The sequence below is a fragment of the Hyposmocoma kahamanoa genome, unplaced genomic scaffold, assembly GCF_003589595.1.
Source record: "Hyposmocoma kahamanoa isolate Upper Pololo Valley unplaced genomic scaffold, ASM358959v1 62, whole genome shotgun sequence".
NCBI lineage: Eukaryota > Metazoa > Arthropoda > Insecta > Lepidoptera > Cosmopterigidae > Hyposmocoma > Hyposmocoma kahamanoa.
In genome coordinates, this window is record NW_020653850.1 from 11,828,700 (window position 1) to 11,900,788 (window position 72,089).

Genomic DNA, 72,089 nt, shown 5'->3' on the forward strand with positions numbered 1-72,089 from the left:
ACAACTCTTATGTCAGTATTTAAAAACAAACGAATCAATAGATAAAAACACTAGAAAATATTCACCAATAAACACAATTCGTGTTTGGTATCCGCGAGTTCGAGAGTGAATATTTATTATATGCTTGCATTCCAAGAACATACGTATTTAGCTAAGAATAGCGGAACAAAATAAAAGACTAACAAACTTTACGATTGCATTAGACCAAGTAACGTGCAGACATAGCTCGTTGTTTCGCCCTTGCATCGACTGAACTTCAACAGAAACTTCGACAAACTAAACAATGTGCGACGGAATTGCATGATTAAATTCCGCCTCCCCCTTTCCAGCATCGGGGACTAGGTCCAGTCTGGGATTCCACCACTATGTTGTGGATATTCAAAAGATTTACATCACACTTCCATATTTATATGGCAAACGGCTATGGAGTGGAATTCCCTGCCTGTAAACTTATTCCCTGAGAGCTAAAACCTGAGCCTTTTCAAGTCGATAGTGAATAGGCATTATTGAGGTGCGCATGCTCTATCGTTGACCTCATCGTCACTTTCCATCAAATGAGAATTAATAAAAAAAATGTTGCTTTGAGTTTGTAATTCATATTTAATTACTGCTTCTGTGGCCGAACGGGACTGCCACGCAGAGGTCTCGGTTTCGATACCCGGGCCGGGAGAAATATTTATATGGCCTACATTACCTTAATGTACTGTGTTTCGGCAAATAAACGAATTATCTATCTATCTATCTATCTATCTATTTATTTCTCTCGTGAGTTTGGGTGTAATTTGTAGTTGTCTATGTGTGTGTCCACGGCACCCGCGATACAGGGTTCCCCTAGTGCGGGACTATGAGTGTGTGCGCGTTATTATTATTATAAAAAAAATCTGCTTACTTTATGTTCAATATTGTCAACATATCAAGTACCAATTGTGATATTATTTTATCGCCTAAGTACCTATACAACTATCACATACATTAAGTACTTAAGACTACCGTTTATTATGCACGTAAACAACTATTTGTTGTTTATGTCGAAGGTTACAGAGAATTTTTTTTTATATATACCATTGTACAAATTCTACTTTCCCCTTATCAAGGGATCAAAGACCGACCTATACCCGACAATGCTACACACAGTCCCGTAAGTTACCGCCTCTGCATACTAATGCACCCGTCCATAGTTGCTTTGTTCTTGGCTACATTAGAAAATTGAGTGATTACGGACTTGACCATCATGTGCTACAATGTTAGTATGCGTTGGGTGCCCGTACAGGGAAAGTGCTTGAATATTTATGTATACCTACCCACTTAATTTCATTGTGAAAACGTTGTCTAAGTATTGCTTACAGATTAAGTGGATGTCACAGTAATATACAGCATGACCATTAAAGGTCTGCGAAATTTTTAGGAAATGACTCTACCCTTCAAGCTGAACACTTTTTACTAAGGCAACCCCTTTGAAATTGCGAGTATAATATCAGCTGTTCGATACATTTGGGTTGAGTACATTCAGATGTTTTGTGTGCAACTGCATATCGAACATAATATCAAATATTGTGGAATTGAGAAAACACATTGTGAAATTAAAAAGAAATGTATGGATCTTATTGCGAATAAAGTTTATTTATTAGTAGCAGCTCCTTGTGAAAGAGTTCCATCCAGGGAAGTACTGCCGTACTTCCCTGGACGTTACTGCTTGACGGCAGAACAAGGTAAGGTGGCAACCTTACCTATTTCTGCCGCCAAGCAGTAACGTCAGCTTTATTGTATTCCGGTTTTGGACGATAAGGGTGCTGATGAAATTACATAGCACATGGGACTTGTCGACTTATGTCTCATGGTGACGGGCGCAGTGGTAGTGTCCCTCATATCTTTGCGATTTAAAGCTCTGAGTGGCACTGCAACTGTTACGGACAGGCGTGTAGCTTGCCAACAGCTGCATTTGTTCGTCCCGTCACTTGATGTTTTAAAAAATAAATTAAAAAAACGAGAATATAACATACTATATTGGTTTATACTATAAATCGTGTTGAAGGCTGTTGCCTCTGCCTACCCCGTTGGTAAAAGGGCGTGAAGCATATGTGTGTGTGAAAAAAATACAACACGGGTAGTTATTCCGGCTTGCTTACAATGTTTTTAATAACTCTTGCAATTACATAGTTAGGATTTTGTAATTCTTATTTGTTTAAGAAATTTAACATTGCATTATAAGAATTATAACGGATACAATAGTTAGTTTAGGAATAAATAACATAAACCTTTAAATAATATACAAACTAAAAACACACCATAACTTTAAAAAAACGGCTCAAGTAATCATGAAACCACGTGTATCAGATACTTCTTCTATCGTATCGATGGGCATACCGGTACCTCCAATGAACTTTTGGACCTGTTCTGTTTTATTTTGTTTTTTTGTTTCTATATTTTTATTTTCACAAAATTCGTTCTTTTATTTTTTATTTATTTCGAATTTTGTTTTGTTTCTGTATTTTTGTTTTCACAAAATTCGGGGAGCATAATATTAGTAAATAAATATGGCTGTGTCAAAAATAACTGAAAACGACTAAAAATTAAAAATAGCGTGGTGTTCATTGGAGGTATCGGTACACTATAATGCTTGCCATTGTGGTGAAAGGATTTGCCAATTGGCGTAAGGTACTTGCCGATTATTGCCCATGATACTACAAATGAGCAGGGTGGTATTTAGAGAAAGCGAGTGGTACTAAATTTGTTTTGATTAATTAGGAGAATTTTTTTTTACGCAGCGGATAGGAATCCTATAATAAATATGAAACCTTTGTCACTGTATATAGTTATCCTATATATAGTCCCACTGCTGGGCTCAGGCCTCTTTTCACAATGAGAGGGCTTGGGCTGTACACCGTGTGCAGGTTTCCTCACGATGTTTTTCTTCACCGAAAAACACATGATCAATTTCAATTTAATTTCGCACATAAATTTCAAAACACTCAGAGGTGTAAGCTCGTGTTCGACCCCACGACCCGCTGCTAGAGAAGCAGTAGGTCAAACCATTAGGCTACCACGGCTAAACTATATCATTTGTTAATGCCTCAATAAATTTAGACTATGTATCATCTTTGTCGCTGTATATTTTAAATGTAGGTCTACTTATGTCATTTCTTAATCATCATCATCATCATCATCATTCAGCCATACGACGCCCACTGCTGGGCATAGGCCTCCCCCAACGATCTCCACGACTATCGGTTCTGCGCTGCCCGCATCCATCGGCTTCCCGCGACCTCCACCAGATCGTCGGTCCACCTGTTTCTTAATGCCTTAATAAATTTAGAGTATGTGTAGACGTAATATTATGGTCAGCTGGATATCGCTGGTAGAATCTTGAGAGTAGATTCTGAATGCCTAGAATAAGTGAGTTAACTGCTGCGCCTGTTCGTCCCCCTCTAAATAAATTTAATCTGCGGCCACGTGGTCACTATCTACTGCTACGCGCTGTCACACAGTAAATTACCACTTGTTCGCGTTCTGCAGTTTGAATGCGCTTCTTGTATCTGCACCAGAATGCGATGTTTTTATAAGTAGATGGCTGGCTGTGTGTGATGTATGTTTGAAGTTTTGTGAAAGGATGAATGAGCGACTATCATCTGTGAATTACTATTAATTAATATTATCTAGTCTTAAATTTCACAGTGTCTTGGTAATTTACTGTAATGCTGTGCAAAATATATAAATAAATTAACTTATATCTACTTGCAATTTCAGAAAAACCCAAAAATAATTGAAAAATATGGACGATATCTATGTAGTGTTTAAAAATGTCTAAATTTGTTCATGTTCCTGAGTCACATATTTTTCGGTGCCTCGCTTTTGTTAGTCCTGACACTATTTCTTACTCTGTTTCTATTTTAATCAACAAGTTCATGGAAAGGATTACCAAAGCTTAAGACATTTCCTCGAAACAGACTCGTAGCAATTGTGGAGACTGGATAGTTAATTGAAGCCAATTTGTACAATTGAGACGTACTACAGGCGGGTACAGAAAACCGGAGGTTGAAAATTAGGTAAACACATTGTATTGAACGAAACAAAACTTGATAAATGAGGATATAGAACTCATATACAGAGTATTCTTTATCTCGTGTGACATACTTGCTTTCAGTTTAGAATTTTTTGTATATGATTATTATACAGGGTTATTTTTTAAAAACTAACAACCTCTCAGGACTATATTACAAACATTATGAACAACAACTTTTGTTCCATGACTTTTAATAAATCATCGCGATTTTACTTTCGTTCAAAAATATAAATATTTAAATAGATCGCTATAAACGTTGATAACTCTGTGCGATAGCAAAAAAAGCGCAATAGCGTAAACCAGTATGATGCAAAACGTAGAAGTAAGGGTGAGGGTTCTGGGGCAGAAGACGCTTGGACGTTTGTACTTACTTACTTAGGTACTACCTTACTAATAAATACAGATGTAAAAAGTGTTAGATAGTAAAATAAAGACTTAAAAATTTATTTTTGGTTTTGTTATGTTTTGTAAAAAATCATGGAATAAAAGTTGTTGTTAATGACGTTAGTAATATCCTAGGAAGTTGTTAGTATTCTACAAACAACCCTGATCAAATTTCTGAATCTCGTTTTTCGTCCTAAATGCAATACTTATCTAAATATGTAACCATTTGTATGCGACGTGGATTTTTTAAAATTTCGCTGAAATTTGTCGAGTTCTATTAAAAACGATATCATTTGTATGAAAAAACAGGTAAATGTTATTCAGGCTACGACTTCAGTGGCCTAACGGTTAGCACTATGGACGTTGGATTTGCAGACCTCGGATTTAATTCCCGTTCGAATCAATTTGGTTAGTGCCCCAGAGTGAATTTCGTTGTTCGGCACTCATTGTATAGGGGTTTCGCTAGTTTAAGACCAGGTAATGGGTATGGTTGTCAGGCACATAATTTTATTATTATTATAGTCTGCCACGCTGGCGCAATGTGGGTTGGAGTCTTGACACATTTTTCAAGAGTTGAAAACCTTTTTCAATATGCAGGTTGTACATTTCTTTTATCAAATTGCAATAACGAACGTGACGTTTACCTATAATATAGTAACAATCGCGAGGCTAGTTTGATCCTTATAAACTTGTAATCCTACTTTTTTTTACGATATCAGGTGATGGGACGAACAAGTTTTGCGCCTGATGGTAAGCGACACGCCTGTCCATAACAGTTGCAGTGCCACTCGGAGCTTTAAATAGCAAAGAATGAGGTGCACTGACATAAGTTGAAAAGTCCCATGTGCCTGTAATTTGACCAGGACCCTTACCCTTCAAAACCGGAACGCAGTAATGTTCACATTAATGTTTGGCGGCAGAAATAGGTAAGGTGGCAGTACTTTCCTGGATGAACTGTTTCATGAGCAGCTCTAATGCTACTAAAACATTCAGCTTTGAGGGACTACTTTTACAATTTTTAACATTTAAAAAAATAATTATTCCGAGCAGAGCAGTGATATCTAATATTGGGCACAACAACTCATGAAAATGTTATCGCAATCGTATAAATAATGATGGAATGCACTTACATTCAATTTTTGTAAATATTTGTGGTAGCCAATGATTCTATTTTATTATAAATAATATTACTTAAGAAAAAGACTAGTAAGTATATTTGTATAGAAGACAGTTGACTAAATGAGATCTTAATAATCATGCGCTTGATACATTTATTAGTATACGTGCCTAAGTTTATTTTCGTTTGTACCGCTCCTTGTTCTCAAAGCATTTTAATGTAAGTATACTAAGTAAGTATGTATCTAAGTAGTAGGGACTCTTCAACTTTCTTCGGCCAGGGGAGAACAATCGAAAGTCTAGTGACTCTTTTTTTGTATATAAGATATGAGATAGGGACGAAATTATCGAATGAGTAGCTTTTCCACTTTTGGTAATTTTCTCATAATATCTATTGTTAGATCCCCTTGGCCCAATAAATTTTATTAGCCTCATAAGTGGACCAAGCATAATTGCAAGCAACTTGCAATTATGCGAGTGTTGACAACATCGATTAGCGCATCTAGTTATGTACTTGACCTAATTTCGTGATTAAATTCTATTTAGTAAACACTGTAAATGTTTTGCTATACTTCTTAAGCACCTAGAAGAACCTACCAACCTTTCTCACTCGGAAAAAATGGCATCCGAAGATGTAAGTAGCAGTAGAGCCACAGATTACCTTACCTTACCTATTTCTGCCACCAAGCACTAGGTAATGTGAGCTGTGTTCCAGTTTTGAAGGGTGCTGGTGACTTTACAGGTACCCACATGGGACTTGTCAACTTATGACTCAGGGCGACGGGTCCAGTGGCAGTGCCATTCAGAACACTGCGGGTCGTATTCCAGAACTCTACTCAATGCTCAAGTCAGGATTTGAGCAGATTTGAGTATGATTTCAACACTGGAAATACGACCCTAATGGCAAGGACTTGAGTATGATTTTCAGTGCTCACTGCAATACTCAAGTCCTGACTTGAGTATTGAGTAGAGTTCTGGAATACGACCCTGCGATTTAAGACTCTGTGTTGCACTGCAACTGCTATGGACGTGTGCCGCTTACCATCAGCGCATGACTTGTCGTCTCGTGACTTGGTATCATTAAAAAAAAAGAAAATGTATTGAGGACATTCTTTTGAAATGAGTCTGAGTTGCATATGCATTGTAATTGGTATCAAAATTGCATAACAGAAAAGGTGCAGATTGACAGATAAAAAAAAAGGTTTTCTTTAGTTAATCAGCTGTGCTGTACATATAGGTACAGTAGGAATGGAAAATTTATCTATCCCACTTACTTCTATCTATGCAAATTTCACACAACACGTACTAGAAAAAACCAACCTTAGGGCCGGTCACAAATGTGCGGCACGACAATGAACTTGGCGGAAGCAGTTGTCACGCCCGCACTCGAACAATGCCCTCGCACCGATAGGGACAATTAGTTATATTACCATACTCGTAGATAATTATAACATTCACAAGTCAACGCTAACTAAACAGGTTATAGCACTCCAGATTTAAAGAAAGTGAGGAGTCTACGACTGTTAGAGGTGGGATTTTCCCTAATAACGCAGAAAGAGTGGCAGTGGCAATAATTGATGAAAATTGTGATATGATGTAATGTCTGTCTATAAAAGCTTTTTTAATTTATAATGTGGTTTAGGTAGGAAGGAGCAAGCGTCTTAAAATCCTATTACATCAGTTGAAAAATACATAAATAGCTAACAATGGCAACATAATGGTGTTGTAAGTATTTGGTACTGTGGCGCTATGGCTTGGTGGATACCCTATTTAACCCATTGTGGATGGCAGGATGGGCAGGTCTGAGTCAAGTGCAGGAGCAGTCGGGTGGAACGCTGTGCTTGCGCCGGGCTAGCTCACTGCTGGATCCGCACGTGGTGTGCTTACACGCGCGCTGACGCATCATAACATCGGTATTACATATTACGTGAACCACCGTCTGCAATGTGTAACTTTAGTACATAGTTCAGTGCACGGCAATGCAGTGTAGTTTTTGTGCTAAGATCATATTACATAGAGATTTAATTTTATTTGTACTAAACTGTACTTCCATGTAGGTACTAAACGAAGTGTGTATAAACTATGTCAATATGAGTGTAAGTATTTGTAAACTGCTGTTCTAAATGCCACATTTTCACATTTTATTTGTAAAAAATGTGATATTATCATAGTGAAATATTTAGTGCGTGGTTATCGTTACATATTCCCAAATTTATCCCTAAGTAAATAGTGTCTGACGAATCGTTCTACTTTTATACGAAAGTTATGTACTTAACATATTTGTAATATTGCCATGTTTGATGTACATTAAATTTTCCTGCTTCTTGAAAGGATTTAAAAAAAAACGCAAAACCTACTTCTTTTCCAGCGTGTGTAAAGTTCACAAAAACAATGGTGATAGCTTTAACGGGATTCGAATTTACAAACGTAGCTCTAGATATTCAGTCAACCGAGTTGAAATTAAGTTATAAGAAAAACCTACAGACTTGAGTGTATGTAACATTTTCTTATCTTCCCAAAAATCAAAGGAAGCAATAGATTAGTAGATGTGGGAATTAAGCGGTAAAGATTTTTAAAAAACCATGTGAGGAAAAAAAAATTATAATAACTGCTTACAGTTTGCATCTATCTAGATGGAAGTAAGTGTATGATAAATATTTGAACGCATCAAGAGATTTCGCAATGATGTCTCTGGACCACAACTTTATCTTTTCGCCAGATATTGTTATCGTTTATCTACATTTGTTCTAAGTATAATAAATAAGGCTGTGTAATATCTATGCTGTGGTGTCTATGACGTTAAAAAGTGAAAACAAAATAGTGTTGCTTTTCGTAAATTAGTGTCAACACCAAATGACATACCTATTAATTTTGGGAATAACAAGTAGTATTTTTAGATGTTAATTAAACAACCTCACACTTAATGTGTCCTCAGCGGGTGCGTTTAGTTGTTTGTTAGTTTAATATTTTTTTCTTTCTTGGAATAACACGTGATATTCTTGAGGATTTCCATCATAAATGAGTAAGTGGGTATGCAATAAATAACTTTTGAGTTTCCATAATTGAAATACAATATCCTGTTACAATAGCTAATTGAATAATATACTATATATAAGATAACTCTACCTCATTTTTTTTTAAGTATATGAGAAATTGTTTTGAGACATAATTTTTAACGCTAAGTAAATATAAAAATACTGATGAGAAAATAAGCTGATTTCACGTTCCTTTAATTATTTAATAGGCGGAGTAGATTGTGCAATGGAATACATGTTTGATTCTTTTATTTTCAAGATCGATCGGTTGCGAACAATCGTGTTTCGATACTTTCCGTTGTTTTTTTTGTATATGATGCGTAATTGTAGTTTACCGGTGGTAGGTTAGCCTTAGCAGTTTGAGTGTTTTCGGAAGTACCTACACAAAATGTTAGAAATCGCCGTGTACTAAGTACTGTAGTTTCCTCTGTAGTCAAGGGCCGGAACTATTTCTTATTGACCTTTCTACGATAGACATAAAGCCCTGTGGACCACACACCCCCTGTAATTTATTGTCTTTGCTTAACAATCATAGATGTAAACAGTTCAGTTCAGATGCCTGGAAACGTCACGAGTGTTTTTTATGGCATATCCATTATCAATCAATTTACTTTATCTTCTGTGCTCATGAAGGGCATTCTATGCGACATGCACAAACATTTCCAAAATAGACCTTAGACATGGTTCGATAAACCTGATTTATCCAGAAGTGTATGAGTCTATTCAGATATTTCTTACCTCAAAGGCCCCGTACTTAATAATTTAAATTGCCGTTTTCATTAGATTAACTCGTTCAACGACCTTTTATGTGTGGTTTACAGAGCTACATATTTACTTCTCTTGTTACGCTAATGATTATGAATTAATGCAAAGATTATGCAGAAGAACTTCATTATATTGGTAGGTCAATGATTGTACCTATATATTAAATATTCAGTGGTATGTATATTGTATTAACTTTTAATTCTTTGTTTCAGTTACGAAAGAACTTTCCAAAATACTATCATCATAATGTTGGTATTTTGCTAATTTAAAGGTTTTAGTCAAAAAGATTGTCGTTGCCAAAGAGATTGCCTAAGAAAATCAATAGTAATAATTGACAAAAATGCCTGAGCTGGGTCCTATGATGCGTGCGCTCGAACTGCAGCGGCTGATCGAAGACAAAGTGTCTGAGTGGCGCGAAAGGTCAGCCCAGGTCGCCGGAGGGACCGTGGCCGACTCTTATCAGCAACCACTTAGTTTCAAGCGTCACACAAACAGGCGCAAGAACAGTGCTGAAATCAACAGAATTATCGCAAAGTACTCAAAGCCGAACAAGAGGGCGGACGAGCGATACGTCCTCCCGCAACCCACTCCAGAAATAACTCCGCCGCGGCCCGCTAGGAACAAAAAGTCCAATTTGAAGTTGTCCAAAAGCGAAGACAATCTTGCCAGCGTCAGTGTCGATTTGAATACTCACCCTGACCCGACGGAAATCCGACCTCCGCCTCGTGGTCGGTTCAATATGGCTAAGTACAGCACCAAAAGTTACGAAGACATCACAACGTTTGTTGACATCCATCACACCAACCGGAGCAAAAATTTCGAAGAGAACAGCATTCTGAACGCGAAGCCAGCCAACAAAGATTCTAGACCCAACATCTATAGCACCGGCGAAAATGTGTCGAAAATTACGGATTTCAGTGATAGTGGTGTAAAAGCGCGTCAAAAGTCGAATTTTACAACATCGACACCTTTGTCTAAAAGAAAAACGTATGCTGCAGGTGATTCTGTATCATTGGATTTTGAAAAGTGTTCTAATTATGAAGCTAGTGATCCTCGAAAAGGCTCTTCGGAGCCCGATTTACTTAGCGCAGATAGTGTGGACTCTGTAGTCACGTCAAAGACGACAGACTCTAATAAGCGATGGAAACTTTTGAAAAAACCTTTTCAAAAAGGAACATTTGGCTGGTTGCTGCGGTGGCGGAGGCGTGGAAAAAAGGCCAATCCTCAAAAGACTACTAGGTGAGATTTACTTAATTAAAATAAAATTTACATAGAAAATATATTATTTTAATATACCTATACAAATTGCAGATCTGAATACTAGTTATACCTAAATACGATTTGTAGATACCTGCTTATGTTTTGGGACGAAATAATTTCGGTAGGTACTTTCCGCTGTTAAGATGTTTACAATTTTGTTGTAGTACCTATGAGTCCTCGAAAGATAAACTTTGACTAGAATGTATTTCTTGATAATGGCCTATGCACATGTGCATTGTGCAGATTGCGCAAACACATGTCCGGCTGATGGTTATGATTAAGATGTTGGTACACGTGACTCAGATAATGTCGTAACGCACATCACAAGTCAACATTATTGAAAGCAATTTAATTGATTATTTGCCCATAGGAAACTTTCAGTATGTTTTTACGTATTGATTAGAATTGAATAAGTATTTATTGAATAAATACAAACTCATGTTTCATACATACTTACTGATTTGCTTCTTTAATTCAAATCCATACTAAACAACATCAATTATACCGTCCTTTGCTATTCTGAAATTAATGTTAGCGAAACATAATATAAAATCAAAAGCTAGTAAGGTTAGGTGTGTGTTGTAATTTAGTTTTTTATTTCACTCTCTAAAATCTACATAATATACTCCCTGCACAGTCGAGTTACTGCATGTACGTATTTAGTAATAAATATTTATTATTGTTCGCCAATCTGACATCCTTAGAAAAAGTTTATACCTACATATAATGAAACCGTTATCATTTATTTGCAATGTGTTTAATAAAATTGCTGTACGTACTCATCAATTCAACATCAATTGCAAAAATATCCGTTTTATAACGATACGGCATTGTTTGCAATAAATAAATATTCACGGTATAAGTGATTTGTGGCTGTGACGACGAAAGGAAATTCTATCATCCACTTATGAAACACAGCAATTTCATTTTCTAAAAAGTACGAGTGTAATGAAATTGACCTGTGCATGTAGCGGAACAGCGTGAGAGCATTGTTTTCTATCGCATTACAATTGAATGAGTCACTCGTAACATCGCTATCTGTACAGATTTGGCAATTTATTTATTATGCCGTCTCTACAACCGAAGTTACGTTATCAGGAAATATTATGTATAACATATCGAACTAATAATAATAAATAATAATATTTGTTTATTTGCTTCCGCGATAAATTTGTGAGAGGCAGGTGTCTAGGTTGACGAATATATATTTTTATTAGAAAAAGCTGCATAATAATAAAATTAATTTTCTATTTCAAAATTTTTACCTACTGCATCGAAAAGTTGGTCGTAAAATAAAGTTTCGTGTAATGTGTTCCAATGTTTAAAGAGACTATGCCTAAAGAGGCGACACTACTTCAGCTCGAATCCAAAATTTTCCCGTACTGTTCATTTTGCTTAGGTCGAGCGACAGGGACACTGGCTTTATTTCAGAGTTTATTTTTTTACTAACGAAATTACAGCCATTTGAAAAATGTGTATCGTAAATCGTGTTCTGTTTATTTCAGTTGATATGAAAAAGAATCATTGGTACTTATATGTAAAGTACCTATTAAATACCTCGGTTTTCTAGTAAAATTTCGAGGTAAGTTTGTGTTTTTTTTCTACCTTGAAAATTTTTAGGAATTGTGTTTTCACATCGCGTCAGTGTATATCCTCAATTTTACTTACTTTACTATTTTTTCCAAGGTGATTAATTCAACACTTTTACTGTCATGCGGAATTAACGTACTGTTCACTCTAACAATTAGATACTCTCCTTGTATGTAGTGTACGCGATCCGGTTCGCGCTTGGCCGAAACTTCGATACGCTAGCGCCCCTAACGGTTTATGTAAGAACTTCGACGTTGTTTGAAGGTTTAATTCCAAGGCCCTGATTGTTTGATAAGCGGGTAGATGGCGCTAAACGTTTTCAACTGGAATATTCGTCGTGGTTTTCTCGGGAAATAACATTACGTTATCGACATAGGCGTGATTTTAGTGATTTTCATTTAACACGCTTTCGTACAGGTACATTCAAGTAACACGTACATTGCAATTAACGTGGCAGGAAAGTACACAAAGCATCGTACCGTACATTACGCATAGGGATGGCGAACGGCATTACTATTGTATGTAATATTATAAAGACAAATAATTATGTCAGCTCGTGTAAGTAGATAAAAGAGCTAAAGACAATAATTCTTTAGCCCTCCTATATTTCAATATTTATTAGATATAAATTTTGAAATATAGATGGACTTTATAATTTTTGTCCCTTGCAATTTTAGGAAGGTTTTATTTGTTAACGATTCTTTTGCAACATTAGCCTTTTGTTTTACCGGTCGTTAGTGTTCATAGAGTCAAATTAAAACAACAAACAAACCGCCTGCTGCGTCGCTTTCGGCTGACTAACACTGTGACCCTGAGACTGGTCATCTAGTTTGGTACTCGCTGTTGTGTAACATTATCATGATTGTATGCTAGGGTAGCCACGATTACTTCATTCGTGCTGTTTGTTCAAATTGTACTTCAGTGTTAGCTTGATTACTTGCTAATTGATTTATTGATTCAAAATGTTTGACCGTTTTCGGATCTTAATAAAATATTAACTGATAGTAATGTCAGTATTACCATAGATGTACTATTAAGGTAAATCTTTACAATTTCCATTTGTCAATGGAATATAATATATACACAAGTCATGTTTATAAGTACATATTACGTTGTAAACCTTGAAGTGTTTTGTTGATTTAATGTCATGTTATTATTATTAACAAGTACATCTAGTACACAATGCCTCCTTTGTTCTGTCCTTAATGTTCCCGTAAGTGACAATATAGTTTAAGACGAAACGTGTAACATATCACCATAAAGTCTTTCGCGTCTAACTTTTAGTACATTTCGAACTTTTAGGTTTTAGATATTATGTACTACACATATCTACACAGCCATTGGTGTTCTTTACGGCTAAAACGTTAATTTGTTTGAAAAAAACAAATACGTGCTTTTATATTCTAATAATATAACTGATATTATAAAAAAACTGACCTCTGAAGTTTACGGAATTATGTCTATTTGCCAAATTTTATTGGCAACCCCATCTCCAATCTCATCCTCTAATTTGCCTTGGATGTGGAATATTTTCTTCAAATTTGAATGGGACCATTTTCTAACAAATCAAAACAAAAGAATTATCGAAATCGGTACACAAACGTCGGAGTAATCGTGTAAAATATACACAAAACAATCTCGTCCTTTAAAACTCGGTTAAAAATAAGTTCTTTTTACTTATTTTACCATTGTTACAATTATTAATTAATTTCAGTTAATCTCATCTACCTAACCCACGAAAAGATTCTGAAAATATCTCACAATAAACTTATTATTGCTATAGAAGTATCAAGCATCCATTATTGTATAATGTTCTTTGTGGAACCGATATAAAAGGAAATGGACAACGTGAAGAGTTGGTTTCGGTCAGATGCCTCTAACACGGAGTTCTATAAGCCATTTTGTTATTCGCGTTATATGTAGATATAAATGCTTTTTTTCTATGGCATCTTTTAATAAATAGATAGATATTTCAATACATTAATTATCCTATTGAACAACCTGTTCTTTGTTCATTGGTAAGGCTCATTTGTACGACTCATTTGTACGCATCAAGTTATAGAGTTACTTGTAATTCGATAAGTGTCTAAAGAAGCTAGTTTGAACATTGACGAAGAGTTATATACTTGTATCTTACAGTTATCCATTTCAGTTTCTAAGTTAAGTAAGATACTAGGTGGGGTGGTTAGTGTATTTTGGTAGGGTATATAATTATGCATACAGAATAAATGTAATCCTTATGACACTACAAATAATTTAAAAGAAAATTTTCAACTTACACTATGTGAACTACTTTGTTATTCCATGTGTCTTATTATACTAAATATATATAGTATATAAGTAAAAGAAAATTCCTGAATAGATATTGTAAATGAGCAAATAAACAAATAATAAGTAACAACCTAACCCCATTAAATAAGTCGTGGTATACTTATTACACTCTTTGAACTGACTTCAAGAAAAGGAGGAGGTTCTCAATTCGACTGTTTTTTTTAATGTATGTTACGCGATAACTCGGGCATTTGTGAACCGGTCTTGATGATTCTTTGTTCGTTGGAAAGTGCGTACCTCAATAGTAGTTCCATTTAAAATTGAAGAAAATATTCCACCTCTAAGGGTGGCAAACTAGGGGATGAATCCGGTTGCGCGCACTTTCCGGTAACCGATTTCAATAAAACTTGGTAAATAGATGTAATTCCACGAAGTTTTGAGGTCGGTTTTTTAGTACTCTGTACTGAGATTATTTTTCAAAAGAATAAGTGCGCATTTGACTTTCATCTCACCTGATGGAAAGTGATGAAGAAGTCGTCGATGGAGCATGCGCACTTAAATAGTGCCTGTTCATTCTCGCCTTGAAATGACCCAACTTATAGCGTGTAATATAAAAATATAATTTAAACCCTATGTCATGGCTTAAAATTATATATATCCCAGTAACAGTTATTGGAAACTTGTTACAAAGCTATTGGCACACTAGTTTATGAATGCTACTCGATTCAACTTATGCAAATGTTGCTACCTACTTGGCGAGTGGAGTCATATGTTACATTATTAACGCTTTGCTATTATTTCTTATAGTTTTTCTACATATAGGTACCAAATACGTCACAAACCACATAAATACTTCTTCCGTGAGATACGTCAACAAATCTCTACATAAAATTGGCGTAATTCGGTTTATTGGGATTTTGTACAGGCGTTTTCAAAAGATTAAAACAAACAAGTTTAAAATTTATTTACTAAGTATACGTGAGGCGCACTATAAGTTTCCGGAATGAATGAGAAAAAAATACTATAAATGGCCAGAAATGAATTTATTGTTTCTCAAAATATTCTTCGTTAGCGTTAATGCACTTTTTCATACGAATGAACCAATTTTGAAAACAATTATGCCACTCCTCCGTGACAATCTCTGAAACATATTTTTCATACTCTTCGACAGCCTCTTCAGGTGATGAAAATCGTTGACCGCGTAACTGGTTCTTAATTTTTGGAAATAAATAAAAGTCCCAAGGTGCCAGGTTGGGACTGTACGAGGGATGACTCATAAGGTCAACGTTGTCCACGTTCAAAACTTCATTTGTCCGTCTGGCCGTATGAGAACTGGCATTATCGTGGTGCAAGATGATATGGCGTTTAGGGTTATTTTTACGGAGTTTGTCAATAATTTCCGGCAAACAAATGGTCCTGTACAAATCACTATTCACGGTACAACGATTCTCCAAAGCAACGGTAGCCACGTGTCCAGTTTTATTAAAAAAAGAAACAATCATTTGCTTAGAGGCACTTTGCACGCGCGCCACTTTGGTTTGTTTCGACTCATCTCGAAAGACCCCTACGCTCGATTTTTGCTTTGTTTTGGGATTGTAACTATAAATTTATGTGGGACATAGTAACAGGTACAGGTAACCTGTTACTATGTCCTTTACTATGTTAACTTTACGCAGTCTAGATCTCAGTTGCAAGAAGTTGATTACGACTTCACGCATTAACTGCAAACATGCAGTCAATCTGTTAGCAGTTTCAGTTAACGACTGTGATTTAAATAAGACCTTTATCGCTACTACATACTGAGGTATGTAATTTGTACATAGTAGAACCAGAATTTTTGATCTTAATCAGAATTCGAACTTGAAGGTTCTTAACATTTATACACTAATGAGTACATAAGAATGAATCCTTCGGAAATGTAGTGCTGTCATTATCTAAACAAAGGTCTTAGATGATATTCTTTGAAGAATGATTATATATTTATGCAATTTATGATTCACTGCCCAACTGAATTTGCTTTATTTTGTACGAAATCAGATTATAACAATTGCATTTTAAGTATACTTTTAGCAAAGCAAAATTTTGAGTTAGATCAGAACATGTATTATTTAGTCCTACGTCATGATACAACTGACAATAAAGGGAAATTTTACAGTCATACTTGTGGCCAAAAACGTAATTAAATGGTCACAAGAATGATTCATGTAAGAAATAATTGTATACTAATTAGTACACTACGGTTTATAAACGTATTTGTGTCCAGAATTATTGTAACAGTACCGTAGAGTTCGCAGATCAGTCTCTACATCTTCGTCTTGCGGTCATGGTTGAACTCAAAGATTACATTCTACAGATTTCAATTTCAAACTTTACTTATTGTTTTTGATGCATTTAGGTATTGCACAGATGAGAAAACCAAGGCATTCAATATACGTGTGACCAGCAAGAACCATAATTGATAGTTATGATAGGCACAGACCAAATGAAAGGTTACCCAAGGTGATATAAAAGGATTTGAATTGATGTAGGTTTCTCCCTAGTTGCCAAAGTCACAGTCTTCCTCCTTTCTCTCAGTCCATCTTAAGATCTTAATGCAGCTTTAGATGGTGGAGTTAAGATGGCAACATATTATTCTAAATCAATATAGTTCTTGAATAAAAGATAAGAAGCAGCTACGTCCGCTCATGGTCTTGAAGAATCTTGTCTTTAAACTTGGCTTATAGGACTTGATGACGGAGATTCCATGATCAGTTTGCTAATATTGATTCAATGATTCATAATTGAAGAGCGCGTTAAAACTGTAATTCACAGTGCTAAGGTTTTCCCGTCACTGGGTTCTTCTAGGACAATGGTTCTCACGCGTGTTAATTTAAGTGAAGAGGTAACGAACAGTACTTACCTTTTATTGTTTTGGGTTCTGTAAGATATTTTCGCACAAAAATGTACTTTACGTTTGGAAACTGAGAAAGAAAATTAAGTAATCCACAACAAAATATCGACGTATATTTAATCAACTAAATTCTGGTGCCTACTGAATATCTTAAATATTTTGTAGATAGTAACAATCGCGAAAACCTAAGAACTCATTAAGTTGAAGTTGAAGAAACTATTTTTTTGAATCTCAATAGTATTTTATAATAATATATTATTATATAATCATATTATTATAATAACAATTATATTTGTTTTTTCCAACAAATGGACCTTTCGGGCCCTTTATATCCCATGGGCCAACAAATATACGCGATTTAGACCCGAAAAAATAGTTTCATTTCCTAGATTTTAGTGAATTCCCCACTAATAAATTTGCAATATAAAACATTCGCACGTACCGTGCGAAAACGATTTTCAGCAAGTTCATAGGATTGTATAGAGTGGTAAAAGGTTTCCGTAGTAAAACCTTGGATCTCTAAAAAACTGGAGTAGGTAAATCTAACGTAAACAAAAGCAGTGAGCAGCACGACACCTCAGTCAGTGACGTTTCGCGCTCTGCGGTAACTGAAAATCATGAAACATTTTACATGAATATTATTTATTAAAGGCTTACACGAAAACACTTTTCGCAGACAAAATATTGGTAGAGCTTCAATTAAAACTTATATTATTGAAACAAAATTGTGACAGAACAGAAAGCAGAAAAATTTATTAAAATATTGACAACGTTAGTTTTAATTTGAACGTGATATTTGTGTGAAGTGAGGATGGATAAGAAACCCCATGATGATCCTTGGAAGTTCCTGTATAAGAAATTACAGGAGAAAGAGATTATCACTTCTAAAAAGTAAGTATATCTAACGATGATGAACCGGTGTTGTAAAACTTTACTAATCTTGTCTACGTTATAGTTATAAAATGATAACGTGGTCTTATCTTATTTACATTTTCTTATGTGTCTGAAAAGATTTATAATTTCTCAAAGAAATTGTTGTACAGAATTTGTAATAAAGCCTGACACTCATTTTTCGAAGATTTGCCAACAAAAAAGTTTTTAATACCTTCTTGTAACAGAAAAAAATGAATCTAAAAGGAAAAAAGAAATAAAGGAAAGGAAAGGAAAATAAAAGGAACGGAGTAATAAAAAACTGAAAGGAAAATGCAGGGTTATTGAAATTTAAATAAATAAAATAGATAGCTAGTTATTTCTGTTGTAGAGAAGTTTTTGAAAGAAACGAAAAAATTCAGCAATATTTGAAGGCGTTATACTACTCGTATATGGACTATGTGTAGCTTTTATTTGTCCATTTTACATTGACAAGATATTGTCAGATAAAATTCACTTTTCTATTTTCAATTTTTTTCATTATAAATACAATAACAATCTAATATAATAAAAAATAACAAAAACCTTTCGTCATTTATATTTTTTACGACAACTAGCTACTGTGTTCTTATGCGTTTCTTTGTGGCCATGGAATAAATGCTGCCTAGTCTACGAACCTAGTCACAGTTCAAATCATGAAAATACTAGTCGTAAAAACTGGACATGTAATCCCACTCGAGCCTCCCCACGCTAACTTAAAGTTCCGTGCAAAGACCTTGACGTCGGATTTTGTTTGTCATTTTGTCTCGATACCAGTATCTTGAAGAACTAATCACAGCAAGGAGATAATGATAAAATATTTTCAAAACGGAAGTGATGAACACTTGCGTCGTCTTAACCTTAAACATTGTATATTACATTTTAATTTAATGAAATTTATAGTAATAACAATCGCAAAATTCAAACGCTTAGTTCGTACGTATTTGGTTAGTAACAGATGTCTTAACTATGTCAGACAACTACACCAATTAACTGGTCAACTCAAATTAGGCAATTCCCTATACCATGAGTACCAGAGCTACGAAATTCACTCCGGGGCACTACCCGGAACACCCAGACCAGAACCAATTTATAAATTCAATTCAATAATTTATTCATTGACAATATACATAATTGTGTTTGAATGTCATGGATTTAAATTTCAGGACACAAGTATATAAAATTTTTATGACTCAAAAAGAACAATTTAAACAAATAATTAAAAAATAAAAATATAAAGTAAAAAACGACAGTTTATAAGATGAGCAACAAATACCATGAGTACCAGAGCTACGAAATTCACATTAAAATTATTGTAGAATACTTAGAATAATAACGCATAGAATGATAGTTTCATATCAAACGAACTGTCACAAGTGAGGCAAAAACCAAATTCATGTAGGCGTAAGCAACTTGTAATTACGCTCGTCGGCACGCACACAAATATACAAATAATGATGCCATGGAATAACATTTCCCTCAAAAGTGGGGAAATTGTATCTTGCTTAACTCATCATTAAGTTAAAGGGTTTTCCTTAATGATGAGTTAAAATAAAGGCTAAGGTTCCTATATTGCATTTATTTGAAAACTCGTGTCCGCCATCTTGGATTTAGAAATGAGTGCCGTATTCGTAATGAGCATCCCCAAATACCACGAAAAGGATACCCATATAGCATTTTTTGAAAAATCGTGTCCGCCATCTTGTATTTACAAATAAGTGCTATATTCGTAATGAGCACCCCCATATACCCCATAAACGATACCCAGAATCAAAATCAAAATAATCTTTATTTCATAGGTAAGCATTATTACACTAGAAATCGTCACATTGGTTAAACTCTACCGCTCATTCGTAAGGCAGATTCCCCCGAGAAGTATGAGCAAGAAACTCTAAGGGTTGCTCTTTGTAAAGAACATTTGTACGCATTTAACTTGCAGTAATGGAGGTTAAATGCACACTTACATTGGAATAAAAAAAATCTGCAGCCATCGCGATATTGCCTATACTCAAAAAATTACGTAATATAATTATTTTGAAACAGAATAGCAAAATTGGGAGAAAGAAATCCGTTACCTTGCAACATTTTCGTGTCTTGTTGCAACGAAATTAATTTTTGGTTTTAGTGAATATTTATATATAAATACAAGTTGAAACGCGTTACTTCCTTGTGGAATGTGATGTTAGTGTCTATTTGATGTTTGCCTGTTCTATTTTTACACCCATTTACCGCACATTTCGTCATTTTTCTGTAACGAATTAGGTTTTTTAACCTGTAATGTTATTGTTAAGTGGTGATATAAATAAAAAAATAAATAAAATAAATAAATAAATTTTTAGCAAAAATTTTGGAGCTGTTCGCGGTGCAATTTGACCTTGAGCACTGACAGCCCGCTCCGCTCGTGTAGGCCCTTTGGGAAGCCTCTAACTTGCCTCACTTAGCGTGTGCGGGCTAGGTTTCTATGCGTTATTATTCTAAGGTAGAATATATATAATTATTTATTTCAGGTATAGACCAATATAATTTGATAGTGACATTTCACTTAGAATAGGTTAGTATACAACATAACGACACAACATAATATTTATTTAATATAAGTAATAACAGATTTGATTTGCCTAAACTTTTACTTATTTTGTATATACTTTTATTTTACTGATTACTTTAGAATTGGACAATCAAATCTGCTAGCAACCATTTTTAGGATGCAGTTGTGGCTACTTCTGATACGAGTCATACATAAGCGATACCATTTTTTTCCGTATTATCGCTTGGAAGCCGTTTAATTGCGCCTTTGCGAACATGCCCGCCTGATGCACTGTATCATCTTGGTAATCCCACCAGTATCCTGAAAGCGTTATTAAATTGAACGCGTAGAGCGTTGTAAGCTCGTTTTATATACTTACCCCCCCATTCACACGGCATTGTACTGTACGATTTTTTGCAATATAAATCTTTCCGAAGAAACAGTGGCGCATACATTCGATATTTCTATATCACACGGTGTTTGTCCTGCAAAAAAACGCACACAGGTCTACACTCAAAAGCACTCGCGGGCACTAAGAGGCACTCAAAACACTCAAGGGCACTCAACCGCACTCAAAGGCTCTCAAATGCACTCAAAGGCACTCAACGTCCCTCAAAGGCAATCGCGGGCACTAAAAGTGCCTTACAACTTTCTAAGGCACTCAAACGCACTAAAAGGCACTAAAGGCCCTAAACGTCACTAAAAGAAACTAACAGAAAATATTTTTAATAGAAAATGAATAAAATTTGACTAGTTGTTTTGTATATAATGCTAATAGTAAACTCAGTTTTTTATAAGTATGATTTCATTATACGGGAAGAAAAAATCGAGACAGTGGAAGTTGGTCAAAAATAAAATGATTTTCCATACAAACTAAATACATTTTATTTAACTTTTTTATGTATTTTTTAAATTTATTTAACTGCCTCCGTGGCCGAACAGTTACCATGCCGGACAGTCACGCAGAGTTCTTGGGTTCGATTCCCAGGCCGGGAGAAATATGTGTATGGCTTTCATTTATTTCTCTCGTGACTTTGGGTTTAATTTGTGGTTGTCTATGTGTGTGTCCATGGCACCCGCGATTCAGGCTTTCTCTAGTGCGGGGCTATGAGTGTGTTGCGTTTATTTATTTATTAAATTTAACCAACTTCTGCTGGCCCGATATTTTTCTTACAATTAGACCAATATGTATATTGTATTGTATTATTTGTGTATTGTAGTCTATTGTAAATGAGAAAATTTAAATGTTTGTTATTCAATCGCACTACCTTGCTTTGTCCTGGATAATATTTAAGGTAATAGTCAACTTTTATCCGTAGATAAGAACACTAGGAAATATTCACCAATAAATCGTATCCGCGAGTTCGGGAGTGTCAGGCCAATGTCTTGCAGGTTGGTGTCATTCTTTTGTAATTATTTATTAATTTGAGCTGCTTGGAATTAATCGACGTAACAACCCTAACGTTGATTGCCGTGCAAGACTCATAAACAAGATAATCGCGACGTCTTTGTATGCGTATATAACTATCTAGTTGTACTAGTAGGAAAATTACAGGCAGTACATCAAAATAGAAATTTTTGCTTCAAAAACTAAATATTACAATCTGCGCAGTAATTAAAACAGTTATGGATAGGCGTGTCGCTTGCCACCAGGTGCACGACTTGTGCCCCCGAGGTTTTTTAATGCGAATTAAAAAACCTCGGGGGACGGGGAACACCTACCTTCCCGATCAGTTTGTTGAACGTTTCAAATGTTGTGTTGTCTGTGCGTACACTTGTATTTATAATGACGCTATTTCGACAAAGTGATTTCGGTGAAGGCAGCAGTAGACACGGTGTGAATAACACGTCGACTATACCTCCTTTTCCAAGGCGAAGTTGTGAAGGCGGCAGTCGACCCTGTGCAAACGCGTCATTATGTAACACGTTGTTACCGTATAATACGAGTAAAAAAGACGTGCGTTTCGCGTCGATGTCCAAGCGGAAGCGAAAAGCGCAAACCCTTTTTCCCTCCTATAGTGGACGTACCTATATGGAGATTTTTCATGATGGCCTCAAGCCGTTCGAAGTTAATATGGTAAGTTAATACATACTTGCGTACTTATCTGAAGTTGATAGGCAGTCAGAGCTATTTTAATGTTGCAAAACGAACGACGTACCTACTTTTAATTAACCATTAATTAATCTTCAATACCGTGTGAATATGTATTACGTTCCCCTTATCACAAAGTAATTTAATGAGTCACTGTATTGTTTAAAGAAACTTAAAGTTTTCCATAGGTACTACGTAGGTACATGGATTTACCTAATTTCTCTAGAGTATTGTTATTTTCATACAAACCGAGCCAATTTTTATAGACTCCCGCTTGCAAAATGGAATGTCGATGTGTTGGCACTCTGTCCTCCCACATGTCATTTCCACGCATTGTGTTTGCTAAAGATAGAGATTCCATTTTTTATATCGCATCTTTGCTACCGCTAATGTTTTAGTTCAATAATAACTGTCTATACTTTGCTTAAATCCAGGGTCGGCGAACTAAAGCATATAAGTCCAAAATACAACATCATTCATTTAAATATTTTAAATTAATACATCTACCTGCTAAAGCACACAAGTCAATTCATTTGTTACTTCTTAAATTTGTAACTTTATTCCAAAGGCGTCTTTTTCGAATTTATTATCTCTTTACATCTTCCAACACTTTAAATAATACAAAAAATATATGATTACATATTAACAAATGAAGCACTTTTTTGACTTATGTGATTTAGTCCGTCGACCCTAGATATAGGCTTTAAGTAATGATTTTGAAATTAGCGCGCAAGTAAAATAATTATACCTAGTTCATGACACAAATATAAACAAAAAATTTACTAAATTTGTCCTGCGTTTAATTAGTAAGGTTAACTATAGTTTACAAATACTTTTAAATAATGTAGTCGCAGAATATGACGATTCAAATAAAGTGGAAATGATCGTTAAGTCATCGTTATAACAAACTGCTGTAATATAATAAAGTCTCATAAGTCTCATAAGTCGTATAAGGATTAATCAACTCTATTAGCAATTGTTGCAACGTGTTGTAGGTGTGCATTTTGGCCTCGGCTATGTCATTTTCTCTGGGTTGCGTTGAGACTGTGCACTCACCTCAACCTTGGGTTTAACCGTCTAAAATTATGCTAATGACTAGGTATATAAACTGTATCTTACGTACGTATGTGCACTATAATATCTATATGAGTGTATGCTTGCAACCATACGTAAATAAAATCACACACAGAATAAATGTTGTATATACGGTGGGCCACAGTTAAAGATCTTTCATTACTATTTGTGGTACTTTACTTCGTTTACAGTTTACACAGTGTTCAAATGGTAGTTTTTATAGCTTTGCTTATAGTCGAATTGTAGAACTGAGACACTGTTCGTTCCCATTTTGTGAATTGAGGATAATGGATGTAATTAGCACCAAATACGAAAATTGTTGACAACAACAACTAAGTCGGTACTAGTAAAAATTATATCAGTCATTTTGAATAAACTGTCTTCTGAATTACAACTCTGTTTATGATATCTGCTACCACAGCGATGTGAACTCATGATGCCGTTCGAGTGTTATTTGAGTGTTACTTGAAATATCATTGGTTACTTGTCTTACAAGGTACTTTAATTACTTCACGTGAAGGTAGTGACGTGTATTACGTATATACGTGACACAATAATTCACATCAGTCACCTTATAAAAAAGAAATATATTTTTGCAGAGTATTCTTTATTTACCTAGCAATTCAATGGCAATACAAAAGCGTGTGTATTATGCAGCGCATGTTAGTTGTAGCGCCAATGTCGAGACCGGCGGCGCGCCTCGTCACCGCCTGTAGTCGGCTGGATTACGTCAGTGTACTCGCGTCTCCGACTCTCAGTTGCCGAAAGCAAAACAATCGCAAACAGGCAGATACTGTTTAAACCAACGTTAGTCTTCCAAAACCTGCCTTTACACCTTGACCGTGTGACAATTGTTTTAAGCCCCTGTGTCAGCTGCAGTCGTGTCAATAACCCTTCGGAACGGACAAATCGTGCCAGCACCATATAAATCGCTATTTCCGTGTGTCAGATCTTAAGATTCAAGTTTAGAGCGGCTTGCGTCATTGGTTTCCGAACATGACTCGTTTTAGTGATTCACTACAAATATCTCTTCTCTGTTAATGGTCACTGGTCTCGCGTGCCGGTATAGCAAGGAACTTGCTTCAGGAGATCTAATTTTTTTAAACGGGTATTTGTGTTGAGTAGTAAAGAAAATTTATCAAAATGGATGAGGATGCAATGTGGAAAAGTTTTTACGATAAACTCCAACAGCAAAAATCTATAGAAGAACAGGAGCACGATAAAAAGTAAGAAACGTATTTTAATTTTCGAACCTTTTGTTATATAAGTATATTATTATTTTGAACAATTTTAACTAAAATTACGAGTTTGTATGAACCGTTGGTCTTTTTTTATAGATAGTATCTACCTGCACATTTGGTATATGCACTTATTCTACTATCTATCCTATACTGTCTTACACGTGTTAATGTAGGTTCGATACTAGTGATTTGAATGGATAATTAGTTGCATACCTACGTAATGCTATAATGTTTACTTGTACTAAACTTAAGCACATCGCAAATCAATGCTTGCAATGCAAAATACACATTGTGTTAAAAGTGTCTTATCAATTTAAGCGTTGGTTTATGACGTGCGCGTGTTTAAGTTTACTGCTATAGTCCATCTGTTTAGGTAATTAACTAAATGTAAACAATCTTGAGATGTCTATTTGATGAAATATACATTTATAAAATGATTTTCCCTTACCTTCACGTACAAAATACAAATACTTAGCTTCATATGAAATTGCATGCCTATTTTTATACCTATTGTTTTGTAAAGCATATGTTTCAATAAAAAGATGTATCAAGATTGTTTACATTTAGTTAAGTACCTAAACAAATGGACTATAGTGGACTCGAAAACTGCAACTAAAGTAACAGTGCCATGCCATACCTTTGGCCATGTCTAATAGCGCTGGTGTGTAGTGTAGGTACAGGTACCTACATAGTACGAAATGCTTCTTTGTTCTTATTTTTTTTTTGTTATTGGCGGCGGCGCCTTTTTTAGATTTCAACTGCCTCCGTGGCCGAACGGTTACCATGTCGGACTGCCACGCAGAGGTCCCAGGTTCGATTCCCGGGCCGGGAGAAATATTTGTATAGCCTACAATTATTTCTGTCGTGAGTTTGGGTGTAATTTGTGGTTGTCTGTGTGTGTGTCCATGGCACCCGCGACACAGGGTTTCCCTAGTGCGGGGCCATGTTGAGTGTGTGCGTTATTTATTATTTATTAGATTTCACCAGAGTAAATTATGTGGTTGTCTGTTTACCTCGGGCTATACCAACCCTGAACTTTATAGAGACAATCACCCCTCTGCCAAGGCCAATGTACGGATAACGGCATGTCTTTATTTATTTCTGAGGGTTAAATTAAACTCTATGTCGTGAATTTAACTAAGAAGGTTTAACATGTTATAGTCAAACGCTTTGCTGTGTACACGAATCTTATTTAATAATTGTTTCATGTTACAAAATTAGATAGCACAACCGAACACAACTTCTTCGTTATTATAATTTTACATTCGTATTCACGAAGTTTATTTCAAAAATAATATGACAATATGAAAAGATTAAATTTTCACATACTTCGTATGCATGAAACGGAACGTAATATTCTTAGTGTTGCATTGCTTCTACCGTTATCGACATCGAAATTGTAAAGAAAGTTATGTTGACAAGTAAATATGTAAAATATGTTGTTGATGGCATACTTATTTACACTAAAAAGATGGTTTTACTTAACGTTATGAGTACTGGCATTTTTGTTTTAAATGGTAGCCATAAACATTATTTCGATAATTTGTGTATATGTTCAGCTTAGCTGCAGGTGATTGAAGATTTGCAATAAAATTTTCAGTTATTATAGATAATTGTATGATGAGATAACAAGTGCGTTACAAATCGATATTGTACTATTGCTGCGCACTTTTATGTTACATCACTACAAATGTCAGTAACTGATTGTCAGTGTGAATACTTGTGGTGAATACTAGCGACAGTGTCAGCGAGCTTGATTTATTTTGATCAATGCAGATATGCTCGTGATGTCTAGTGTAACTATATCTTTGTCCTGTTAAATTATATGCAAAATTGTAGAAGACTCCTCTATCTTATTTGCTCGTCGTGACCTTGTCAACGTTAATAAGTTTGATAATAGTGTTTATTATATTCGCATTCACAGAAGGAAATATTTAGTTATGGAGTTAATACGCGTAAATACAAGTATGAATTTGAATAAATTTCTCATTCTTAATAGAAGATTGCATTTGCTAAAGAGCAAGGCTTACATAAATGGAGATTGGGTAAATGCACAGAGCAACAAGACGTTCTCAGTGTTAGATCCATCGACCGACAAACCCATCGGCACTGTGCCTGATATGGATGCCACAGATGCTAAAAGAGCGGTGGATGCTGCCGCCGAGGCCTTCAAAACTTGGAGAAACACAACTGCTAAGGAACGGTCATATGTACTCCGAAGATGGTTCGGCATATGCAAAGAAAACAGAGATAACGTAGCGGCTATTTTAACAGCGGAAGCTGGTAAACCACTCTCAGAATCTTTAGGGGAATTCGATTACGGGAACGCGTTTTTAGAATTCTTTGCTGACACTGCACGCCATATCAATGGTGAAATCGTATCAAGCCCATGGCCAAATAAACAGATATTAATAACTCGACAACCCCTTGGTGTAGTGTCTGTTATAACCCCTTGGAATTTCCCCTATGCTATGATTACCAGGAAAGTGGGTGCACTGATGGCTGCAGGGTGTACGTGTGTTATAAAACCATCTGAAGACACTCCTCTGACAGCTTTAGTTGCAGCTCAGTTAGCTGAACAGGCTGGAGTGCCGAAAGGAGTTATCAATGTTATCACATCGAGTAGAGAAAATGCTGCAGCTGTTGGGAAAGTTATGTGTCAAGATCCCAATGTAGGCTGCGTATCATTCACGGGCTCAACGTTTGTTGGAAAGATTCTGTATGGTCTCGCTGCTAGTGGTGTGAAAAGAGTCGCTCTAGAACTTGGTGGTAATGCCCCATTTATTGTGTTTCCTAGCGCTGACCTGGAATATACAGTAGACCAAGCCTTGTTGGCAAAATTTAGAAATGCAGGGCAAGCTTGTGTTGGTGCTAATCGATTTCTTATTCATAAAGATGTTTTTGATGAGTTCGTTACCATATTCAAGAATAAAATTTCGGCAAAAATAAAGTTAGGACCTGGTACTAATCCAGGTGCTAATTGTGGTCCTCTTATTAATGCTACACAAGCAAAAATGGTAGCATCATTAGTTGATGAGGCTGTTTCAAAAGGAGCAAAAGTGGAAATTGGCGGCAAGTACGCCAAGCAATTTGGTACCAATTTTTATGAGGCTACATTGTTAGTGGGTGTTAAACCTGATATGAAAATATACAGTCAAGAGATATTTGGTCCTGTAGCTGTTTGTTCAAAATTCAACACTGAAGATGAAGCATTGCAAATTGCGAATAACACAAGAAGCGGTTTGGCATCTTATGTCTTCACAAAAGACCTTGGTCAAGCATTCAGGATGTCTAGAGAACTGGAGTTTGGGATGGTTGCAATTAATGATGGCATTTTGTCTGCTCCTGAACCTCCATTCGGGGGTATTAAGGAATCGGGCATTGGCAGGGAAGGGAGCAGACATGGGGTTGAAGAATATACAGATATAAAATATACTCTATTTTCTGGTTTGGCAAAAGGAATGTAAGCTGTTGGATATTCATTCTATACAACAGCTGTTGTTGTTAACTCGTAAATATTATAATTTTGTCTATTGTTGAAGAGTTGTAACATATGCTGCATTTTAATATGTATTATTAGTCATGTTTCCAAAATTTTGCATTTATTTAAATAATTTTGCGTTGCATAGTACTGTGTTGTTTAAAGTGTGTCTGACATTAAAAGTTAAATACTAAGAAAATCATTCCAGTCTTCCAATGCAATGTGATTTAGTGGTAAACTATGTATTGTGACTGAAAGAGACATTTAGTATAATTATTGCAGCTCTATCTTATAAGTAGAAATTGATATTTTAAACTTAATGTTTGTATGTTTTATATATATTTCGTTATTAGGTGTTTTTTTTCTATGATAATTTTGTTCATACATAACATATACAAATAAATGTGCCATTAGATGTACCATGTTGGAGATTCAACTGATTATCATTCACTTGTAAAAGAATACTCAAAGAATAAAGATAATATTGTATTATGTAGTCTTTTATTTAAAAAAATCAACAACTATTACCTTTTGGCCAACACAATTGTACATTGTGCAATACCTAAATGAGAGTAAGTTCTGTTGATTCTATTATCTTGCCGTTTGTGGTACGTTTTCGCACAGTAATTAATGAACTTGTCTTTTTTTGCAGAATACAAGAAGTAGACGACAGTTTCTTCGAGAAATTTGGGTCCATACTAAAGGCCGTGTCACAGAGGGCTGCTATTGCGGAAGCCACGCCTTTAGCTCCACTAAAGGAGGTAGAAGAACAAGATGGAGAACAGAAGATTGAAGGAGACCTTCAGACTGTGTGTCGCTCTACTCTAGATACTGATAGCGGGACTGAAACTCTACTGGACACAGATTCGGAACCGGAAGATACTGAGAAGGTTGATTTTCTCAAAGAAGCCGTTGGATGGAATGTGAGTACCTAATTATAATTTGTCTGTTTTTAAATATGATATTCTGTCTAGGCAGACTTCATGCTCTGTATCAGAAAAATCTCAGATAGTTAATATCTAAGCATGTTTCATTCAGTGGGTATACTGAATGTGTTGCATAACAACGACCATAAATCATCAATTGTGAACTTCCTCCAGTGCGTTCCTTCAATTGAGAACTCAGCTGTCTCCTTGTTCGTAAACTACGCGTCATTATTTAATTTTTAATAGGCTAAAAAATGGTTTGTTTACCGGATTATCTTTTTCAAATTTGATTCTATGATACTATTTAGTTTCTATTTTTTACTCATAAAAGTTAATAATTGCTCAACAATACGAGAAAATAAAAATCTGAAAAGGTGTTACCAATAAACGTTTTATCGTCTCATAAAAGCAGCTTTCGTCACGTATTTAAAGGGCGTAGGATTATGCAGCACCTTATTTTTAGATGGAAATAACTGAACATCTCGGTCAGTTTTGTTTTCATCGTTCAGTTTCAATTTGAACTAGACATTGAGTTACGCTAGTCGTGTGGAAGTGGGTCGAAAGCGTAATATTCTGGATCGTAGAGACGTTAGGGCGACGCTAACCTCGAATATTACTTTCATTTGCTTTGGGCAGTTTTCCAACTGAGAATTCTACAATTGGATTTTGGTTCGTCATCAGAACTTTACCTGCGAGATCGATTTATGCATATAGATATATACTACATTTTGAAAATAAAGTATCTATTTATTCTCATTTTATATAACAATGCACGTAAGCTAAATAGTGGGTTCCCTTAATGGGCAGACGTATTTAAAGTCGTTAGGTATGTGAATATACATCGGTTCTATTATATTTGTATGTTTGACAAACATCCTACAATACTCGCAATTCTACCCGGCTTATTGTGGCAAGGAGCCAAAAGTTTCTTTTACATTTACCCCGTCATTTTGTCAACTTCCATAGGCAAGGTTGAATTGAATGACCCAAGATAACATACCTATATGTTTACGTTTCTTAATACAATGACATTCTCCTGTTAAAACCTAAATATTTCGTTATTGTATTTTGTTGGCAACTTTTCTTTTCGACTTGTGTGTTAATTTTTACAAATCTGCACACTTTTTTCGTTGTAATGGAATCAATACAGTACATGCTCATGTAAGATTGAATCATTGATATATCCAACTTTTTTATAGTGTAGGTATCTACTCGCTGGGAGTAATAATTTAATATTTACTGTCCATTTTTTAACTTATTAGTCAACGTCAAATAATCTTTATTTCATAGGTAAGCAAATTACTCTTGAAATCGTCATACTCATTAAACTGCTCATTCGTAAAGTAGCTTTCCCTGAGAAGAATGAGCAAGAAACTCTAGGGGTTGCTCTTTGCAAAGTACATTTGAATACATTTATCATTACAATATTTAATAATAATAATAATGCACACACACAACATAGTCCCGCATTATGGAAACGCTGTGTCGCGGGTGCCATGGACACACACACATAGACAATCACAAATTACCCAAACTCACGAGAGAAACTAATGAAGGCCATACAAATATTTCTCTCGGCCCGAGAATCGAACCTGGGACCTCTGCGTGGCAGTCCGGCATGGTAACCGTTCGGCCACAGAGGCAGATTAATTTAAGCATCTTAGATCGAGAATACATGAAAGAGCTAAACGGGTCACTACCACGGATTTTTGTCATCCAAATACGCAGAAGTTGTATAATAATAACCTTCAGTATAAAGTTCTTTTTGATAAAATAAAATTTAAACCTCGTAAATGGCAAATTTTGAATATCAATCGGAATGTTATTATAGAAGCACCTTGCATTTATTTAAGGGGCAATCCATTTAGGAAGACGAGAGCTAGATCAGCTAGTGTCAAGAACAGCTAGTTTATTTTTATTCCCAGTATTCACTGTGTCACTATTTTTCATAAAAAAAATATTTTTCTTAACATAAATAACATTTTCTTAAATGTACTGTGACGTTTAGTCGTGAAATTGTGTCATTGAAGTCATATCCTACCTAGAACCAGTCGAAAGTGTACTATCATTGCCTAGAACGATGTAAAAATGTTGTAAACCGGGTATAAATAATTCCATTCATGACTATCACTTAAATACAGGCTGTCCTTCGGGAATAAGTAACTCAAGGATAAGCCCAGGACCAGGGTGTTGCCCAGTACATAACAACCCCGAAAAAAATGTTTAAAAAACCGGTTCTTTTTTGTGAAATGAGCATTCTTTTAGCATTTGTAATAAATTTATAATAATGTACCTATTAATTTTATTTAAATACCTAAATTTGTCAAGAAATGTGGAGTTTTGTTAGTCTCTCTTTCACTTATATTTACCATTGCTAGTTACTCTAACTCCAATTATATGAATGTGAAATCTAAAATTAACCAAAAGTCACTGAAAATCATTTCACTCAGAAAAGGCAAACTCCTGTTTAGAAAAACATCGTTTTTTTAATGCCATTTAAGAATCTTGATTACTTTCGCCAACATTTATAATGATTTGCCATGGTAGTTCAGATAATTTTTTTTACATTATGAGGTGTCAAAAATACCTTAAAATAATTTCTGTTAACAATTTCAAGATAAAAAAAAAAACTTATTTATTTTTTGCTTCTAAAAATTTAACAATTTGGGCTTTTGGCGTTGTTCATAGTTGAGCTAAAATTAAAATTAAAAAATTAGGATAGTAAAATTTTAAAATATGTAATCGTAGTACCTAAAAAGTTGTAAAGGACGTAATTTTTCAAAATTTTTAATAGAATTTCGCAAACATATTTTCAGAATTTCAAAACTGGGCAACACCTTTCGTGGCTCATCGTTGAGTTTTGGGACGCTCTGTGTATTGTTGACAGTATTATATTACCTAACATAATCTACTTACGATAATAATACAATTTTGACTCCCGTTGCGCTCCATTGATTTTATTTTTTAAACGATCCATTAATGATTATTCATAATTCCTATAGGTATAGGTATCGTTTTTTCTATAGTTCGCCAACTTTAATACCTATGGACATCTTATACATGATTTAACTAGCCTGGAGTGCTTGCATCAATGGTTTAGATTACGTTGCTGATTTAGTTTGGCCTGGGTATCTTCAAGATGCATTTACATGCCGGCGCATGCGCATCTCTTTTCGATCTAGATTTATCATAAGAGGTTTGCATGTTTATTATATCTCCGTTACATAAATAAACACTGTCTGTATATTTTATTCGTAAACTTTGGCAAATTTTGCGATCCAAATTCTAGGGTCGGCGGACTAAAGCACTTAGGGGAGCGTGGGGGAACGGGAGCCTACTAAGGAAAACTGACAATAAAAGTCATAATTTAGATAATTTAAATTTGTATTAGTTATGAACGTACGCTTCACATATCTGGGTACTAGATAATCACAGAAAAAATGTGAAATTAAAATAAAATATTTGGTTAAAAAAGAAAAAACTAAAACATGTCATTCGCTCTCATTACCCCACAGTTCGTGAAATGGGAGCCGGTAAGAATCCCGTATGTCAAATGGGAGCCATTATATATAATCAGTTTGAAAAAAAATTAAAGTAATAAAATATATATATAAGTTAAAAAGTAATGAAAATAAACAAGAAAGTGTTAAAGAAATATCCAGTGAATATTGCAATGGGGTAAGAAGAGCCAAATAGCTCTCATTACCCGCGTAACATCGAATTGAAAAAGGAATGAAACAGTAAAAACATTTCTGTTTTTATTGTGATTTCAAGCATAACTTCTAAAATTTGATAGATATGGTGACATAGCTAGTGTAAATACAATGTAGTATCTATGCATTTTAATGCCTACCTGGGATGATGAAATTTAGCAAATTTTATAAGTGCGTAGCGAAAAACACAACCCTCTCATACGACTAAACGCGGGGTTCTACGGGGGCGCCCACGGGACTCGAATCTTGTCGAACGTTAACGAAGATATAGGAGTGCCGTTTGCACAAATACGAGCATTGGGAAAGTCCAGTTTAACACCGCTCTCATTACCCGCGGGCTCCCAATACCCCACGTTCCCCTAAGTCAAAATCCAACATCATTCATTTAAATTAATACATCTACCGGCTAAAGCACATAAGTCAAATTAATTTGTTTCTTCATAAATTTGTAACTTTATTCTAGAGGCGTCTTTTTCACATTTATCTTCTTCACGTCTATCTAAAAACCAACTTCTGACTTTACAGTGCGATTTCCAGAAGCAGTAAGCAAGTACACACAGTGTACATGCCGCTTCCTGTCTCTCCATACTGACAAAATTCAATGATTTATATTTAGCATTTTATCAATATAAGCTTTCACTGCACCAAAAAAGTAGTGACATTTTGCGTTCAGTTCTATTTAAGTACTGTCCATGAAGGGGTTCATTTCTAAAATCGTGGCACCTCAAGGAATATAGTATAGACTTAGTAGAGTTATATCAACCGCAAAATAACGTTACCTATCGCACGTAATAGTAATTTCCGTTCGTAGTAAGTAGTACGCGGTTAATAAAAATAAATAAACCGTTCTGTACCTCGTTGCGAACCTTGGCTCCTTCCTACATGTACTAAACAACTTCTGAACTTATTATAAACATTCGTAAAGGTAATTCGGTAAATGTTATTTCTTGTTTATATACCTACGCTTACATTTTAGGTTAGTGAATAGGTATTTTTCAAACAAACACGTTCCATATTCGGTAATAAAAAAAAGGTAATTAATTTTTTGTAATGGAAATACCGAAAACTTTTCAATATCATCATCAATCCATACGTCCCTTTAATGGTCGCGGGTCAGGCGACAGTTTAGACCATAGTCCGCCACACTGTGTTGGCCCAACGCGACTTGGAAACTTCACACGTTTTCCGAGGGTTATGAGCCTTCTTCAACGTGCAAGTTTCATCACGTTGTTTTTTTCTCTGAAAAGCTCATGGTAAATTTCAATTTAAATATCGCACAAAAATTCTGGGAAACTCAAGAGTTGCGAGCCCGGATTCGAACCCACGGCCTCCGTTTGAGAGGTGGTAGGTGAAACCATTGGGCTATAACGCCTTTTCTACTTTTTTTATAGTTTAGTATTCACGGACGACTTTATGGAAATGTGATTTAGTACGACACAGTTACCAAGTTTGTCTCTGTTGATAAGTGGGTGATCGACTGATCATATCAATTCTTCTATTTGTAGAGCGCAATTAAGAGGTGTTGACGTTAGAGTATCTTACGGGCAGGATGTTTATTTCCAAGAATCTTAATTGACGAGCTCTTACTCAATAAGTTCTCAGTACTATTTGGAGTTGTCAGCAGAAATATTTCTTTTAAGAATCAAACTGTATTTACGTGCCTTAGCTACTATGCAGCTGGAAGTAAGGTCTTTCGGACTCAAGTATGGCTAATAAAATTTCATGATGTAGAATCTGACTATAAAACTTTTCATAATGTGCTACTTCATAGGTTTTCTACGTTTGATTGAGGCTCATAAATCTGAACCCTCCATTAGCAGAGGCATAATGTTCGATAGTTTACTCAAGGAAATGGCGTCAGAGGTTGATCTGTGTTAAATGGAACTTTGAAATTTTGCCATTATACATGAGTTATCCCCTGTACATTAGGACTCATTGAAATTGTATATTTTGTATACACTCTTCCTCTGTATATTACGATTATTTGAAATTGTGTATTTTGTACTTTTTTCATTTGCCCCCTTAATTTCTCACGCCATTACGTAAATGGTTTAACTAACCTTATATCAGTTTATTTGTTTTCTGGTTTGCATTCACTGAGTTGCGAGACCGGTTAAGTTTAACGGTATTAGCTTTCGTCAGGGATTCCCAATGAGGTCTCAACGTGTAAACCAATGCAGTTATGAGAGCCATGAAGAAGAGATACTTTTTTGTTAAGTTCACATTCGTCTCCGCTGGCGGCGCCTTGCAAAAATAGCATCTGGCAGTGCGGTTGGAGTCCCGGCCGACAGTGTACCGGCAACTTTCGTCTGATCCGATTCACTAGTTGGCTCTTGCCAACGGCCTTTCCCACTGTTCCTACCACGAACATCGAAAATGAGTGAAGTGTCATTATAATATTAGTGCTGTGAGTGATAATTAGCAAGATGAATGGAACGATCCGACGGAACTATAGGGGTGTTAAGAAAGAACTCCTGGAAAGGCAGACTAGCTTACTCATACAGTGTATGACAGTGCGTAATGATTTTTTCTCCGTTTTAGTTATTATTGAATCTAGTAATTATAAGTAGTATAATCTTTTAAAATCCAATGATTTTAAAAGATTATACTACTTATATTAATATTTTTTATTTAAAGTTGTCGGTTCTGCTAAAAAAACTTGGTACTGGTCTAGCAGCACTGCAAGCTTTAGAATGCACATGATGCACTATTTTCTTGGAACAGTAAGTTTACTATCAACAATTTATTTAGTTTTGACTATGCTGATATTTTTAACATAACTTAAAAGCCACTATTATTATGACTCAAATTCACCACCAATTTTTAGAATACATTTAACAAGTCATCACAAGTGGTACAGTTATGTTCTCGATTACACATCGATTAAGTGGAACTTGTTAGCACTTTACAATTCAATAAACAAATATAAGACTAGGTTTCGGTAACCAACGGAGCGGGTAATCGAAAACACCATCAGATCGATAGAATTTCCCACGGCGGCGCAGTAACCCCACCGAGTTGCGAGGGTCGGTAATGTTATGAGATTGCCTGTTGTAAAGGGTATTTTGAACTCAGTTGATTGTCAATATGGTGCTAGTGGTGGTGCCGTGGTAACGGAAGGTCCCCATCCCTCTTTGATTCACTCAGTGGTGTCTGTCTCTGCAGTGCAGAAGCACGGTGCGTATTAGGAAAGTAAATGAAATTGCGCTATTACTATGATTCATCGGTAAGTTCAGAAAAATGTTAAGATAGGTACTTTGAATACCTATTAATTTTTTTATGAATGAGATCATTCGAAGGCACAATAATAGCTCAAAATGTCACGTGTGTCGCATGAATGATTAGTTATGTTTCGCGTTTTGGAAGCCATTTAAAAATGAAACATATATTTTGTTGTTTTTTCTTAGCAAAGAATAACGTAACGTAATACCACGAATTATAAAAAATTTTGCAACAATTCTGTGTTTTCGAATTGCAGTAAACCAGAGTTAGACATAGTCATAGTATTTTATTGATAACACTGATAATTCATTAAATAATAATAATTATTAACTACATAAAAACAATCAAATAAAATTCTCCTACGTAATCTATCGTAAGAAACAAAAATAGATGCATTTTTCATAAATCTATTATACTCAGCAATAAAATTATAAAGCATTAAGCACAATGGGTACGCTTGAAATATAATTGCAATAGCACAAGAATCGCAGGTATTATGGTCATTTTTAACCGACTTCAAAAAAGGAGGAGGTTCTCAATTCGACTGTATGTTTTTTTTTGTATGTATGTTACGCGATAATTCCGGCCAAAAATTTGTGAAACGATTTTGATGATTCTTTTTTTGTTGGAAAGAGGGTACCTCAGTATTGATCATATTTAAATTTGAAGAAAATATTCCACCTCTAAGGGTGGCAAACTAGGGGATGAATCCAGTTTCGCGCACTTTTCGGTAACGATTTCAATAAACTAGGCAAATAGATGTAATTCCACGGACTTTTGAGGTCGGTTTTTTTAGTACTCTGTACTGAGATTATAGTCTTTTCAAAGCGCCTCGATACGATTCTTATACGCTATATCAATCAGTCAAATTATTAACAATAAATTAGACAACTATTAATCAGTTAATACATAGCATCACATATCAATATCATCAAACAACAAGCCAAGTTTTGAGGAGAAATGTGAATGTATTCCTCTATTTCTATTTGCTGTTGGTGTAATACCTACTTTGTTGACAACCGATCAATCTATTATTTGTAAGGATGATTTTTATTAGTATTTTTAAAGTTTGGAAAGGATTAAAAAGCTCAATGATAACTCATTTTCTAGTTTGTAAACATTGCTCGGGTGTTGCGACCATACATATGTTGTACCATATAGTAAGCTGGGTTTTCAAGGGTTTTCCCGTTATCCCCCCTTAAAGTCCGTGTTGACGATCGTATGCCAGAGTCTCCTCATTTTCCTACGATGACTCGTCCACGTCTGACCAGAATTGATACCTTTTACCGGTTGTTGCAGATCGATGAACTTTATTTGGAAATACTTTACGAAATACTCCACAATGTCGGGGGATGTGACGTAGGTTGTGAAGTAGGGCAGTTAGCCATGCTGTCTTACGTCCAAGAAGCCTTTAAGATATCAAATGAAAAACACACATTATTACTTACTCAAGCAGAGGCTAAGGAACCACCAGAATTAAGACTTAATGTGGAATTAGTGGAAGCAAAGGATTTAGTGCCGAAGGATCCCAATGGACTCAGTGACCCATTCGCGACAATTTATTTGATGTCTAATTCTACGCATCGGTACAACACTTCTGTGAAAATGGGAACACTCAATCCCACTTGGGAGGAATATTTTTCTTTGTAAGTACCTCTATATTTTTATTGTTTATCAATACGTGTAAATAAAATTCAAGTCGGACTTTCGATCAATTTCAAATAAAAACAAGTGACGAATAAACAACTATTTTTATAGTCTTTTAACAAATGGTAATTTCTTATATCTAAATTGTACTTTTCATTTTTTTAAACCATTAATGGACACCATACCATAAAATTAAATATCAGAATATGATAATACGGGGCACCTCGTTTCGCTATATCTCAAACAACCAACTACGAGCTTTGCAGTCCGGTTTCCATGTGCTACCTGTGTAGTTGCTAACTATTGCCTCTCCATAAAGAAACTGATGAAATGTAATGATTGACGCTCACACATTTGTGGATGTTACAATAAAACAGTACGAGTTTGTATGAATCGTTGAAGTTTCTAACAGCATTAGTAAATCATTCATCCTACTACTGTCATAGACGTACTTTTGTTATACAAGAGTGAAGACGGGATCAGCCGATAAATACTTAGATAAAACGTAAGTATCATATTGAATCAATGCAAATTTACTGCCTCCGTGGCCGAACGGTTACCATGCTGGATTGCCATGTAGAGGTCCCGGGTTCGATTCCCGGACCGGATGAAATATTTGTATGGCCTACATTTATTTCTTTAGTGAGTTGCGTGTAAATTGTGGTTGTCTATGTGTATGTCCATGACACCCACGATACAAGGTTTCCCTAGTGCGGGGCTCAAAGATAAGTAGTGATATTTTCGGGTGCGGTATTACTTAAATGCTGTCCATAAACGGCTTAAGAACATTTTCATAGAAACATCTGTTAAGTAAATCTATATACAACGTATTTTTTGCGATCTTTTTAATCTTTCTCATGGTCTGGAGGACACAGTGATTGTATGTCACTTTATTTAGTACTGTTCGCTACACTTATAGAAAAACCATCAAAATATTTATTATATGCTTGCATTCCAAGAACATACGTATTTAGCTAAGAATAGCGGAACAAAGTAAAAGTACTAACAAACTTTACGATTGCATTAGACAAAGTAACGTGCAGACACAGCTCGTTGTTTCGCCCTTGCATCGACTTAACTTCAACAGAAACTTCGACAAACCAAACAATGTTCGACGGAATTGCATGATTAAATTTGAGTTTGTAATTCATATTTAATTACTGCTTCTGTGGCCGAACGGGACTGCCACGCAGAGGTCTCGGTTTCGATTCCTGGGCCGGAAGAAATATTTGTATGGCCTACATCTATTTCTCTCGTGAGTTTGGGTATAATTTCTGGTTGTCTATGTGTGTGTCCATGGCACCCGCAGTACAGGGTATCCCTAGTGCTGAGTTATGAGTGTGTGCGTTAATATGTAACGTGACCTCCGGATGGGTCCTCTGCCCACCAACATGAACTACGTTTACTTATCTATTCAGTAAACAGCTTTTCCGTACAAGTGTTTATTCCTATTTGAACCAAAAGACGTAAAGAATTTTTCCCGCATTCTAGAGACGTCCTTATAACAAAAGTTCGTTCTGATGGGTAGCATCGCACCTTAAACATAAGGTACACGTTTAAAGGTTAAACTCTGTATATTACTGTAGTAAAAAAGAGTAGTAGGTTAGTCAGTTATTTTTTTAAATTAAAAAGTTGTTTTTGTTTCCAGACCAATGCCGGAAAACGTTAACGAAGATTCACTTTGTTTAGAAATATGGTAAGTGTTAATATCGAGAATGTGGTGTTAAAAGCAATTAAGTATCTGTATTTTTTTCTGAATTAAATAAATCGACAAAGTTTCTTACTTTTTCATCTGTTGTCCAGTTATTAATACACAGATCGACGCTCTGTTTTAACTTCCATCTGGTATAACTGTTTTTAACTGTGATATTGTACTGCTAATACAATAGTGCATTAACACAAAAACGTATTTTTTCATTTCGAGAAAAACGAATAACTCACTTTCCGTGAAACATTATTAAAATTTTAAGTTAAAGTTTATTACAGACATCTAAACAATTTCCTACTTGCCAAATATGTTTAAAAATAAAAGGGAAAAAATAATTTCATATTTTTGAGTAAGGACTGTTTTGTTCAGAACTGGTTTACAAAGAGATTGTTTCATTTTGAGTTCTTTTTATTGTATGTATATAATCTTTTAATTGTTTCTTACAATATTCTAACGATGGTTTTGTTGACTTATAATGAATCAAATTTTACGTTCAGTAATAGTACTTACTTTTGAATTTGACATATTTTAAGTTATAACACTATAGTACCTAATAGTAGTGCGATATGTCAGTACGCTGTAGTAACTCTGTGCCATCATTTAGTTTTTTGAAAGTACTGTTAACTTGAAATACTTCTTCAAATTTTAAAAGCTATAAATAAAAATAAAATCTTTAAATAACGAACTGCATCAGTAAAAGATTTTACCACCAAACCGTCGATGTATTAAAACTGACTTCCTAATATTAACTTTTACCTAAATTTTTACCTATAAACATTATTAGTACCAATTAATAGTTTGTAAGGAAGGCCTATGTTATATTAATTAAATATAGTAAACATAAATATTTACTTGGTAATGTAGTTTGCAAAGTTGTGTTTTTACACCCGATCGATTCATATGACGTTGTATGACTTGATAAGTTTATTCATTCGGAATACACGTGATACATAAATGCTAATCGATAACCATCGTTATTTCCCATCTATACATAATTGATGCTGTTTGTGAATTCCGTGATGTAATACCCGTAATCAATCGTAGGTATACTTACTCGTATAGTCCTTTTATGTAGACGTTAAATAAATTTTATTTTTATTCTCGCAGGGACTTCGACCCAGCGGAAACTGTTAAAGAGAAAATGGGTAAAATTTTCAAGGTGAAAGGCGTAAAGGGCTTCCAGAAGTTGATGAAAGAGCTGTACGTCACGGCGTCCACGGGAAAACACGACAATGAACTTATTGGCAACTGTAATATACCGCTTAAAGTGAGTTTTTAAAAAGTAAATATAACTTTGAGTGACGGTAATATGTAATTAACTTACGGAAATCCCCGATTCCTTCCCAAAGTTACCAAAAAACCATTTTTGCACTTTACCGTTAATTATAGGTAATATAACTTCACTGACATACTTTGGAAAAACCCGAAGTTAGCACCATAGAAGGAAAATGTTCACCATATGCATCGACCATAATTATGTTAATATTTGATCGTTTTAACCTAATCAAATACTTGAGTTACGCCCTTAGTTTTTAATTTCTATATAAAATCAAGAAAAAAAATACATTTATGGAGAGACTTTGCTGTTAGAATATTTTAGCTACATCTCCTGCAATGTGGTTACCATCCCAGAACTTTCTTTTAGTGAGTAAATGTAAGTAAATTAAAAAAATATTCAAGATCAGTACAGAGTACCTACTAAAAAACCGACCTCAAAAGTACGTGGAATTACGTCTGTTTGCTAAGTTTTATTGAAATATCCCCTAGTTCGCCAGTATACAGGACTTGACACTGGATATAATAAAAATAGGTTCTCACTACGACACGACTACTCAAACTTATATGGAGTGAAAAACGCCTTGAATTAGAGACATAGCAAAATCAACCATTAAAGTAATTGCTCCTAAATTACAGTTAGGCGCTATTTATAAAAATGAATCTTCATGCGTGAACAGCCACCCTTCGAGGTGGATGATTTTCTTCAAAATGAAATGGGACCACTATGGAAGTACCCCCTTTCCAACAAAAAAAGAATCATGAAAATCGGTTCACAAACACCGGAGTTAACGCGTAACATACATACAAAAAAAAGAACATACAGTCGAATTGAGAACCTCCTCCTTTTTTGAAGTCGGTTAATGAAAATCTATGTCAAATTACAAAAAATAATAATTTTTCCATACATTTTTGTCGAGTATAAAACATTTTGCATGAAACAGCTGATTTATTTTCCGCAATTTGTCAAGAGTTTTACGATCTCAGTGGCCCTGCATTATGGGCGCTAGATAATGGTCCCAGATTCGATTCCTGGTACGATCAATTTGGAGAATGACCTTTACTAAATTTGTCCTTGGTCCAAAACCACCCGTTTTGGGTAATGCCTCGGTGTTAATTTCGTTACCCTGGAAGTAATAGTACAGAGAATTCCCTAGTTTAGGTAAGACCAGGTAAATCTTGTGGTTATCTGGCACATTATTATTACTACAATAATAAATTAAAGGACATTAGTAAATATCACCTTGTTTTGTCAAAAGATTATAAATATATGTGTGAATAGGGGCAATTTCGATAAACTTTATATTTACCGCAGTCCATACCTGCGGGGGGCATGACGATGTGGTTCAACCTTAGTAAGAAGAGCAAGCTCCGGCGGCAAGGCGTAGTGAAGGTGCGGCTCAATTTCTCCTCGGAGAAGAGTTCGCAGGTCGCTGCCCAGGAGCATCGCCACTTGCTCAGGATATTGCTGCTGCATGAGCTTGAGAGCTCCAAAGTGAGTTGCATTAGTTTCATACTATATCTCTGCGATGTTTATATAATTCTTGCCCGTGCTTATGTCAACAAATTTTCGTATTGGTTTCATATACTGCAACACCACTTGCTGAAAATGTTGCTACTGCATGAACTCGAGAGTTCTAACGTTATTTGTACCGTTACTAAACTATCTTTGTATTGTGACTGGAAATATTTTTTTAAATTTGTATTGAATTGATGTTACATTTATTTTTTTGCGAAATTACTCCACTACTTTCTTATAATTATTAATACAAAGATCGAACACTTAGAAAAAATTCTTTCGGTCCGGTCGGATTCGAACCGACGTTTTCTAGCAAACCGTGCCAGACGCTATGCCAACTAAGCCACGGAGCGAACCAGCGAACCTCACGAATTTCTGTAGTGTTTGTTTGTCGGATCTTTGTATCTGGTTTTTTCAACGACTTTTTAGCTGTAGCGCCAGTTAAGAGAAATTTTAAGTATTTCGTCACTCAGCAGATACCTTTACAGCTACCAACCCTGGCTAGAGATGTCGCTATTCATTGTATTGAAATTTCTATTGAATTGATATTCAATTATTTTTTTGTAAAATTACTCAACTAGTTTGTTATAATTGTTAATACAAAGATCGAACACTTAGAAAAAATTTCTTCGATCCAGTCGGATTCGAACCGACGTTTTCTAACTAAGCCACGGAACGAACCAGCGAACCTCACGAATTTCTCTACGTGCTTGTTTGTCGGATCTTTGTATCTGTTTTTTTTTCAACGACTTTTTAGCTGTAGCGTATCTATGAGAAATCTATGGAAGTATTTCGTCAATATTTTTTTATTCACTATATTTTTAAGTTATATTTTATTCCAAAAATATAACTTAATAAAGAAATATAAGAAATTATGGTTTTGGTCTACTTTAATTTCGAAACAACGAATGGCGACTTAAATATATAGGACAGAGGTAAGATTTCTCTGTACAGATGTGGCTAGATGGTCTAATGCGCACAGAAGGCCAACCAATAAGGCTGCTAACAGATTGACTGCATGCAGTTAATGCGTGAAGTTGAGAGCTCGACTGCGTGAAGTTGAGAGCTCGACTGCGTGAAGTTGATAACGGCTTCACGCATTAACTGCATGAAGTCGATTTCGACTGCATGAAGCCGATTTCGACTTCATGCAGTTAATGGATGAAATCGGTATCACTTCATGCAGTCGAGGTCTTGGATAACGAAGTTGATTACGACTTCACGCGTTAACTGCAAACATGCAGTCAATCTGTTAGCAGCCTAAGAACGGCGACAGCATTTAATAGGGCCTGCTTTTGCATATTTTAGGTGGCCCCATACTGGTGGTGTGGCAATTTTAGCGCCCCAGCTGAAGCCGTACTCACACAGCACGCTGCACAAAGTGGACTGACGCAGAACGACAATACCTTAGCTCAGTGGTCTGTGTACTGCACCGTTACTCCTGACCACCCGCTCAGCTTCGCCCTCTTCGGCAACTTGCTTGATAAACTCACCAAGCCCTTGCAGGCAGGTATGTAATGTGCAGCTTGTGTTTTCACCTCTTTTAATTTATACCTTTGCATTGTCTTTGGCACGCAATGAATTTTCAAAATCTCTCTTAAGCATTGTTCGTCCTAGTTTTTTTTATATATTTGGTTTTCCTCGTTATTATGGCCGTTTACAAGCGGCCAACTTTCCACAAATGAATTCTGTAGGTAGAGGTAATGGACCTTAAGTCTATATTTTTGAATTTAGATGTTATTACAAACATTGCCTTAGAATGCTGAATATAAGGCAACGGTAAAAGACATTACGTGCTATCGCCGTTTATTTCTTTTATTTAACATGTTTTATTTGATCTTAAGATTGAGTTTAAATGCTTAATTACGAGTCTCATTCTCTTTGAAACGCTCTGTAGTAAAAAATACTATTTGCCACTGAAAGTTCTTTTCCTCTCCTCTCACCTCTCACCTGCAAAATTAAATTAAATTCTTACTAGATCTATTCACATAAAAATCAATAACGCAATTCGCCGAGTCATTTTTATTTTAAACTGTAACATTCAAAAAGTACCGCTCTGAATTGTAGCTGGTTCAAATGTCCCCACACTGGCAGCGTTAAATTAAATTACACAAATTGATTTCGACAACTGCTTTCGTTAATAATTGTAAACAATTTATTTATTGCTAAAGACGTTAGCGAGTGCTCAATGCGTAATTTTAAAATATACCACCGCTGAAGTTGTTTTTGTCCAATGTCTTCTTCTGTTTTAGTGTGCTTAAAATTAGATTTGGAGCATTACTGCGTTAAAGTTTTGAAGGGTAAAAGGTGCTAGTGAATTCACAGGCACATGGGACTTGACAACTTATGTCTCAGGGTGATGGGTGTCGTGGGTGTGCCGCTCAGATCTTTGCGATTTAAAGCTCCGAGTGGCACTGCAACTATTACGGACATTCGTAAAGCTTATTATGAGGCGCACGACTTGTTCGTAGTGATGCGCGATTGTGAATGATTTCGATATTCGACTCGTTAGTAATCGCTAATCCTGTCATTCGAATATCAAATAAGTAACCTACTAATTTTCTTATTCGAATGATTTGAATGATCATTCATCACTAATGAGTAGTACTAATCCATAGATTCCCTAGAGTATTTCTGTCCTCTCTGACATCATGGTAAATACTGTTTATGTGACGGGGACAGGAATATTTTGGTATGGACATGATGAATGAGGTGTTCCGATAATCATTCGACTCGTGCACCCGACCGATTGGCATTGGCATTCGGTATTGTTAGTCATTCGAGTCGAGTCGAATGATTGCGCCCGGATTCGACTTAGGCGAATGATTGTGCTTGGATTCAATTTAGGCGAATGATTTGCGCATTCGAATGATTAGTATTAGTAACATTCAAAGTCGCGGATCGCTAACTGTTGTCCCGTCACTTGACATTATAAAAAAGCGCATCTGCAGCGTTACAGGCGCGCCACTTTTGCAGACTAGATATTGTATGAAAATGAGTAGTGACGCGGTTGCTGCGACACAATCGCGCTACTGCAGCCCTTCTACAAGCGTCTAGCTTGAAGGCGCCCTTACGCTAGAAGTAGAGCTTAATTGTTTACTTCCATTCTACAGGCCTACTGAACGAAGAGGACGTCAAGCTATTCTGGGATGGTGCGAAGAAATTGCTACCAACGTGCTTCAGCCATATTAGAAAATTGAGGAAGAAGACTGCCGGCGACAAAACCGTTATGAAAACACTTCGCGAAGTACTTAAGATCTTGCAGAAAATTTCGGTTTTGGACGCTCCGGATTCAGTCGAAATGTTCCCAATTAACTTGTATGGTTGGCTAAGGACCAAAGACGATGGAAGCAAATTGACAATATATGAAGTATTGAACCAGGCTGTAATTCAAGGTGCTTCCGATTGGTTCGTTCATATACTGGACAATAATGAAGTTAAGGAGAACACAGAAGAAGCCAGATTGCAACATCTAATTAGAGTGATTCAATTGGTCCGATCGGACTTGCAAAGGGCGATTGAGTATTACGATAAAGTTTTTGTTGAGTAAGTTGAACTTGTTTTTATATGCTTTTTTTGTACCTGTTTTGATACGGTGGTGATTTCATATAAACAATAGGCTCATTGTTTTGTAATTAATTACATGTAGGAGTGAATAAGAATAAAGTTACTTATTTTTTATAACTCATTGAAATTTAGTTCGTATGTATTTTTTGATGGATGAATTTTAACATGCTGCAAGTCAATCTGTAATTTGACTTAAATATAATATTTGAACATGGTGTTGGTTAGCGCGGTTAGCACTTTGGGCGCTAGACGATGAGGTATCTGGTTATATTCCGGGGTACACCAATTTAGGAAACAATTTTATCTAAATTGGTTGTGGTTTAGATATTCTAATAGATTCATGCAGTTAACTTAGTTAACTTAAATGAGAACTTATGGACCAACTAAATAAAGTAGATGTGTAGGCGAATATAAAAAAAGAAATATATAAAAATATAGTGCTGATGTTTTGTTGATGTGGGTGAATTTGAAACAAAACTAACACTTATAGTACAGGAAATTCTCTGGTTTGAGACCATGTAATGACTTCCTATTTGGCACACTAAAAAAGTTTTAATTTTAGAATTTAGAACACGCTTTAAAAGTTGCAAAAGCCTTACATAACGTAAACATTATTTTTCAGAGTAATGAGGTACCCCTATTCTAAAGCCCTCTATGGGATATATGAAAGTAAGCTCGCCGACTTAGTAAAGCCACAAGTGACAGAAGTGTGCAAGAGTCTCAAGCGGTTACGGTACAGCGACGATGGGTCGACGACCAGTGTGCATTTGGCGGGAGGAGTAAACGGTGCGACAGGAATGGGGACCCCACAGGTGGAATCGGAGCCTTTGGCGATGGGGACCACCTTGTTTGAACTCTATTTGGCTTTGCAAAGATTTTTGTCGTAAGTGTTCATGATATCTTACCTTATATCTTATTGAATATAATGAGAATTATACCTTACCTACTTCTGCCGCCAGGCAGTAATGTTAGCACTACTTTCGGTTTTGAAGGGTTTAAGCTTGTTGGTGAAATTACAGGCACTCTGCTGAGGCATAACGGCATAAGTCGATAAGTCCAATTATCGACTTATGCCTCAGTGTGACAGACGCAGTGGCAGTGCCTCTCAGATCTTTGTATAAAGGACTAAGTGGTACTGCAACTGTTAAGGTCAGGCGCGCTTACTATCAGGCGCACGACTTGTTCGTCCCGTCACTTGATATAGCACCTAGGACTTTTCAACGTTTTTTTATGACACTTGTGTCAGATTTTTGCTATTTAAATGCAACTGTTATGGACAGGCGCGTCGCTTGCCACCAGGTGCACAACTTGTTAGTCCCATCTCATGGTATCATAAAAAAAGAGATTTTTCGACAAGGAAGCGATATGTGCAGATCATCTACAAACTTAGAAAAAATATTATCTGTTATTCTAGTTGTCGAAGTATAAATTATTGTAGTTAATATTCAATGTGATAATTTTTTTTTTACTTTTCCAGATTAGGACAAGGTCTGAACCCGACTGATTGGGACTCCTACGCTATATCAAAATTTCACGTTTGGTTCTTTGAAGGTGTTGCTCAATGGCTCGATATCGCCGCATTCAAAGCCTTAACGAGAATCGAGAAAGCAGTAGAACTGGATAATTTAGTGCCAGTGTACACGGATGTGAAGTATAGCAGCTCATCGGTAGACACTAGGAGTATATTCAGCCAGATTAAGATCTTTTGGGAGCAACTCGCATGGCCCGAAGTTGAAGGATGTTACACTTTCGTTGCTAAGATCATCGACGTACGTAGTTTTGTAACTTATACTTCCTTCTATATAATATTTCAAGTTTGCAGTGCCTAGTGTATCAAGATACATGAGTTCGGCGGTTATTTGTTTTTAACCGACTTTAAAAAAAAGGAGGAGGTTCTCAATTCGACTGTATGTTCTTTTTTTGTATGTATGTTACGCGATAACTTCGTTTGTGAACCGATTTTGATGATTCTTTTTTTGATGGAACCTCAGTATTGCTCCCATGTAAATTTGAAGAAAGTATTCCACCTCTAAGGGTGGCAAACTAGTGGATGAATCCAGTTTCGCGCATTTTCCGGTGACCGATTTCAATGAAACTTGGCAATTAGATGTCATTGAGGTAGTTTTTTTAGTACTCTATACTGATTTATATAAGGCTAAGATTATCCACGTAAGTATTTGTGTAACTTGTACTTACTCCTTTTTGATACTTCCAGTTTGCAGTGCCTAGTGCATCAAGATATTTGAGTTAAGTTTGAGTTTCCTTATAAACAGAAACCGTACTTCATCTTACTTTTCTATTGGCAATGCGTGAATAACTTTGAAGTAACCTAAAAAGTAAATCTTCAGCCACAAGTAATTATGGTCTCATTTATACAAGATGTAACCAGTGTGAAAAATAAGTTTAACAATATTTATTTCAGGACATTTGTCGTTGTTGCGTGTTCTACTCAGACAAGATGGCGAGTCGCGTTGACAGACTAGGCACTGTTAGCACTGTACACGAGGAACGCTTCGAAGTGACCACAGAATGGTGCATAGCTATCAATAATATTGACTTCGTGAGACAGAGTTTACAACCGTACGTAGAGGAACTTGGCATGGAGGATATTATTAATAAGATGTGTGAAGCCAGAAGTTCACTTGAAGCCCAAAGGTAAGTTGATTTGCGGAGTTACATTAAAGTACACATCGGGTTATTCCTAAAAAAGAATGCTGAACATTTTTGCTACACTACATTTAACTTTCAATTTACAGGTGCAAAGAGACACTCCAGAACGTAGTAGCAAACGCTATAGATACAGTGAAAAATAAAATTGTTGAAGTTATTGAAGCACTTATTAAAAAGGTAACGTATATTTGACAGCGTGTATGTTTTACGATATCTTGTATCTGTCTAATAAGAGAATTTGTATTCTTTTTAGGAATAAAAACCCCTAAAAACCGTTATTTTACCATATATTTCTTCCTAGATGTCAAAGCGATATATTTATAATTTTAGTACATTTCCTGTTCTATAACAAATCTTCTGGACTTCGATGTCACGACTTACAATGTTTAATTTATTTACATAGGCTGTTCTTTCTAATTTTTTTTACTTTGTCATTTTCAGATGATGCCATCCATTACTCGTTTCCTAGTGGAAGGTGCGGAACTACTCCACCAAGACTGTCTAAGCATGGACCGTGTTATGCGCTATCTAGAACAAAATCTTGATACATTAAACGAGCATCTAAGTAACGAAAACTTCTCAAGAACTCTTGACATAGTCTGGGAACAACTTGGCGAAGTTTTGTATGAGCTTATCCAAGCCAACTTAGAGGTAACTTGTGTTCATATTAATTGTATTTCATATTAAACGTTATTGTAGTATATTTTACTAACTGTACATTTGCTAATTAACCTTTGTAGTATGATTTTAACTTTTAAAATTTTTGTACTAATATTTTTTTTTATTGTGGCATCCAGGATCGATCGATTTTTAACTAGCTAAAACTATTTTGGGGAGTGTTCTACTAATGCAATGAAATGTGTTTAATTTGGATTGAGTGTTTTATAAATATGTAAAACTTCGAGAGAACTATCAAATTAAGCGTCCGTTTGTGCATAACTTCTGTTTCAAAATCGTGAGAGTAGCCAAAAAAAAAGACATTCACATAGAAAACTGAAGTGAGACTCGGACATATTAACTAAACTAACAAGTAACTCACCTTTGAGTCGAATTTTTGCTTGACTTATTTCGGATCAGTCCGTGGTCTATAATCAACCAATTTTCGCCAAGTCATAAACAACCAGGGAAGCTGATGATTAAAGGCCAAGGACTGGTTCGAAACATGTCAAGCAAAAAAAAAAAAGAAAAAATCGACTTAAACGCGTGACCTATCCGTTAGTTTTGTTAATATACATTTACATAGTAAAAAGAAACTCGTTAATTATTCAATTCTATACTAATGTATTACTGTGTAGTGCCATTAAAGATCGCTTTTTAGAACATCTAATGCAAGTAGTTCATTATAACCACGTTGAACAGTAAATGTCTTTTTAACAGTAACTAATTTTGATTGTAGCAAGAAAAACTGGTCACGCGATTCCGCTTGATTAGACGTAGATATTTTGGGAAAAACAAAATATCACCCAAACGTAATTTTGTTCGGGTAAATAATACTGCATATGTTATGCACCGCAAAATACTCGTTAAATGCACGCTGTCCTTTACAACTATTTGTTAGAACATTAATTAATTAAAAAAGACTTCGAATCTTTGTGGATTAAATTTCAGCTGATATTTGAATGATTTTATAAGAAGAAAGTAATTTAGAAACGTGAAGTATTTTTTAAAGAATAGCTTCAACAACTGTAGTTTAATATTGTACTAACATATGCAAAATTTAGTTCACGGTAGCTATCTAAATTAGCTTAGAAGCTAAGCCTTTATAATATAAATAATTAAATAAAAGAAGTTGATTAGATCGATCTTATTAGGTTTTCAAATATCTCTGAAACTTAAACCATCGAATAAATGATGAGTGAAATTTTTTGTTAAATTAGGATAGTGGATATTTCAAATTTTTTTTGTTGTTTGCTAGCACCGAAGGGCAAAGATTGCTCGCTTTATCGACCCCAGGCGCCTGAGCAAATCTGCTGCCGCCAACTTAGACGCGGTAAACACGTAATTAGTCTAGAAAGCACATTGTACGACTTAATTGTTTCTTGTAAATGTGTAGTGGTTAATGTTCCTATATCTTTGTAGCATGAATTAGAGCAGTTATCGAACTCTCTTGATAATTGGAAATTGAAATTGTACCTTGTTTAGTATGTTGACAAGTTAATAGACACACTTTCCAAACTTTTCGGGTGATTATTACTCCATAGATTTCTTTGTTGTGGCATTATTGTAATTAAAATTTAATAATAATAGAAAAATCAAGAAAGTATGATATCAGAGGAATGCTACAAAGAATAGACGTTACTCGTATAGTACAGCTATCTAAATGTATGTCTTTAGAATGTCAAATGTTGCTGGTCTCTTGCTTGTTGTACTTTTAAATTGTTTACTAGTTGATTTCAAGTATTATAGTGTTAATGTTAAAATATTCATTTGTTTATTGACTATTTTCTTATTCGTGGTCGGTATCGTAATTTAGGTCCAAAATTTTCACATTCTTATATGTATTCTCCCAATAGTATTTAATTTTTATTTCAATAACTTCGTATGTTTCTTCTAATATTTGTTATACTTTAATAAAAATAAAAGTTTTATTTCAGTTTAATATCATTAATCAATACATTAAACAATTTTGAATTGAAAGAATCTTGTGCTTCGTTTCTCTTCAGCATATTGTTCATGTTTGCATCATGTTTTTACTATTTACACTATTGCATGTTGCATCTTTTTTGTTAAATGTCATGCACGGTGGTGGGTATTTCGGGAATTATGGATGTGAGAAATGCAAAAAAAGAAGGATTAAAATGTACATTCTTTTATTGTGTATGTAACGTGAAATTATACAGCACACAGCAGGTAAACATTATAAAATAATAATATCTTTACAGAAACGCCGCCCGCCATCGTTCTTTTCGAATCTCCATGAGTGTTTAAAAATAATGATACGATCCTTCGTACAAGTTGATAAGGAAGCATATACGTCAGACACGTTAAAGCGCGTGGAGTATTTGTTGAAAATACATGGCATGGAGACAAGGGAGTTGATACATCAATATCATTTAGAGAGATGGCAGGAACAAAAGGCCATTACTGACCCTAAAATGGGAGTGCTGACAGTCAGAGCTCAGTTTGTAGAAAACAATTTGAAAGTCGAAATTATGAATGCTAGAAATTTACTGCCTACTGATTCCAATGGTGAGTATCCTTGTTTAAATATATTCGTCAATTGTAACAGTGATCGTGTATCCTCGTCGTATGACCTCGGTGGCCCAATGGTTAAACATATTGGGCCTGGATTAGGAGGTCACAAAGTCAATTCCTGGTAGGACCAATTTTGGAAATGAACTTTTGAGACCAGCTGATTTGTGAGATTGCCTGGCACATTATTGTTATTGTTGGGTAGTTTATCCGGAAAATTTCGATTAGGTAGTGGAAATTTTTCACGAAACATTTTGAAAATTGGAAAATAGGCAGTTTCTACGTTTAAATATATTTTTTAATGTTTTATTTAGCATGAATTATAAAATAAAATTGTTTAAACATTGTTAATAATGTAATTTTCTAAACCCGCTTGATAACAGAGTTCAGTATCTTCAACTTTTGACAGGGGTCACTGTCAAATGTGGAAAAATATAGGAAATATATATTACTTCAAAATGGAAATTTTTCCATGCCCCAACACTTTATATCACGCCTCAACATTTCTTCTGTCGAACCTATTTGTCGTAGTATTGTTGGTTAGTGCTTATAGTGTAAACACTGTTTGCTATGAAGTCAGTGAATTGTTACACTTTTGAATTTATAAAAACCTTTTGATTAGGTTTACTTTGTTTCTGGGTTATCCCCAATGCTTTTTAAATTACAATCTGGAGCAGAACACATGTTAAACAATTGCGTTGCACTTAGGGTCGTCAAGTCAGGACTTGAGTATGATTCAAAGCACTCGAAATCATACTCAAGTCCCTGCCATTAGGGTCGTATTTCCAGTGCTTGTGTTTCAATTGCAATCCTGACTTGAGCTCTACTCAATGTAGAGTTCTAGAATACGACCCTTAGACTAGTTTCATTCTGTATCTTCCCAACCCTGTTACATGTTTTTTAAATATAACATTTTAATAGCAGTAGAGCTAGAGCTAGAACTCCTTGTGAAAGAGTTCGTCCAGGGAAGTACTGCCACGTTACCTATTTCTGCCGCCAAGCAGTAATGTGAGCATTACAGCGTCTCGGTTTTGAAGGGTAAGGATGCTGGTGAAGTTACAGGCACATTGGACTTATCGAATTATGCCTCGGGGTGACTGACGCAGTGGCAGTGCCCCGTAGATCTTTGTCATATAAAGCACTAAGTGGTAGTGGAACTGTTGTGGATAGGCGTGTCGCTTACTACCAGGCGTACGACTTGTTTGTCCCGTCACTTGGCATTTAAAAGAAACCAGCAGGTATATGTATTTAGAGCACTGTAGCCAGTCGTGCCTTTATACCTAGACACTTTCAGGTTGCTTATGAAGGCATGTATTTTTTCTTAAAGGTTATCTAAATGTCTAAGTAAATGGTGCGGTAGTTCTGTAACGCTGAACGAAAGCGGTGGCAAGTTCACTGTACGAAGAAACCATAATATATATATATATACAGGAAAAAAACAAGTATAAATGAAGTCTACTAAACTCATCGAGTATATATAGCCAGAAATAGAGACGAAATGTTATTTAATTTGTTTGAAAACTATTCTGCTGTATCATTAATGTCACAACTGCGCTCCGATTGGCCAGCCCGAATTCCAATCAATTGACGTGTGCCACAATGGGTATCGTCAATTGTTTCACTTCAAATCGACCAGTTAACTTGAGCTTTGCTATAATGGACGAAAATACATATTTAATATTTAATTACCGATGAAATTTGATTCCGTTTGTTTTGTAATTAGATGTTTTCCTGTTTTTTCCCCACACCACCGAATGGTACAGCACGCCATTGTTTGAGATATTATCTTTATTACAATAAATACAGAATATTTTTGGAATATACGGAGACGTATAACACAGGTCAGTTGTTGGCGCTGCCTATATTTCAGTGCAAACGAGTGTTGATATTTATAAGTGATGTATCACTGATGAGTTATCAGGAATATATGGCTCTTATTTCGTTTCTATTTCTGGTTATATACTCGATGACTGAATTACTCGAAAACAAATGAAAATCAATTCCCAACCCATTTGGCCAGCTCGGTGAAACAAGGCCCAAGTGACAAATGCCCATTGATGGGACATTATATTTATCCGTCACTTGGTATCATAAAAAAAAGCAAATTACATATTTTATTAAAGTTAGCTAGCTGTTTTTAGATGGTGTATGTGCAGTTCATGTTAGTGCATTAATATTTTGAATTCTTTGCAATTCGTTTATGTATATGAAACGTATATATAAATGTTGATTTTTCGTTTTCAGGACTATGCGACTCATATGTTCGAATAGAGCTGCTGCCCGAGGATACGTTCGTCAACGTGATCAAATGCAAGACGCAGACGCATAATAAGAATCTCTTCCCGTTATATGACGAGATGTTTGTGATGTATGTTGGTCTTATATAATTTTAAAGACTTAAGCATGAGTGGTGGCCTAGTAAAGTAAACTACCAGTACCAGTAATCGCAAAAATCTTTTTACCATACATTTTGTAGGGACCTATTTAGTAATCAGTTATTCTAGGTAGTTAAGGTAACTAACAATAAGGAAACTAACAAATTGACAGCATATTATGTATTTCAAAATAAAAACAATAACGAAAAACAAAATAACATAAAAAGTCTATGATAGTAAGTGCTCGAATTGATTAACTGATGCATCGATTCGCTCTCTTCCGCAAAGAGCAAGTAGCGGCTGAAATTCTACTCAGATGGATGCTATTGAAAATTGCTGCAAGTGCGTCTTTCAATTCTTGAACACTGTTGTATTTTTTTCATAAATTTAATTTTTTACATAGCCCCAAAGAAAAAATCAAATGGCGTCAGATCAGGACTACGCGGTGGCCATTTGATAGGACCATGTGTTCCAATTAATTTGTTTCCTCGCTTGAGAACATTTTGATTAAAAATCGTCTTAAAAGTGACAATTCTCCATTAACAAAACAAAACAGTTCCAAATTTAAAAAATAGTGATATGATTATAATTTGGTTTTACTTAAGTCTTATTTGTAGAGTAGTGGCCAGTTTCGTTTCTCACAAAAACTTTTCATTTAAAATGTGTGGTAAAAGATTTTTTGCGATTTCTGCCATTTCGAGTACTCTTACCTCAGTTGGTCCCATAGAGACTATTGATACCTAGCAGAGACCGGATCGAATGGCATAAAAAAAGTTTTGTAAAAATTGCCTTTTATCTGGCTGACTGTACCATTTTTTCAAAATCTGTGAATGCCAATCAAAATATCTTCAAAATTCATGGATAGTCTTCTAGAACCGTTTTCCTGTAATTACAACGATTAAGGTAGCTGGCCTTGCTGCCCCGTCTCAAATTTACACCCTGTATACGACTAAAATAACGTGGGCGTGTCCCTCGATAAGAAGTGTTTCACATTTTTTATATTATAATTGGTCGCATTATTGTTTCATTATGTAGAACGAAACATGACAATCATTAAATTTTTGTTATAAATTTCTGAAGAAAAAAGTTTACAAAGTCTGTTTCTTTGTTTACCAATTTCTGGTGTTAAAAAAACGAAGTATCGTGTGGGGTAAATAAAACGATAGTTTTTTGTTTCTTGCAGTCCCCTAAGCCCTGAACAGAAGCACACCCCGGACGGTCTTATGCATCTAGTGATAAAGGACAAAGACATGTTCAGTATGAGCAACACGTTCGTTGGGGAGGCGTACGTCCGCTTTACCGAGATACCTGACACGCCCGCGCCGATATCAAGTCTTCCTCAGCAGCATTTGGCGCTAACCAGACCGACCAATATAGGTAAGACATGTTCATTTCCTGGTCATCGTCATCCACAGCCGATTAGCAGTAGAGCAGCTGAGTAGCAGCCCCATATCTTCTACATTAGTTTTGATTATAGTGACCCTCCTGACCCTCCAGATCCTGACCCTCAGAGTATACGTGAAGGGTACTATGACCTGCGCGAGCATGACCATCTAAGTCAGATCCTAACCCCAGATTAGCCCGTTTGCACGGACTTCATCCTAACGGTTGCCATCGCTGAGCCGTCTATTCTAAGCCGACTATCGAAGCTCCTCCTGTTTGGTGGCGGCTGTAAGGCACGCTCGCTTCCCGACGCCGAAAAACAACGTCTCCAGTTCCCAATTCCTATACGGTTGGAGGCTCCGGAGGATGTCTAGCTCATCCTCTACTAGCTCTTCGGGCTAGTGCCGGAGATGCCGATAGCAATGTCCTGCGACAATGTCCGGACATAGCTGACGACTTAAAAGGCAACTCATGTGCCCCGCGCGTCTCCTCGCCATTAGGACCTAATAAAACGCGGTAGCCGCGCGCGTGACGAACACCCCGACTACATGCTAACGGGGCTGACGAACGTGTTCATCCCTGCAGCTAATCACAAACCCCGGTGAGTTCATAACCAAGTCCGGGTCTGCTAGAGACGCCCGTGAAGGCGTACCACTGGCGGAAGGCTCGGCCCAGACGCCTGCCGTATCCTGGTCGTACCGGGGAGCCCGTAGTCTTCCCGGAAGGCCCTATCTCTCGGGTCAGTAGATAGGTAGCAGTGATGAGTAGCAGTAGAGCTCCTTGTAAAAGAGTTCGTCCAGGGAAGTACTGCCATCTTACCTATTTCTGCCGCTAAGCACTAATGTGTGCATTATCGCGTTCCGGTTTAGAAGGTTAAGGGTGCTGGTGAAATTGAAGGCTCATGGGACTTGCCAACTTAGTGTCACGGTGACGGGCGCAGTGGCAGTGCCCATAATCGATCTTTGCGATTTAAAGTTCTGAGTGGCACTACAACTGTTATGGATAGGCGTGTCGCTTACCAACAGGCGCACGACTTGTTCATCCCTTCACTTGGTATTATAAAAAAAACAGCTCGACTTCATCCACTACTGGCTATAGGCATAGTATAATAAGATAATTAGTGTAACTGCACAGTAATCTATCAGCGTGGTTTGTCTGTAAGTGGAAGTGGAAGTATGTACACTCAGGTTATTAAATAATGATTTCAGACGGCGACGCAGTGAAAGCGTTGGAATCGCGTCCCGGCGACAAGCAAGCCCGCGACTTCATCAAGAAACAACGCCAGAAGATCCCCGGCAAGCAGTTCTTCTCTCTCAGCTGAAACTAAATTACATAACACCTAAAGAATTATACGTAAAATCATCTATCTGTACTGAGGCTGACAATTTTGTGTTCCTCTACTATGAAGCAGAATTTTAAAAAACTCAAATTTCTGTTACTTAATGATTTAAAAGATATGTACATAATACATTCGCTTGTATGCATTCATAAACGTAGAGAAATTGTTGAATTGTTAAAATACTTCACCCATTATTATTTTAATGGTAAATACCATTATTTGTATATAATAGTTTGGAATAAAATTAAATTTTAATTTCGCATCGTCAGGACAAAGAAAAAACAAATAACAATACATTCAAAAGTGTTTGTCAGCCTTTTGCAGGATGTTCATTCTGTCTGAATGCAATTTGTGTGAAACTAACTAGAGATATCTATAAATGTCGCTGTCCTTTTCGTTTATACTTTCTCTGTCAGTTTCACTAAACATCGTGCAGTGTAATCTTAACTAATTTAGAGCATAGGTACAAGAGTACGTCAAGATTTTTCAGGTGCACTGAGGATAAAACGGCCCAAATTCCAAAGTGTGAACCTTGATGTGTTCTATATTGTACATGGCCCAAATACTGACCAAATGACGTACAGCAGTAAGATTTGTAATTGAAAAACTAAATAACTGCTTACGTCGATCGAAATTAAACAAATTATATTTATGTTTTAAAACACAAATATAATATTTTTTTTATATTCTAATGAAAAAATCGCGAATCGGTGAACTGTGTGATGAATTTTACAGCGTTGGGATGTGCAGCTTATAAAAATATAACTTAAGTGTTGAAGAGTGTTAGGATACACTTGTAAACTTGGGCCAGTGAAAAAGTGAAAACCGACAGTTATGTAGGTGCGCCAAATTCAGTGGGAACATGCAAAACACGCATACGAATTTTACAAAGCTTGACCACTTCTGCCCTCCTTGTCATAACCAACGCATTTGCATTTCGCTAACTTTCGAGATATTGGCATCTACATTTTTACGGTTACCCAAAAATGTCAACTAAGTTGACTGAAACTATTATGATATTAAATAACCGATTAGAGGGGGTTGTAGATCTTGTTTCGCTCACAGATTCGATTCCAAATATGCTAATAACTCAATTTCGCTAAAAATGTCGATTACCTTAGCGTAATATAATAATTGAATATAATAATAAAATAAGGTGGGCAGAATTTGTGATCAAAAAGATTAAAGGTCTACTAAACTAGTTGGGTAGCTATTTTATGAACTTATTGAGAAAGTACCGAACTGGCTATGCTCGCCTTTTGTCATATTGAAATATTATCAATGTATGTCATGGTAAAGATATAATGTCGGGAATAATATTATTCAATAAATGTTTAATAAAAAAAACTGATATAACTTATACATACATACAATAAATAGTTATCAGTACATTAGTATTTCGCCTTGGCGGTCGTTTTCTACTTTTTTATTGGTCTTATATCGTAAGCAATAATGACTCGCTTATAGAAAAGTAAGCAATATATGTATAGACTGATATGAGGCCGCTTAATTTTAGAGTAAATTACTACTTAGTTCAGTTTGTTACCAGTTCATTTAGCACAGAATCTCGACCTTGGCTAAGCCAAAAATAGAGCACATTTTTGTTGAATTATTTTGACCAAAACACAGTTCGAAATTATATAAAAATTATATATAGTTGGACTAAAGATCTCATTAAAGCAGAAACTTCAAGATTTAGTAATTCTAACTGAACTCTAGAATTTTTTGTAAGTTTTTAGATAATATATTTATCGCATAAAAGTATTGATGCGTTTGTGGCAGAGTATTTATATTTGTTCGCCATAAATGTGTTATGTCCTAAGTAAATGTAGACTTAATTATTTATATTCACTGTGTTTATAAAGTGGAGAGGGAATATGTAATATGGGGTGCTAAAACGTGACATATTCATTGTAAAACAAATGTAGTGTGTTCTAAGTAGTTATTTTCTGTGATAAAGAAATGTGCCTTACTTTATTTCTTTAAACTTCTCACTTTCAATTTTATTTCTTTTGGTGGTATTGTTATACAATGAACTACAATGGTTTATATGCGACATTATAAATTTTGAATAAACATACAAAACAAGCAATATCAACTTATGTGGTTTATTGTACGTTCCAATTTCTTTTTACTTCATTATAATGCCCGAGATTCTTTATTTTCGTTATATAAGTTTTCAGTTATATGAGATGCCTTACATACAAATAAAATCTTTTTTATAAATACACTGTTTCATTAATTTTAATAATATTTTAGTACCTTTTTATGATACCAAGTGACGGGATGAATAAGTCGTGTGCCGCCTGGTGGTAAGCGACACGCCTATCCACAGCAGTTGCAGTGCCACTCAGAACTTTAAATCGCAAAGATCTGAGGGGCACTGCCACTGCGTCCGTCACCCTGGGACCGGAACAGCAGCAGTTTTAGTAGCAGTAGAGCTCCCTGTGAAAGAGTTCGTCTAAGTACTGCCATCTTACCTGTTTCTGCCGCCAAGCAGCAATGTTAGCATTACTGTGTGCCGGTTTTGAAGGGTAAGGGTGCTGGTGAAATTACAGGCACTTGGGACTTGTCAACTTATGTCTCAGGGTGAAGGGCGTAGTGGCAGTGCTCCTCAGATCTTTGCGATTTAAAGATCTGAGTGGCACTGCAAATGCTATGGACAAGCGTGTAGCTTACCATCAGGCGCACGACTTATTCGTCTCGTCACTTGATATTATATAAAAAAAAATAAGTTACAAGTCCCAAGTGCCTGTAATTTCCCCAACACCTTTAAAACCGGAATAATGCTCACATTACTGCATGGCGGCAGAAGCAGGTAAAGTGGCAATACTGCTCTGGACGAACGTTTCCACAAAGAGTTCTACTGCTATTGAAACATAGCTATGAAAACGGCAAAATTTACAAGATTTTTATCAAAAACCTTTTATAATTATGGCCGACTTTTTCAAAACTTCTACAAAATACAATATCAAAATGGTATCAAGAAAAGTGGTTTCCGTGCTTAATCATAATATACTAGTTATAATAGCTCTCGTCCAAGTCGCACGCACACATACACTATTACTATAGTAATTTACTTATAGGTATGCTATGAATATACATGAATGATTTTTGATTTTATCCTTCACGAGATCAGTGCGTGCTTGTATAAAAGAGCACACGTGGTCGATGCGGTCGTTTACGGCAAATTAATTACGTACCGACTGCTCAGGGTACCTATTATTGCTTCATGCATATAAAGTAATAACTACTACCCCTGGTACTGTAGGCTCTGTTTCCATTCTCATACGAATATACGTACTAAGGTTTTAAAGCGAGATTTTTGAGCATTGTTACAGGACAGTTCTGCCTTATCAAAAATAACGTTTTTTTTATAATACTAGGTGAAGGGACGAACAAGTCGTGTGCCTGATGGTAAGCGGTACGCCTGTCCATAACAGTTGCTGTGCCACTCAGAGCTTTAAATCACATAGATCTGAGGGGCATTGCCACTGCGCCCGACACCCTGACACCTAAGTTGACAAGTCCCATGTGCCTGTAATTTCACTAGCACCCTTGCCCTTCGAAACCGGAACGCAGTAATGTTCACATTACTGCTTGGCGGCAGAAATAGGTAAGGTGGCAGTACTTTTCTGGACGAACTCTTTCACAAGGAGCTCTACAGCTACTAAATACGTAATCGTCGTCGAATTTAGCGAAATTAAGTTTAATATGTATATGGAATTAGCAAAACGAGCTACAATCCCTTATTAACGGCTTTTTTATATGTTATTTAGTTTCCGTTTCATTGTTAATAATCTCGAAAGTTACCAAAAATGCTAATGCGTTAGTTACGACGAGGAGGGCAGAGTTGCTTGCTTTGAATTATTATAGACACTTAACGAAATTACCTACTCCGTACGCTGTATGTTCACAAAGGCATGATCGACAAAGACATGGTAAAATAAACGTTAAGTGGTAATATGAATGGAAGTGAGATTTCCAGAACAATGAGTTTATGATACCTACCGACCGTGTAAATATGTTTGACAATACTATAGGGGAAATAGTATAGCACCCCTTGTGACTGCGAGAAGAGCTACACTGTTCTATAGAATGTTTTTATCATTAAGCGTTAAAATGTAAAACGATCTGTGATCTAGGAAAAAGATTTAAAAAATTATACAATTTAAAGTCGCAAACGCTTAAAAAAAAAACTTTATATTGTACGAGATACGGGGTAAAAGGTTAGATTATTTAAAGTGGTGCTTTTGCTCAAATTATCGGGCATTCAAAATATTATTTCTTAAGGTAAGTTCTTACCAGCAACAGTAATATGAAGAGAGCTTTTTGTTTCATCTTGTCTAAATACCAAATAATTACTGTAAATATTATTTATTTAAATTACAACGTTTGCTTAGTTATTTCTCACGTTTAGCTCTCGAAGGTTTAATCTTTCCCAAAAGAAATAAGGCTTGACTTTAAAATAATATAAAAGTAAGCGTGGTATTAATTTCTATATTTAGCGTTGGTTTTTTGCCGTCGTCACACCTAACACAGGCCATTGAAAATTAGAATCAAATTAATTAGACAGTCGCATGCGGCTATGTATACGCCACAGTATACGCAAATTAACGGTAACCTCAATATGCAGCTCCAATGTTACAGTTCTGATTTCAGGTAAATGGAGTTCTCTGGGATAAAGAGGTTCGCCATAGTCGCCATTCTCGTTCTGGTGATCATAATAGAACCTATCATACTGCAGTCTAATAAAGAAATAGATGGCTCACTGCTTGTACTGTACCTCTACCAAGAGTCAATAGTGTTAAAGTCGTTAGAGACCACGCAAAATGTTTGTATTGCTAATTGTACCCCTCTTCGTAATCACTAGAAAAACTAACATTTTCCATATATCGTCTGCTTGAAGTTAAAATCACACAAGTGACATTTTCCACAAAAGCCACAAATATTTATAACCATGGTAAGAAAATCACGATCTTTCTGGAGGAAAAACTTAATAATAAAAATGTTGTGAATAAATTAATAAAAAAGCTCTAAAATTACACTTCTACCAACCAGCTATGTAATTTAATATCATTTTTAAGCGACGATATAAACGTATGGAACAGCGTCTCTAGCGACAGAAGCACTGTAAACAGAAAGAATTGACATCCTTTCATTAATTTTCTCCAATAACCTGCAAAAATAAGAAGCAATTCTTGTGATTACTTTGAATTTCCTAATCTACGGTTTACCAAAATAATGGTTTGGAATAGTTCGGTAATAGTGTTAAAATTTATAGAATGTAGTAGTAGTAGTTGAGGATTTTTTGAGACAATAATTATTTACAAGACTTTATGTAAGTATTTATATTTCGAATTGAAAATGTTCAGTAAAAGCGACTTTTTAATAATTATCCGAAAGTTATAGACCAAAAGTAAATTGCTATGCATTCCAATTGGCAATGCCTTTCGCTATTTGAAGGTTAGTGGCTGGTTATTGGAACAAGTAAGCTGTGAGTTGGACAACTAAGAATGTAATTACTACACTACGGTGCTATAGTGGAAACGCGGTATCTGTGTCCCATCTCGGCGCGCGCGGCGGTGCCTTTCATGTGCCCGTGCCTTTGATCATGCCGCGCCGCACCGCCCGACTACTTATCGGCTCAGATTTATTGTGATTCGGAGGCTGTGCCAGCGGGGAGCGCGCTACTCGCCCATTCGTACTTCTCGCAATGCTTATTCATGCGTAGACTATTGATGCGAAAAGTGATTCATGAGGTTCACTACTACTACTTAACGCACATTTTGGCATATACAAATCAAGTCCACGATACAAAAAAGCATTATGTCACATTATCACGAGTTTGTGTTAGAAAGTATGTAAACCAAACAGTTTAAAAGCTACAGTAATAAGATAGCCTCCTGATGTTGTTGATGAGAGCCTTTTTTTTCATGTAACCCACCATATCACCTGCGTTAGTTTTTCTACAATGAAAAAATATATTTTAAAAATATCAAGGCAATCCCGCTTGAATTAAAAATGGATTATAATCCATCAATTTGAAGTCACGAGTTCCGTTTGTCTGAGGCAACATCATAGGTATGTTCTGCTACTGTACCAGGTAATTTTGCTCGTTCACTACGCTGACCTCCCTGAGAAGAACGAGCAAGAAATTCATTGATCTTTTCAAATAAACTAGCTATGGAAATACAATTTGAATCATAAATACGTGGTTATTGGATTGAAAGTGTATTACAGTAATTTTTTCAGTGTACAAAGTCATATTTTAATACGCTAGATCAACAATATAATATACACTAACGCATTATTAGAAGGTATGACTGCTATCAAAAAGTTGACTTACAACGCAGACTGTAAAATGTGATTTAGTTTTAATAAATAAGCCGTTTCTCTTTCGTTGATATATTTTCGCAAATCACTTTTGCCCTAAACAGTACGTTTTCTGCGTCACTAAGAACAGCCAGGATGTTTTTTGCGTCCACCAGCGCAGGCCGGTAGCCGGCGAGGGTTTGTTAAAACGCCGCCGTCACTGCCATCGAGTGTCACCTGACTTGCAATTCCCCGCGTTGTACACTTCACCTACCCCTACTACTAATTAATAATTACGATGCATTGTAACATCATAATAGACATACATTTTGATTTATGTGTAGTCTATTTAGCGGTACAAAGGTTTGGTCAAACTCGTGCATGTTTAGATAATGCGTCGTTATTACAAATTCGACCGCGTGTGGTGTTTGGAGATCATTAATGGCGTTTAATATTTTCGTTAACATATACAGGAGTTTTAGGGCGCGAAGTGTAAAACATCATGTGCCTTTGTTTATTTATTTGACACAAAAATGCAATAATAAGAAGGTTAAGAGTATCCCACACTAACAATTAGGGAATTTGAGATCTCGGATACGTATCCATTAATGACTAGGTGTACAATTTCATTATATTATTTGTACAAGTTGCATTTGATTGCATTGGAATGTTTATTTTTTTAAGGTTGTACTGTACCTTTCATGTAATTTACGTTTAAAATAAAATGGGCACTCTACTTTAAATAGTCGTTAAAAAATTGCGGCATTAACGAATCCTATGCGCACCACCGCAGCAAACCCAAAAGAATCCCTTTATATCGTACGTTATAATTTAACAAGCAACGATTTAACAGACGTATTGAAAAAACTTTATTATGTTCATTGTTATGGAAAACGCGCTTTTATATTAAAACACTTTTAAAAAAGGCCGTCCAACTAATGGGATTGAATAAGCTATAAAGATTTTGAACGGTACAAAGTGGTTTATTCTTTAGCTGTTTGTGAGCAGTAGCGTGCATTTAGGCTGTCTGATTTAGCGGGGGATTATTTGGGAAGCTGGATGTGAGTCGATAAAGTAAGTTTAATGAGGGCGGGTCGTATATTAGTGTCGGCATTATAAAGGTTGGTACCTACTGTCAAAAGGTTTATTGTGGCGGTTGGCTTTATGATAGCATTTTTACAGGCAGATACAAGCTTTGATTGGCTGATGTGCCGCCTGCCAATTATAATGTACTTAAACTGGTGTTCACGCTCATGTGCTGCGAGGATGTATCGTGTACAATGCCACATTGTCGATTACTCGTTGTTTATTGACTTTTTATGTAACACGTCGCTTACGAGTGTTCCTGGAATTCTTGGGTCTCTTTTTAACCTAGAGATGATTCTACATATAATGGAACGACTTATAATTTTATTGCATCGCATTCTAGGAGATATTACTAACGCAGAAGCTGTTTTCGTGGAAACACTGTTAATGGGACAGCCGCTTCTCAAAAGGTGTAAGTACTATTGACAATAATATTGAGCAAAGTGAAAACACTTGAATGTAGTATGTTGTGCACCATTTGACGTAACTATAATTAGTCGCCTGATTTAATAATAGTGTTATACAACAATGATTGTCAAATTGTTAAGCTAAGTACTTTCAAAATGGTTACATGTACATGTCATGAATCCAAATAATTTAGTCTTACTGTTGTCTCTAACAATTGAAAATTGCAGTGGTAAAGAAAATATTTTTCAAACGGTCCTTTATAAGTAGTTTAAATATTGTTTAATAACCTGAGACAATACAGCTATATGAAACCAAAGAATTACATATAGTAGTTAAGATTAATTATACCCATATTTATGTAGACCTATTAATGCAATCCTTTTTAGATAAAAACATACTAACAACATCAGTAATTAATTAACTAGTTGACTAAGTTGTATGCTGTTTTTAAAGAAGTGATGTAGGTTTAAGTACTAAATAAATATTCGCTGGCGATGAATAGTTGTTTTTTTAACAGTAATTTTTACCCGAAAAGTGTTTTTTTTCAAAAATTAAATGTGATTAAATAATTGTATAGTGTAAATAAGCGTTATAGATGCTTTTAGCAGCGCTCGGCAAACAAGTTATAAAATTAAATAATGCGTGGAAAAACAAGCGTGTTTATACCTTACTCAAGGGTCTGTAGTTAAATTACAGGTAGAACAATTTACGAGTATGTACATAATTTACATTTGTTACATTACAAACTTGTACCTAACTATACATATTTCTTCCGTTGAGAACTGAAGTTCTGTAGATACGAAAACTCACACAACAACTTATAGGATTAAATTGTTACATATATTAGACATCAACGTCTGTGCTACCTATTGATAGAGTTTTAGTTTTGGCGAGGTATGAAAGTAGAATTATTAAATTACATTAAAGAAGTTTAAAACATAACCAACAATATAAGTTTCAAGTTTTTAATGTTGATGTCCTGTTTGATGGGCGATGTTGAGGATGTGAGGGCTAGGGTGGTGGTGGGTGGGGAAGACGGTACTCGCGCAGCTCGCGTGGCCCTCTCGCCCGAGTCACGCGCGCCTCGTAATGCTTGCATAATAATAATGACGGATGCCGATCGTGCGGCGGCTCCTTTGATCTGCGGCGCGTTTGATCTCGCCGCCGGAGCTGGTCCCGCTGCCCCTGCGCACAAAAGAGCCGCCTCACCTTTATTCGGTTCGACGCCGCGCGGCGAGTCGTTCGGCCCTTCGCCCTCGCTCTAAATAGAGGCTTTATTTGTAAACAGCGGGAGCGCTACCGTGCGCGTTTTCGGGGCGGCAGTTGGCAGTGGTGCGCGCGCGCCGGTCAGTATGGGGTGTGTTGGATGGCGCTCGGCCGTGCCCGCCTGCGCCTCTCGCAGCGGCGTTTGTCTGCAGTGATGCCGTGTCGCCGTCATCGAAGTAGCTTTCTGAACCTCATCACTTGGACACTTTGTGTATGTTTACATTGTTACACGACTACGCTACGTTATGTTTTTATCAGTGTCGCGACGCCCCGGGTGCAGTTTGTTTTGGTACAAGTGCTGTGTTTTGTTTTGTTTTCACTCATCCGGGCTTCATAACTCTTGTAAAGGGTTTGAACAGGTTTAGTACTTAGGCACATAACTTTTGAAGGCATAAAATTCAAGATTTGCTGTTGACTTTAGCAACTTTCGCCTTGATGAATATTGTTTGTAAATCTTATTACATCTACACTCAGATTAAAAAAAACAATAGGTTTTGAAAACAACCTATAGTTTTGTAAACTGAGCTTCTACATATCTACGTTATTTTCCTTAAATTGTTACAGTTTCTTCTACAAGCATATCCATTAGAGACATAAAAAAACGATTAATTTATCATTTGCGATTAATATATGTAACATAATACTTGTAATCAAAATAAAGCACTGTACGCAAAGACTGGTTTCAATGGTAAAATTTTCATTTGCTATAAACCCAAATTAGGCGCGCTGTGAACCGTAACCCGTTATAACTTTTGAGTTTGCCTCGCAGCTTTAATCTCATTGTATTACCGCGGATTGTTAATAACTTTAACAAAGCAATACTTAACTGTTTCATGAATTAAACTTAATATAATTACGATTTATTTTCGTCTGAATCAATTTATTCGCGTGGAATAATTGCATAAACGTATTGGTGTAAATATCAACAACAATGTTAATTGTTTGTATTGTTTTGCTGCGTCTTAATGAAATGAAATTGTGCGGTAAGTCAGTCAGGTAGCTTAAATATTTATAGGTCAAGCAAGTAACATTTATTTGTACAAGTAAATCGCGAATGAAAAGTTGCTTAGTTTTATGTCGTTTATGTTGAAAAAGAAGTATTGGGAAGGAATACACATCAATTGTACACCTTGAACAATCTATTCGACCGTGTTGAAGGAGCAGGAAGTAAAAGGCCCACCTGCCAAAGGGAGGGAAGGAGAAGAGGATTACGAAGCTTATAGTATTTCGTTGTTTTGACAACTTCAAGTCGTCGCTTAGTCTAAATAACTAAACGTAAACGGAGAAGTGCTATGTATAGAGCTGTACCAGTTCTGTAAGCGTTGTAGAGTTCTCAAAATAATGAAATAGTTCATCTACATTTTATTGTTATCGAAACATAGGTCGTCTCTATTCTATTTACCTACTGCGTAAAGTAATATCAAAGGTGTCAATACCACGGGTCATCAAAACAATAGTGAACCATTTATATTCAGTTCCAATTAACTACCTGATTTGATCAAAGAGTACTAGTTAATTTTCGTGTGTAGGTGAAGTCAGGATCTGAAATCGATGATGATTTATAGATTTTCGTGGTTGCATCAGTAAGTTTTTTTATTACAACAAAACATTAGTACATTTTACTGGTATTTATACACAGTTGGTGTTTACTTTTCCTAATTAATATGAAAATCTCGAACCGTTCAGTCACTTTTGTTGCTTACTGTACCTATGAATACAAATAGTGGAGTAGTAGTAGCCATTCGCATTTTCGCTCGCCGACAGACGTAGTATGTGCAAACGGGGGAACCTTTGATGTAGTCTAATGTTGAAATAATTATATGCGTTACGACTCTCTTTGAGAACAAAGCTAGCGAATAAAAAGTACCTAAATGAGAATTTGATGTCTAGATGTAGTGTCGATTGATAGGAAACAGTGTTTTCATGAATCAACCTTTTTTTTTCTTGGAAAGGTGAAATACGCAGTATGATAATGTGTCGGGGGTTTCTAACTTTTCAGTATACACTATGAATACGGAAGTGGTTAAAAATTTTCTACCAATCCTCTGTGAGAAAACTCGAGGTTCGAAATGATAATTATCACGACTATAAATATATCTTGATATTTATAAAATTAACTGTGTATGTGTTTGTATCAGAGACGTATATAATGTGTCAAATGCGAATCTCATAAAAAGTCACAAACTAAATTGTTTCTGCAAAGATTTTTCTTCGTGTTTTCGTAGTTTTCGCACTCTGACATTTTTAGTAAAAAATAAAAGAGACAAAACTATGAAACAGCATGGATAATTATCGGACATATATCAGATAATTATCATGACAAATAATTTTGACTATAAATATGATACTTATTTCGAACCCTGTTTATATGTATATTCGTGATGTTCAGCAATGTTATAATAAAAAAAACTTTATTTATTGAAGTCTACTTGCATAGAGTGTCTATTTTATTAAAATCTGATACGTTTCAGAATTCATTATAATTTACTTTTGACAAATAAATATGTAATCTTATTACGATAGTTGTTGAATAGTAAGAATAAGTAAACAACATCGTGGCGACAGCGCTCGTTTAATGCAAATGGGTAAGAAGTAATGTACTTGTTTTTGTTAAAAAACATCTTTCTCAGTTCATTCAGTCTTTCATTAGTTTTATTTTTACGATAACTCTCTCTTTTTACATAAGAAGAAGGTGACAGGATATAGTTTTCTACCTCCAGTTAAACAGATAAAAAATATGAAAACTTTTATTTGAAATGGTTTCTATTCTGAAATAAACACAGCAGTAGCTGCATTCTCATCCATGGTTAAAACTGTTTACAAGTCCGTTGATAGAGTTATAACATATAATACAAATACTACATATTATACAAACAAATTCTTTTGGGGATTTAGATATTATCACAATAGGGCAATTGTGAACCTACTGATTTACGTGAAACGAAACGTAAAAATGCCGCAAAGTTTAATCAGCGCAAAAGTGGTGTAACCCATGTAATTTTTTTAATACTATATTACTTTAAATGATAGTATATACATATAAATATTTTACGAGTATATTTGAATGCTATTTTCATGTAAAAAAATAATTTATCATTATATTGGTCGTATATGACTACTACATATAAAATTAATTTGTCTAATTTTAAATCTTAGGGTTATAACATTTTTGAGCCAATAGCCCCAATTATGGAGTAAGATTGTTGGAAAGCTTTTTACGAAACATACATATTACATAGGTACATGTAAATTAATAAATAAACTGCGTTGAAATCGGTTCCCGTAGGAGAAACTTTCAGCCACGGCGCAGGTTGTTGGATTACGATACTCACCAGTATTTAATATATTGACTTGATTAAAATTGGGAGATAGTTCATTTTGTGAATATATCGACACTTCGGGGAGGAAAAGGTGAAAATCAAAATATAAAGTTCACAAAACCACTGAAAAAAAAAACAATATTTGTAAACGTTTTGGTTCATATTTTATTTATTTTTACAAATATGTTTTCGTAAAATTTTAATTTTTTAACAAAAGCAATTTTATTCTTTGACTAAGCAGATCGTAAGAGCTTGAACATATGCTAAAGCATATTATGATATGCTTGGGTATTTAAACCAATCAGTGGCTAATTTTTGATAAAACTGGCTTTACGCCCTTCGTTTTCTTTTTGAGATTCTCGAAGTAGCTATAGCATGTAATCAATAGCGACGAATAACGACACGAATGCATTGTATTATTATACATGTATTACTTCTTCGTACTTGCATAACGCGCTGGTGTTCGCAACTCGACATCCAGGCGCCTATTTTGTGTGTGATGGGTGCAGGGTCCTATTTGTGCCACCCAAGCTTCTCCAGGTATCCCAGCGATCTCTTCGGTTTGCTGAAACTTCAGGGAGCGACCTCGGCACTCCAAAGTACTTTCTTTGCCCTGTAACTGGCCACGCCGGAGCTCTGTAGTAGCATTTGCGCAGCCGTTTCCTCCCTCTTCATGCACGCTCTGCATAGAGAGTCGTCTGTGATACCTAAATTGAAAAGATATTTAGTGTATGGACCACGACCCGTTAGGGCGGCAGTTAGGGTGTGAAGTTCTTGCCTTTTAAGACTGATTAATTTTCGAAATAGACTGGCGTTGAGCATTGGGAGTGTCTCCCTAGCTTGTCTACAAACTGTAAGGGTGGTCCGTGTGTTACTTTATGTCTTCTGTTATTTTGAGGCGATTTTATACCTTTGTATATAGTGGTTCTTGACCATTAGTAGAGAAGGGACACTATGGGTTCTTGTCCTACAACGTCCGTCTCCGACCTTAATCCACTGTAGAGTTTTCGTGTATACACACCTCCATGAGTGCTTGATGGCATTTATAAATAAGTCCCGTGTTAAGGTCCTAGCTGCTCTATGCTTGAAGTCCTGACAAGCTGTCGGAGAGTATTCGGATGGAGTCATTATTTACTCTTCTCGCTATGATTTCTACTGTTGCCAACTTGATACCCATACATTCAGAGTGGAATACTGTGTTGATGTCACCAAGTGGTGTTAATATCCAGATATTGAGGTCTTATGAGAATATAATATGAGAAAACCTGTTCTTGAATTTGTTTTTGATCCATCAGTGAAAACGCGAACCTCTCTGGGGTTCAGTCCCTTGTTGCGATCTGCAAACAATTGTATCTTGTGTTTTTTGTCAAAAATGTATTTTTTTAGGGACCTGGCCACAGCCGCCTCCAGTAGCGGTTCCTCATTGACAGTTTTGTAAAGTTTTACTTTGTTGTCCAGACGCTTGTTCCAGTTCAACTTATTGGCCAGTATTAGTCCCAGGTACTTGAGGTAACTTCAGTTGATAACTATAGTTCTTTACTGAAGACTTTGGGTAGTAGTAGTAGTAACCTTTTGTTTGTAAACATTACTATTTCTGTGTTTGTTGGGTTTACCGATAATTCATATGCTCTGCACCATCTTTCCACAATCCGGAGTGCAGCTTGTGCAATGTCGCAGAGTGTATTGGCATAATTGCCTGTTACCAGTACAGCTATGTCATCAACGTAGCCTACTGTATAGAAATGCTCTTTGTTTAGTTTGGTGATGAGAGCATTTACGGACTAAAAAATTGTTCCAAATAAGTACATACAGGCCATAGTACCCCTCCTTGAAGGGTACTACTTATGTACCTCGCTGCTACGGCCCATGGGGTCTCGTTTGCTGTTGTTCTTTGTTTAAGCATGTTGCTAATCCAGCTGGTGAGCAATATGCATTTATTATTTGCAGATGACATATCCATAACGATTTATTCAAACGGTACGGAATAGTCTATCTCGTTATGTTTATGTTTTCAGAAGGCTGCGTGACACTTTCGCTAGGTCTGCAACTTTAGAGGCCTTTCAAGGCTACGTAGCGTCCTCATATCCATATGGGTATGTAGTGTGGTTTGCCGATGGGTGCAGGTTTCTTTACGTTGTTTTCGTTCGCCGAAAAAGTCATTGTAAATTTCAAATTAAATTTCGCACACAAATTCCGAAAAATTCCAGTGCAGACCCGGATTTGAAGTTACGACTTTCTGCTTGAGAGGATAAGTCAATTAGGTAGTAAAAAATAAATTTTGCCTTTTTATACATACATAATCATGCTTGTCTCTCAATGGCGTAGGTAGAGATCTTGAACCTTCATTTGCTACGTTCCTAATAAATCTCTCGTCGTTTGCACTTGCATATCTTTACATATGAACGTTTTTTCTTGGTATTGTTAATCTGACCATTGAACAGGTTGAAAAGTTACGGAGACGCT

General features: G+C 35.8%; 3 protein-coding genes across 8 annotated transcripts in view; all 3 read left to right on the plus strand.

Moving 5' to 3' along the window:
• Positions 1–9,673: 9,673 nt before the first annotated feature.
• On the plus strand, positions 9,674–59,414 carry LOC113229381 (protein unc-13 homolog 4B). 5 transcript variants are annotated; one of them, XM_026462941.1, is made up of 18 exons: positions 9,674–10,599; positions 29,348–29,618; positions 37,856–38,202; positions 39,852–39,899; positions 41,019–41,178; positions 42,502–42,681; positions 44,014–44,215; positions 45,819–46,251; positions 46,895–47,155; positions 47,750–48,041; positions 48,695–48,927; positions 49,029–49,119; positions 49,384–49,593; positions 50,858–50,932; positions 51,825–52,131; positions 54,379–54,502; positions 55,693–55,886; positions 57,101–59,402. In XM_026462941.1, exons 1-18 carry the CDS (start codon positions 9,701–9,703, stop codon positions 57,211–57,213), a joined length of 4,440 nt encoding a protein of 1,479 aa, XP_026318726.1. In that variant the 5' UTR covers positions 9,674–9,700; the 3' UTR covers positions 57,214–59,402. The 5 variants fall into 5 exon arrangements, with proteins under 5 accessions (XP_026318726.1, XP_026318729.1, XP_026318728.1 ...); XM_026462945.1 differs by lacking the exon at positions 9,674–10,599 and adding an exon at positions 24,651–25,199 and having other exon boundaries at positions 57,101–59,401; XM_026462944.1 differs by lacking the exon at positions 55,693–55,886 and having other exon boundaries at positions 54,379–54,396; positions 57,196–59,414.
• LOC113229382 (succinate-semialdehyde dehydrogenase, mitochondrial) lies at positions 27,004–28,796 on the plus strand. Of its 2 annotated transcripts, XM_026462948.1 has the most exons (2): positions 27,004–28,159; positions 28,274–28,796. In XM_026462948.1, exons 1-2 carry the CDS (start codon positions 27,155–27,157, stop codon positions 28,679–28,681), a joined length of 1,413 nt encoding a protein of 470 aa, XP_026318733.1. In that variant the 5' UTR covers positions 27,004–27,154; the 3' UTR covers positions 28,682–28,796. The 2 variants fall into 2 exon arrangements, with proteins under 2 accessions (XP_026318733.1, XP_026318732.1); XM_026462947.1 differs by having other exon boundaries at positions 27,004–28,796.
• A 6,831-nt stretch (positions 59,415–66,245) lies between the features above and the next one.
• The window catches only part of LOC113229459 (palmitoleoyl-protein carboxylesterase NOTUM), an 8,789-nt gene continuing 2,945 nt past the window's right edge, over positions 66,246–72,089 (plus strand). Inside the window, exon 1 of the mRNA XM_026463055.1 lies at positions 66,246–66,517. Within this exon, the coding sequence (XP_026318840.1) occupies positions 66,407–66,517 (111 nt within the window). The 5' untranslated portion in view covers positions 66,246–66,406. The remainder of the gene's footprint in view (positions 66,518–72,089) is intronic.

Bases quoted from the DNA above. Each gene is read 5' to 3' on its own strand.
- LOC113229382 (XM_026462947.1), top strand. From the start codon at position 27,155: ATGGAGTTAATACGCGTAAATACAAGTATGAATTTGAATAAATTTCTC.
- LOC113229381 (XM_026462941.1), top strand. From the start codon at position 9,701: ATGCCTGAGCTGGGTCCTATGATGCGTGCGCTCGAACTGCAGCGGCTG. The intron at 39,900-41,018 runs GTAAGTGTTAAT...TTATTCTCGCAG, and splicing joins TCACTTTGTTTAGAAATATG to GGACTTCGACCCAGCGGAAA. The intron at 49,120-49,383 runs GTAACGTATATT...TGTCATTTTCAG, and splicing joins TTGAAGCACTTATTAAAAAG to ATGATGCCATCCATTACTCG.